At 43.7% G+C, this 65,406-nt stretch overlaps 4 protein-coding genes across 5 annotated transcripts; all 4 read left to right on the top strand.

The window, feature by feature from the left end:
* The first annotated feature begins 11,800 nt into the window (after positions 1–11,800).
* Positions 11,801–14,240, top strand: HOXC11 (homeobox C11). Of its 2 annotated transcripts, XM_087707880.1 has the most exons (3): positions 11,801–12,349; positions 12,401–12,497; positions 14,008–14,240. In XM_087707880.1, exons 1-3 carry the CDS (start codon positions 11,801–11,803, stop codon positions 14,238–14,240), a joined length of 879 nt encoding a protein of 292 aa, XP_087564006.1. The 2 variants fall into 2 exon arrangements, with proteins under 2 accessions (XP_087564006.1, XP_013907955.2); XM_014052480.2 differs by having other exon boundaries at positions 11,801–12,497.
* A 12,086-nt stretch (positions 14,241–26,326) lies between these two features.
* On the top strand, positions 26,327–31,823 carry HOXC10 (homeobox C10). Its single transcript, XM_014052486.2, has 2 exons — positions 26,327–27,511; positions 31,075–31,823. The coding sequence occupies exons 1-2, from the start codon at positions 26,638–26,640 to the stop codon at positions 31,350–31,352; spliced, it is 1,152 nt and encodes a 383-aa protein (XP_013907961.2). The 5' UTR covers positions 26,327–26,637; the 3' UTR covers positions 31,353–31,823.
* A 12,549-nt stretch (positions 31,824–44,372) lies between these two features.
* On the top strand, positions 44,373–48,801 carry HOXC9 (homeobox C9). The gene is made up of 2 exons (XM_014052489.2): positions 44,373–45,204; positions 47,398–48,801. The coding sequence occupies exons 1-2, from the start codon at positions 44,646–44,648 to the stop codon at positions 47,655–47,657; spliced, it is 819 nt and encodes a 272-aa protein (XP_013907964.1). The 5' UTR covers positions 44,373–44,645; the 3' UTR covers positions 47,658–48,801.
* Positions 48,802–54,543: 5,742 nt separating this feature from the next.
* Positions 54,544–59,190, top strand: HOXC8 (homeobox C8). Its single transcript, XM_014052493.2, has 2 exons — positions 54,544–55,653; positions 57,345–59,190. The coding sequence occupies exons 1-2, from the start codon at positions 55,218–55,220 to the stop codon at positions 57,635–57,637; spliced, it is 729 nt and encodes a 242-aa protein (XP_013907968.1). The 5' UTR covers positions 54,544–55,217; the 3' UTR covers positions 57,638–59,190.
* The last annotated feature ends 6,216 nt before the right edge of the window (positions 59,191–65,406 follow it).

The raw sequence follows: 65,406 nt of genomic DNA, 5'->3' as shown, positions 1-65,406 counted from the left end.
GACTCGAGACATGGAGGCAGGTGACAGACACAAATAAGAATATTTATAAAACCTTAAAAATCCAGCCTGTTCTTCACCATGCATGTTGGCCTACCTTGTCAGGATGCAAACACACTGCTACAACTTCCCTAACAGCATCTCTGTCGGCTGCTCTACCCCTATCAGTGTGCCTGAACCAATGAAGTAAAGGACATGATCCAACCCAAGCAAAAGGCATTGAAGTCCCATGGAAAGTAGAGTGTAAATCTCTCTACACCAGCAAAGGAGAGGGGTGAAGTTACAATACTGCCTTTTTGTGCCCCCTCCTTCCCTAAATTCCCTTCCTGACATCAGAGAAAGAAATCCTACTGACCTTTTTTTTAAAAAAAAAAATATTTGGGATAGCCTCACTTCACCTTGACCAAGAAATGGGTCCCCCAGCCTTCCCTCTTCGTTGAAACAGAGTGTCTTTAAGTAAATATTGCATACCAATAAATCTAGCATCTTCCCTGTGTGCCCCCTTTCCTTCTCTCTAATGGGAGACAAAATTTTTCTCTGTGGATGTCTGGCATATGTTTGTGGGTGTGTGTAAGTCTGTGTTTGTCATGTGTGTCAGGCATTCAGAGATACAGTAAGCAGAGCAATTCCTCTGCTGCTTTCTCTCACCCACAAACAAATGTGAAACAGTCCTCATTACTGAACCACTCCTATATTCGATGTGTAATAAATGGAATGTAATCTTATTCTCTGCTCAAACTTTAACCACAACAGTGAAATAATTGAGGGAGGGAGGGAGGTTTCTTCTTTTTCTTTGTTTTGGTATCAGTTTGGCTTAAATTCACAAACCCTTCTGTTGCTTATCACATTAAACATTTTTTTCAGCCTCTGGTGCTGAAACTAGTATGAAAGCTTCCCACTCCTGATGAAGGGACATTCAAGCTGAACTAAGAAAAGTGGCTCCCTCCTCCTTGCAACTCCACAGCCCCCTTACACACACTACTTCAAGGCCACATTCAACAACAAGAGTTGGATCAACCAGGCCAAGTACTGGAGTGCCCTTCTGAATAGGCTTTTAATAAAGAAGCTGGTTGGCTTCCATGCCCCTCTTTCTTTTCTCCCTCCCTCCCTCCCTCCCTCCCACTCTCTCTCTCTGTCTGTCTCTCTCTCTCCCATTCATCTTCCCCTGCTGGAGTTTAGAGAAAACATTAACTCTCTTGCTGCAGTATACAAATCATCGAAGATATTGGCAATTTTTGTGGCCTACTCCCTCCCACCCTCCCCCTCCTCCCTCCCTCCCCCTCCTCCCTCCCTCCCTTTCCCTTTTGCCAGGAGGCTTCTGTTTACAACTGTCTGTCTCAGTGGGCGGGGGCCGCCATTACAAAGTGAAGGTCAAGTTAGCATCCTACCTTATATGGTAGACGGCGCTCCTCCATTTTCAGGGACTTGTCACAACTGCCCCTCGTCTTTCTTACTGGAGTAAACATATGGGCTGCCTCTTCCTCGTTCTCTTTTCCTCCTGGGGTTTCCACCCCACTTTTCTGATACATTCGAAGTCCCAGCTCTCAAGAGGAAAGCCAGGGGAAGGAGGGAGGAGGGGAGGGCGAGAGACAGAACCTTTTCTGGGGACCAAGACCCGGGATCTCTTCAGGAAGACAGCCGGCTCCGAAAGTTTCTCCCCCTCCCCTGGCCCCGTCCTTCATGGATTGCAGACTTTGAAACAAGCCTCCTTTCACCCAGATGCAAGCACCTCTGTCTGTCTGGGAGGAAACCCAGCCTCATAAAGAAGAGCCCCCGGGAGGCTTCAATAATGCCTCCCCCGTTGGCGTTTCTTCCCGACCACTCGGTAAGCAGAGGGACAAATGCAATAGGCGGGAAAGGTTTTTGTGTGTGGGGGGGGGGGGAGAAGAGTGAGTCAGTCGGGACGCTTAGTTTTCCATCTTGCAAAAGTCCAACGCAGGACTTGTGGGGGGGGGGGGAGCGACAGGAGATTAGAAAGCGGGCATGGGAGGTGGAGATGGAGATTGGGGGGGGGGAGAATCGCTGAAGTTTTGAATATGCGTGTGCACGTTCAGAGACTCCCTGTAACCGCGCGCGCGTGGAAACCTCCGTGCACACGTACGCGAGCTTCTACTTCTCCCAAGACAAAGACGTCCTCCTAACGTTTTACAGAGGGAGACCTGCCCAAGAATGGGTGTTGCGAAAGAAAGGGCGGGTTTTTTTTTTAATACTGACGTTGAATCGGGAAAGCAACCCCGAATCTGAAGTAGGGGTGTACTTTGGGGGAGGGAGGGGGGAGGCCTGGAGAGAGAAAGGGAGGGGAAAGAGCGGCAGCGAGAGGAGCAAAGTGGAAGTTGCGTGAAGGAGCAAGCGGCTCAATTTTTTCCCTCTCTCTCCAAAGAGCTCTTTTTCCCCTCCATCCCACCCACCCCTCCCTCTCCTCTCTTCCCAGTGGCGAGCTGTTCTCCGCGTGTGAAAGATAACTTGGGCTTTTACCTTCCTCTCGAGGAAACAATACGACCTTTTATGAAATATTGGCAGCAGCCACTTGGCCAACAAAAGAGGCTCGATTTAATCTATTACAGCCCCCGAGGCCATCCCGTAATTTAAATTCTTCCTCTGTCCTTTCCTTTTTCTTCTGTCTCGGTTTCCAAGAGGCAGAAAGCATAAGAGTTTCCCAGACAATTGCTGGAGAACTCTTATGGTATCGGTGATAATTTATCATAATAATAATAATAATAATAATAATAATAATAATAATAATAATAATAATAATAATAATAATAATGCTACACCAACAGTCAATCCCAAAAGGCAAAAGGCAGCTTTACTGGGCACAGCTTACATCTGCGTGGAAACATTTAACACCGTCAAACATCAACAATTGCCTATCTCGGATCCTTGGGAAGGACTGGATAGGTTGTTAAAAATGCCAAAATCTAGTCGAAACATCTGACTATGTGAATAACCCATAATAATCCCAAACCCCAGAACACATATAAATTCCCTTAAATCTTGGAGCTCCTTATGCTGTATTTCTCAGAAACCCAAGTTGGGAGAGTCCCCCCCCCTTTTTTTTTTTTGCTACATCCCAAAGTTCCTGAAAAGAAGAAACAAGGTTTTGTGGCATGTTGGTTAGTTTTAATGAAAGGCTTGGCCTGTTTGGGTTTCCTGATGAACCAACCCATCATTATTATTATTTTTTTTAAAAAGAGTCTGGTATGGAATGCATGGAAGTTTATTTAGCCATGGTTATCATTAGTTCAGCATGCCTCATTTGTGCTATAGAGAGAGACGAAAAAGTTTGGATGGTTTGGTTCACCAGAATACCCTAAGGTTGGGTAAGGATTGAGAGCTGGCACGGATATATTTTTTCCTGGATGAATGAGGAGAAATCACAACAAACCAATTAGGTTGGTTTCAAAAGCATATTTCATCTATGCAGCGTGTGTGTGTGTGTGTGTGTGTGTGTGTGTGTGTGTAGTTTTTTTTCTGGTATCTTGCTTAGATTCAGGCCAGATGTGCCTTGCAAGTTTCATCACACACACACACACACACACACACACGTCTCCCCCTTTTACACTTCTTCCCATTTTGTGTTTCCGGTTTGATTTCATCTTGGTTAGTTTTGAAACACCTCGCAAATGCAAGGACTACCCCCCCCCCGTTAGTCCTCTCAAGCAGATAAGAAAAGGGAAATAGAAAAAAAAGGAAGGTAGGTTAAAATAGATCATGATGGGTGGGTGGGTGGGTGGATAGAGTGATAGACGATTGATATAGACAGTCAGATGGACAGAATAAAAAAATAAAATCATTTTTTGTCTCATCCTCCTTGTGTGATCTGACCTCTTGTCACCTCTATTCTGTTAACACAAAGTTAACACAAAAATCTAAACTCCAAGGGCCTTACTTTTTTTAGAGGTTTGACTTTAGACTGTTAGCATTTAAAAGTAGGCAAAAGAAGAAAGAAAGAAGGTGGGGGGAACCTAAGGAGGTATATACATCTGTAGATACTGCTCTTCGGTAATTACATGTGGGCCTTTGCAAACTTCTATGTTAATCAACTCCACCCTTCAAACATATTGTCTCATATGCAGAAGTGGAAAAATAATCTTGAAGAAGTTGCTTCGTTGAACCCCGGGGAGTGGCAGGCAGGCAGGCAGGCAAACAGACTGACTGACTATGTGGGTGCATAATTAATTATTGAAAGGGGTGTAGGAATTCATTAAGGTGACAGTGTTTAAAATGGAATGCATAAATCAGGACGTTAAGGTCTAGTATAAATAAATAACCAATTCTGCTGTCTTTAAAAAACAAACAAACGCAGCTTTGCTCCCAACCTGACCAAATCATTGGTGGTGATCTGAAATATTGGCTGGGTGGTGGTGTTTTTGCTGTTATCATTTGAAGGGGATAGACATATAGAAGCAATATATTTAAAGCTCCTTTCTTAAACTCCCCCCCCCCCCCCGCTCCCCCGTACTATTTTTTTTAAAAAACACTGGCAAAGTCAATTTGGAATTTCTTTCTTAAAAGGTTTGTGACATTTTCGAAGATATGGTAATTATTAAGTGATTGACTGAATTAATCCCATCCCTCTTTTCCCTTCCTGCACCTACCTATAGCCCCCCCCCCTGCAAACATTGAAGGGTATATTTGACAGGGTAGTTTAGAATCATCACCAGAAGTTTACATTATATCCCATTAAACATTAAATCTCCATCCCCACCCCACACACAAAATGTTTAAACATCGGGAGGGGGGGAGAAAAAGAAACCCTTTCATTTAACTTGTTCTTCAGCGGCCCCACTTTCTCCTGACACCCAGAGCAGTAGCCAGGAAGCTTCACGGTCCTCTTCAATACGTCCGCGTGTACACAGAACTGGGGGTGGGTGGGTGGGTGGGGGGATATATGCACAACTTCGGGGAGAAAGAGCGAGTACATGGCTGTGCGCACGCGCACATGGCCCCATGCAACAAAGAGACGGGTATTTCGCAGGAATGAAATGTAAAACAAAAACAAACAAAACCCCCAAACAACAACAACTCCAAACCGGTTTGGGGGTTTGCAGAGTGTCACTTTTCCCTCTTCTCGGGCATTCTCTTTCGTTCGGCTCTATAATTAAATGCGGGTTGATTCTAAGTTTCGCTGACCTACGTTGTGCACGAGAGGGTGTGTGCCCAAAGGGGGGGGGGGAGGAGAAGCAAGTGGAGAGTTTTAGCGTTTTCCCCTATTAATCCCCCCAACAACCCCGAGATTTTACTTTGACCGTGTTAAGTCAAATGAAACGGAATTGCCTGTGGACCAAAAAAAAAATAAAATCAAAGCAACAATACAAATGAAGGGTGAGTGAATATTTGTGTGCATCTCTCTCTCTACACAGAGAAAGTTATAGAATGTATAAAAGATGCAGATAAAGGGAGGGGTGGATATATTTACCACCACGCCCAACTCCAAAGAATATATTTCTGATGAAGATTTTGGTTAAACTTCATATTAGCAGTAGCACTCCCCCCCACCCCCCCACCCCTCTTTCTCACAAACTCCTGCAAAGAAATAAGTCCTCGCGAATGAAAAGGCTGCTGGTGCCAGGATATTCTTACCGTAAAGATAATTTTTATACCCCCTTTTCCTTCCTTTCACCTGGTTGAGACAATAAAGCAAGTTGAGTATATATGCAAGTTTCTCTCTCTCTCCCTCCCTCCCTCCCTCCCTCACTCACTCACTCACTCTCTCTGCGTGTTGTACAAATATGATTTCGCACGCTGGCTGATTTGGAAAGGTTTGACTAGAGAACATGCTGCTCACACCTCTCCCGTCATTCCTCTTCTTTTTCTTTTTTCCCCATAAACCACTACCCGATTATTATTATTATTATTTTTAAGTGATGCTCTGTACCCTGAAAATAGATTTCATGGGTGAATGGGTAGGTCTCCTTTAACTTGCTTACAAGATGAATTGTTGACAAATTCCAGTGGAGGTGGGCTTTGCAAGCATCTGCATTTGAACCTCTGTTTGTGTGTGTGTGTTTGTGCCCACGCGTGTGTATGTGCGGCATACATAAATGCGCCCCCCCCCGACTCACTAGTTCCTTGTCAACTCAGAGCCTGCTATTCCACCTACCGTAGTTAGCAGGCAGCTGGAACGTTAGATTTTCACTTCTAAGCAAAGCTGTATCAAAGTGGGGGGGGGGTGTTGTTTTAACCGTATCTGTATTGGATCCCCGGAAGAGGGAAAAACACAAATACATGGGATCCGAAGGGACGAGACAACCCCGAGTTCTTACCCATCCCGGGACTCCATTTGCTCTTGACCCGATCACAGGCCAGCGGTCTGCATGCATTCATAATACCAACTGCTAGGTGAGCATCTTCCTTTCCACCACCACCCTCTCTCCTTCCCGGTCGTCTTCCCCCACCCTCAGTGTGGGCTTTGCATGTGGGATGTTGCTTATCAGCGTTTATCTTTATTGGGTCCACATGATTTTGAACTTGCAATCCAGCCTCTCTGAAAGAGATTCGGCCTGCCTGTCGCCCTTCTATCTTGGAACCGTATGTTGCTTATGAAGTCATCCTTAGTAGGCTGGCTCCTATCCAATTAAATTTATCTTTGACATCGGAGGGCAATAATATTTCCCAACAGCTTCCTCCTTGTGGCTATTGTCTTCTGGTCCTCGGTTCCTTAAACTGTGACGGTTAGCTGGTTTTTCCTCTTAATACCGCCAAGGTTTGCCATTTGATTTAAATACTTGGACTTTTTAAATTTATTTTTTGGCTTTTTTTTTCCTCTTTCTTTTTCCTTGAGAAGTAATTACTCTGTTGCTGCGCCAAAACTGCAGTATAAAAGAAAAGCAATCAAATGCCAGGACTGTGATTCCAAACTCATTTATTTGCAAGCCTCTTCCACTGAGATCATTGGGCCTTAGTTCGGGGTGCAACAGCGAGATCTGTCGTTTATAAAGGCGTCCGAAAGTGGGGGGTTATTTGGCCTGATATAAAGGCAGGAGAAAATAGCTGCTTAATGCAGGCCGAGCGGTGCTGGTTCCCAAATTATTGCAATGGTTATTTGTCGACATGGCATAATCATCGGAATTATCTAAAGCAAAAGGAAGTGTGTTAAGAAGAGTATCTCGAATTCCCTAGGAAAAAGCCTGCAAGGCGATAAGGTGTGTGTATGTTTTTTTTTAATGCTGAAAAGGCAAGCGTTTTCTTTTTTCCCCCCTTCTATTTTCTTTTTCCCCCCTTCTCTCTGATTTCTCCCTTTAAAAGCACTCTGCCTTGCACTGCTTGAAGCCTGTGATTAATATGCTGGGAGAGGGTTACTGGACCACAATCCTTTTAATGGATAACATTTAAGGTCCCCTTCTCCAAAACAGATTCCATACCACATTTGCTAATATCAACCAAAGAACTCTGGAAGGGGGAAAAAAAGTTTTTATCAGATTGGGAGTGGAAGTTAATAGAAATAGATACGGGAGAACATGAATTTATTTATTTTTCTCGCTATCCTGGAGAGACCCATTTACTGACAGCACGAGTGTGTTTCTAGCTCCTGCCTAATTTCATCCTCTGCATGCTATAAGGGTCAGACTCAACTTCTTTAACATATACAAACAACCTCAGAACTAAAGTCTGGCCGTTCTGGTAATTTTAACATTTCTTTGGCCCAGCCTGCTGCAAGGAAAATGGGGCCCTGCTTCTTTGAAGGCTGACGTTGGGGAGAAAGAAAGAAAGAAAGAAAGAAAGAAAGACGTTTTCTACAAAGTCTTGTCCAAGCTGAACTATCTCACTCCTGTTGCCTTTAAAAATAATTTCAAAATAAAAACGGCTAACATGTGTTTTAGCAGGCCCATCCTTAGGTCAGAAAATGAATTGGCAAGAGAGAATGGAATTGTACCATTGTATTAACATAGCAAATTTCATGCAATGCAATATTGAAAGAGCCATAAACAACCAGCTGGCTGTAGATATACACATTTAATTGCATACAAGATGCCTGGCCTGAGAAATGACAGAATTGTTTCCTTCTTTTTATTCCACCTTCCTTCCTTCCTTCCTTCCTTCCTTCCTTCCTTCCTTCCTTCCTTCCTTCCTTTTCTTCCTCCCATTTTATGAGGAGCGATCAAATCTCTTTTCAAATAACATTTACATCACACTGTCCTTTATTTCTTAAAAAATTAAAAAGTGTCCTAAAATGGTTTGTAAAAAAAGTTTGGCCAGTTGCAAAAATAAAATCTTTTAAGGATGAAAGCAGTCAGTGGACCTTGCAGTTTATTTGCCATATATATGTGCACTGGGGCCTTCCCCCCCCCCCCGTCCTTTTTCCCCCTTTTCTTTTCTTTCTTTTTTTTTTGTTTAAGTGGAAACCCAAAAGGAATGTGAGACTTCCAGCCTTCATTCTTCTGTTTTATGGTAGTCAGGGAATTGACTTTGGTGGTTCAAATTCAAGGGCTCCACAGCTGTCTTCTCCGTGTTTCTTCGCCAGGAAGCCGACAAATCCTATACTTTAAACCCGGGCATTAAAAACAGGCAACAGCGCTGGGCTTGTTCAAACTTATATCTACCTATTAAGAGCAGTAAATTATCCACACACCTAGAGGAAAGAGCTCAGACATTACGCCCCGCATACTTTTAGCCACAAACCTTTAGATCTCTTCTTTTCACCACCACCACCACCAAAAGAGTTGAATAAAATGGGGAAGTAATTCTATCCCAAGTACAAAACTGAGGAGGGGAGAAAGGGGGTGTGTGGTCAAACACACTGCCTTTGGATCAGATGTGGAATGGAGCATCTTTCCCAGCCAGTCTTATGGAAAATATCTTCACCCGAGTGTTGGAGGGATGTGTGGGTTGAGGAGGGCGTGAATGGATGAGGGATTAATAAGTCTTGTAAACAATACCTTTAATAGTGTGCTGCACGTATGAATATTACCCTATAAAAGGCAAGGGGAAGATTCCCTGATGCTTTAATGGACAGCTGGGAGAGACCAAAGGAAGACTCCCAACTCCTCAAAGTAAGGCTGAAGAAATGGAGATTGGCATCAATGGCAAAACACAGGACGTCCTTTTCATCCTGGCACAGGGGGTGCCCTCAAATGACAGGGGGACGTGGATGTGTCTGGAGAGATTGGAAAGTTTACTTGTCCGGAGGAAGAGATTTGTAAAACAGCCCAACACTAAAATCTGGAGTGAGGGCAGCACTGAAGGAAAGTTTTAATCCTTTGGCTTAGGACATGCTACAGACCATCTGCCCCACAGCTCTTGACTTTGCTCCAGTTTATCCTGAAAGGTCCCTAATAAAGTATGTGGTGGCACGCTTTCAGACATTGCACACGCACATTTGATTAAAAAGTGCTAGCAGACTCCTGATTTTTGACTCCCATAAACTAATAGGGAGTCTCCTTTTACAATATCAATGAAGGCTCTGAATAGAAAAGGCTTCCAATGGTGCCATCTTAACTTCAGATGACATGCCTCAATGCCAAGTGTGCCACTCTGGGAAGGACACTTCAGTCCACATCCCATCCCTCCCTCCCCTCTAACCACCACTGCTACCACCCCTCGCATTAACAAGGTTTTGGTCTTTTATGAGACATGGTCCATCAAGCTGATCTGTCTCTTGTTGTAAAGTAGCTTGCTTATTAACTGCAGTTCCATTTGGCTCTACGCTGAATCCTTCCCCCAAAAAAATATAGCCATGCAAACCAGGTTTGCCTTGCCAACTTGCCCTTATCTGTTGCTTTGAAAGGCAAGGAAGGTCATCCCAATCAAAATACATCAGTGGAAATAAATCAGAAGGGCAAATTAGGCCATCTTTTTTTCTTTTTCCTGTTTCCTTATTAGAAGTCCATTTTAAAAGATTCATGCCAGCCTCTCTTCCACAGAGGAAAAGATTCTCTTGCAAACAGTGGACAGACAACATTCTTAATGTATTATTTTCCAAACTGGCTACTACAAGTCTGGATTTCTTCCTGTGAATTTAGTTCACGTATCCACAGGATATCACTACTAAAGTCATTTTTACTCTCCTGATACTAAGTGAATTTTCTTATGGGGCTTTTAAACTGTCCAAAAGTGGAGCCAGTGACGGCAATAAAGGCAGGAGGATTTTATCTAAACAAAGTAAAATTGTAGAAGATTCCCTCCTCCCAAGGGAAGGGAATCTCGCTGCCCAACGCTGGAACAGACTGAAAGAACAGAATGGAGCAAACAGAATCAGCAAGAAGTAAATTAAAGAAGATAAACCTAAAACTTGGGAAGGAGAAAGAGAAAGGAGAAAGAGAGGAAATAACAAAGAGGCAAGAGAATATCAGACAGCTCTGCTCTTTCTATTAAACAAATGTAGCCTGCAGCTTTGACAATATCTAAATATACTGTATATGTATATTCTTCATTTTACTTTAAGCAGCAAATCAAGTCCATGTTCAATTTAAAACAAACATCTCTTTTGGATGCTTGTATGGATATATGAGTCACCTCCTCCAACTGTCCATATGTTTTATATATCTTTTATCATAGTTTCCTGAATTAATATTGGGAGAAGATTGTTTGAAAGTCACTAGAAATGTCAATAACGGCACACGCTCCCCAAATATATCTTCTTTCAGTTTTAAATCGTGGTGTGATATGCAGAAGAAGAACAATATTCGAAGCCGGGATACTAGGACAAATGACTTTAATAAAACTCTTTAATTTCTATCACACATCCCTCCCCCAACTTAGCTGACCAAATAAATTTACAAGACACGGCGAACATATATTGATTGACAATAAACACTTGCATTAAATATTCACTCTACTTCTCTTACCTGATAAATATTTAACCAAACATTTAAAAAAAAAATACAGGCTTCTGATCCTTTATCAGTCCTTATCTTAAATCATTGGTTCTTCCTTTTGAGCTGGCTCTTTCATACTGGGCTCACTCTAATCTTTCCCCTAGGCCTCAACTAGATTCCAGTTTTGGATTTCCCTCTCTGGCAAAAGTTTTTAAACTTTACACCACCACTCCAACACTCCCCTCCGGCTGCCAAAGGAGATTTCCCCGTGATTTCCGCCTACCTGAGATGCTGCTAAAGCAACCAGGTGATCCATCAATGGGGAAGGCCAGGGGCTAATTGCTCCCTCCTTTCTCTCTGTCTCCCTACCCTTCTGGGCAAGACACGGAGCGAATGTGGATGCTAGTCTCACTCCCAAATGGAGACCTTGAGAAATATTTGAAAACTTACTGAAGAATCTTTATCCTCTCCTCTGAGCTTCTAGTAATTCAATCTCCATTAAAGGGGGGAAAGGAAAAAGGAGGGGGGAGATAATCCAGCACTTAAAATATGACTAGCATGGGAAGGAACACACATGCGAGGGGGAGATTAGAGTTAAAGCCTTGGATAGACCCTCCCACCCACCCCTCACTCCCACGAAGCTACCCCACATCGGAATCCCCCCACCCGAACCATTGAAAGCCAAACCCAAACGGGAGAGGAAGAGGAAGAGAGGACTTCCTGAGCCATCCCTTGGCGCCCGCTCTGCATGCTGACGAGGGGTGTGTGCCTGGCAGAAAAAAAACCAACACAAAATTCCGCGATTGATTTTCATAATGTTTCTGCGTTTGAAAACCAATCGTTTGAACCTCTGAGATCTTACCTAAGTGAACCACTCCTACGCTTCCAAGTGCTTCCAAACTGATATATGGCAATATCTACTTTGGATCACGTGTCCCGGAGAGCGCGACTAAGACGGATAGCGCGTCATCTCGCCTTCCCAAATTTTTCCCCCTCTGCACCTCGGATCCCCAACCTCTATCTATAGGAGCGAGAAAAGGAGAAAGATGTTTAACTCGGTCAACCTCGGGAACTTCTGCTCCCAGTCGCGCAAGGAGCGGAGCGGCGACTTCGGGGAGCGGGCAGGTTGCGCTTCTAACCTCTACCTCCCCAGCTGCACCTATTACGTCCCCGAATTTTCCACCGTCTCCTCCTTCCTGCCCCAGGCCCCGTCTCGCCAGATCTCCTACCCTTACTCCGCCAACCTCTCCCAAGTGCAGCCCGTGCGCGAGGTCTCCTACGGGCTGGACCCCTCCAATAAATGGCACCCTAGGAGCGGCTACGCCTCGTGTTACTCCGCCGAGGAGCTGATGCACCGGGACTGCCTCCCGCCGTCCACCATGACCGAGATGCTGATGAAAAACGAGAGCGCCTACAGCCACCACCATCCCCCCAGCGGCAACCCCCCGCCGCCCACCGGCTTCTACTCCGGCGTGAACAAAAACAGCGTCCTGCCGCAGGGCTTCGACCGCTTCTTCGAGAACGCCTACTGCGCGGCCGAGAACCCGCTCGAGGGCTGCCCGCAGAAGGCTCAGAGCAAGCTGGAGAGCGACCCCGCCGCCGCCGCCGCCGCCGAGCCCACCGCCCTGTCATCCCGCGGCGAGCAGGGCGTCGACCCGGAAGACGAGGAGGAAAGCACCAACCCAGCTTCTTCAGCCTCCTCTTCCTCGGCCAACAAGGACGCCGGCAAAGCCAGCAGCGCCAGTAGGTAGCGAGCGAGCGAGCGCCGCGGCCGTAAATGGGAAAGGTGAAGGGAAAACTAGCCCGCTGGTTTTCTTTCTTTCTTTTTTTCTTTTTCCCCCTCGGCCAGGTTTTTATGTGGAGTTTTATAAGCATTCAAAGGGATTTTATGATAAGCTGCAAAGCTGGGTCTTGCAACGGGAGGAATGTTTACGATGGGAACGGCTTCTGGGAGAGAAAGGGAGAAGGGAGGCGAAGACCCAGCCCCCCCACCCAGCCCCCAGCCGGGGAGATTTGAAAAGCCCACCGGGGTGACAAATATTAACTTTGATCATGAACTTATGGGGATGGTTTTAACGGGATTTGAGGCCGGGCTTTGGAGGGGTAGAGCAAGAGTTTCTTGTCCTCCCGAAAGGCGCAGGCGGCGTGATAGTCGAGATAATATGATTATGATTATAATTATAATTATTTTTTTTTGAAAAAAATTCACGTGTGCTCTGTATATGTGTATAAACACAGGGGAGAGCAACACCTCACGAGCACAAGTTAGCCTTGCTTTGCTTGTAAGATGTCACTGACCTTTCTCCAAGCCCGGGCTAAATTTCCTTTTTCATTTGTTTACGCAGTTTTACTTTGTTGCTAAAAGTACTTTGCTGACCTCTGAAATCACACACAGACACGCACGCGCGTCTGTCCCGTCCGCCCCCCTTCCCCCCCAAAACCCCAAAGACAGGACATCTCAGAAACTGTACACGCCGCCCCCCCAACCACCACCCTGGCATAAGGCACACATTTATGGTTCTTCTTTGAAAAACGTGGATCGAAGCAATTGATCAGACATGTGTCCTTACGCCATCGATTTTCATTCATAACAACTGAATGGGACGGTAAAATATTGTACCGCTGCCTGCGCCCGTCCAGGTTTTTATTTGCCACTCGAGTGCCTTGTGGGGGGGGGGGGAGTGTTCCCTTTCTCCCCTGTTCCTTAGGGCGGGGATTCGGTTTAAGATCTGTGGCTTTGATTTTCTTTGTGCGTGAAAAACGTCTCTCTGTGTGGAGGGGTTCTGCGGAGGGTGGCACTCCAGTTAACCAGAAGCATAAGCCAGAGAGCTTGCCTTGTTTACTTCTGCTCCACTCAGAGCCCGACTGGTACTGGACAGGGCAAGAGTAAAAAGGAAAAAAAAGTCTGTTTCCCAGCGGCATTGCAGAACTCTTTCTTGGCTCTTATTCTGAGGGCCAAGCCCAGGGTGGCAAATTGTCCTAGGTTTAAAAACTGAGCGGGAAAGACGATCCACATAGTTGTAATATGTTGCAGAAGGTTGTGTTGGCAGAAACGTGTGTTTGTGTGTGTGTGTGTGTGTGTGTGTGTGTGTGTGTACGGTGGAAGGACCTGTGTGCAAATGAGCTCTCATTTGGGGGGGGGGCAGGAGGGAAGAGAAAGGTTAGGATTTTTCAGGGGTTACTTTGTGTAGCTGCTTTTCCTGCCTTCTGGTGGTATTTTCTCTCTCTGCTTTCTTTCCCCCCCCCCTTTAAGGTGCCCCCCGTACGAGGAAGAAGCGATGTCCCTACTCGAAATTCCAGATCAGAGAGCTGGAAAGGGAATTTTTCTTCAACGTCTACATCAACAAAGAGAAAAGGCTGCAACTGTCTCGGATGTTGAATCTCACTGACCGACAGGTTAAAATTTGGTTTCAGAACAGAAGGATGAAAGAAAAAAAACTCAGCAGAGACCGCCTGCAGTATTTCTCGGGAAACCCCTTGTTGTGAACTTTCTTTTATTTTATTACCCTTTTGTAAACAAAAATTAAAAATTAAAAAAAAACCACCACCAACAACCACCCCTCTGCTCGTTGAAGTATTCTGTGTAGGAAGAAGAAACAATGTTGGCAAAGTACGGTTTGACTTGAGAAGTGGAGCCTGGAAACAACCCCTGAGTTTTAAATCCCCCCTCCTTCCTTAGATTTGTATTTTGGGGAACTGTTTGGGACATGATTAAAAAAAAAAGTCTTGTATAGTCCCGTCTACTTTTCCCTAAACCTTGAAGAAGACTGACTATTTCTATGAACTTCTAATGAATGTTTGCTTCTGAAGAATGGGAATCCGATTCGTTGTTGTTGTTATTATTATTATTAATTATTATTATTGTTCTCCTTTCTCCTTACCATCCTTCAAATTTCTTCCTCTTCTCCAATCCTTTGAAAGAACCTACTGAGCTCTGTTCCGAAAACGCTTTGTGGTGGCCCTGATTTCTGACACGCAGGTTGTTGATGCGTGGTTTCTAAAACATTCCTTACCCAAAGAATTTCAGTCTTCAGCTGGGAGAAAGGCTTCGTGCGAGTCTGCGTGGATAGGTGTGTGTGGGTAGGTGTACAAGAGCGGTGAGTGTGTAGGTAAGTGTGCATGGGTGTAGATGATTAGAGGACACCACCACCACCACCACCACCCCGTCCCGCCATGCACACGCGCGCGCACACACACTCTTCTTCATCGGGGCTTCCATTGCTGAACATGCCTTGCTGCTTGAAAACTGATTTAAAACTCCTTTCCCAGAATTGGCGTCACTATAATAGTGTAAGTTCCATTGATTCCCTCGTAGACCTGTGATATATACATACCCAGGAAGCCCCTGGTTGAGTTTTCTCCCGTTTCTGCATCTGGGGGTCAGGGTGGGGTGGGGTGGGGTGGACCGGGAGGAAGTGGAATGGACTACAATAAATTTGCAATAACTGTCTCTTAAATAGTGTGTAAATGCATTTCCCTCCCTCCCCTGGACATCAAGAGACCAGCAAACAGCAACAAGGACAAGAACAGCTCCAGCAACCGGCAACCGCAGTTATAAATAAATCTTGGTTGTATGTAAAGAACTGAATCCAGGGCAACTCTGTGAAATTCTATGGCAAATAAAGAGATTTCAAGCTGTTCTATATTATGATTTTATTTGACCATTTTATTAGTATTTCCATCTTAAAAGACAAACTGCAGCCAGTGTGGTGTGCACTTTCCAGCAGGACTTTTCAATGCCACAACAGAGAGGTGTCCACGTGCGGCCTGGATATCTGTGTGACAGAGAAAGATTTGTGCAAAATAAATCCCCATTTTGTTTGTGTGTGTGTGTGTGTCTGTGTGTGTGTTTGCACATATACAAATGCGGACGTATAGAAACATAGCAGAGAAACATCCTGCATGGTATATACTCACATTAATAGGAACCTTCTGTGTTTAACTAGACATTTGTAATAGAGTTCATCGTTTTTTTCATCGCTGCATTTACATTTATAGACATTTCTCGGCCCAAGAGTAGGGGGGCGCGCTATGTTTGGCTCCAGATGTCTTTGTTTCTCCCATCTAGTAATGTTTTTGTTTCTTTATTTCTCTCTCTTCCCCCACTATTTCCCCCTCCCTACTCCTGCAGCAATGATATATTGCAATATGCTGAAATGGTGGTTAATGAGCAATATTGCAATATTTCCCGCCCCCAAATGTCATTACGGGCGACGATGCTTAAGGAGAGCGTTTCTGTCTGCCTCGACAAAGAAGTCGAAATTCTCCTTAACGTCAAGGATAAAGTACCTCGCCCCCTCCTTTTCCACCCCCTTTCCCCTTGTGCTAGGCGCAAATACAAAGTCAAGTACTTAATTCCTTCTCTTAAGCAAAACAAGTTCAACCCCCAGGACGTGGGACAGGAGCACAATCTTATGTTTGCATGTCAATAACCCCCCCCCCCGCCTTTGCTCAGAAAGCCTCAATTTGCTAACAAATACAAGATAAATAAGAAGAAAGTGCCTAACTAGTTTTATGCATGTTTTAATTATGCAGATGTGGGGAGCATCACAAACAAGGAGAAAGGGAGAAAGAAAGAAAGGAGCCTAATATTTTTCAACGTGGAGCCTAATATTTCTCAATGTGTAGCCCTACATTTGCCACTGAACCTTGGCCAGTCCTTATATAATTTCTCTTCGGTGCCTGAAAGTATTGCGTCTCTGGATAAAGAGACAACTGAGCTGAAAATATGTTTGCTCATACAGTGGCTGATAAACTGTTAACACAGATTATATTCAATTAAAATACTTCGAGAGGACCTTTGGGGTTTTATCAAACTATGGGGACATCTGCAAGTACATGCTCAAGTTTAAAACGGGTGAGAAACTTTAACTTGCTTGTTAGATCCATTTCCAATTTCATCGTGAAGCAAGGATGGATTATCTGAACAGAAATGTTTTCTATTAGATGAGGTAAGGATTGTCTATATCTCTCTATCTGTCTATCTTCCTGCCTGTCTATCATATATTTTGCTCACAAAAATACTGGGTGGGAATTGTTGTGCCTCCCGCTCTCTCTTCTGTTCTGTTTGGGATTGTCTTCTTTCCAGCCAGCACTTGAGCCCCCAACGCCAAAGTAACAAACTCCCTCAAAGATTCAGAAAGTCTGCACATGTGCTTAATATAAAGATGCCTTATAGATGATTATATGAAGATGATTATTTCACAACTAGCCAAAATAATATTGAAAGGCTGATGAAGTCCATGTTATAAAACTGAGGGGGTGGAGGTGATACGAATGGGTGGGAAGGCAGGGAGGAAAAGAGAAAGAAAGAAAGAAAGAAAGAAAGAAAGAAAGAAAGAAAGAAAGAAAGAAAGAAAGAAAGAAAGAAAACGATCCTGGCAACTGAGAAAACAAAATGGCGCGCCACTTCAAGGTGTCCTTCTTCCTTTTCCAAAGCGGCGGCGGGGAAACCTTTTCAAGGTTAAGGAAAACTTTCAGCCAAGGTGCAATAAGGCGCATCTCCCCCAGTCCCAAAGTCCAGTCAAGATACCTTCACAGCGGCAGTTTTGTCTGGACAAAGGAGGCGACTAGTCTAGACATTGTAATAAAGCCTGCAGCCCTAAACAGCTTACTTTTCCTTAATGACCACCGTCTGGCCATAGAAAAAGACTTCCGCAGTAAATAGTAAACAAATAAGAGTGCCTTTGCTGAGCCTTTCTCCAGCTTCCTCCCCCCCCCCCAACCCTTGCCCCGCACACACACGCTCCCATTCCGACCTCTCCCCTTCCTCCCTTGGCTCCCCCACTCGCCCCCTCCTCTCCTCTCCCACATCTTTTTGCCAGGGCTGCGACACAATGAAACTGGAGGCCTAGTTCAAAGTTTTTCTCCAGCTAAAATGGAATGCCAGTTGTAAAATCCAAGTTTATAGACCATGTGGGACTTTACAAGGGTATTAAGAAGCCGTGCGAGGTAGGACTAACCCGTTAATGCGCTTTCCCGGGGAGGGGAAAGAGGGAAGGGTGGTGGGTTTTCTTTCTTTCTTTCTTTCTTTCTTTCTTTCTTTCTTTCTTTCTTTCTTTCTTTCTTTCTTTCTATCTTTCTATCTTTCTATCTTTCTATCTTTCTATCTTTCTATCCTTTTTCTTTCTTTCTTTCTTTCCTTCCTTCTTTCTTTCTCTTTCTTCCTTTTTTCCTTTCCTTCTTTCTTATTTGGATGCGGGAATTGGGATCGGGAAGGCCACCGCAGAGAGGCCTCCTGTAAGACTCGAGTCCACAGAAGCGGCTCCGTTTTAACCTTCCTCTAAAATCAGGGCATTCTAGCTGAAACAAATAAATAAATAAATCCGAAGAACCAAATTACCTGGCAGTGCATTAAGAGTCTACTTGTTGCGGGGGAGGGGGAGAAAACGGGAGGGGGGGTTGCAAGAAGCGGAGAAAAAGTGAATATATGATGTCTTTGAACTTCAAGCGAGTCAAGTCCATCACCTTTAACCCTTTTGTAATAAACCGGAATCAGAAAGGCCCTTAGTCGCTTTCCCCCCCCAATGTTCCCGCCTACTGAGTTCAAGTAAGTGGACTGGCCACGGGGAGGGGGGTGCGTGTGCGCGCGCGTGTGCGTGTCTGGGAGTGCCACCCAAATTTCTAACCCAGCCGCGGCGTTTTATGACCCTTCATATTTAACTCAGCTGCTCAGTAGTTTCATGTATCCAGAGGAAAAAGATGGACATTAACGCATAGACACCCAGACACCCGTTGCCACATACGAGGTTTATGATTGTTATAAAACCTTTTAATAGCTTAACGCATGGAAAGTTTTTATAACTTTGTTTGGCATAAAAGTTTTACAGCTAGGCAACCCCTCCCCGACGACCTCTCTCTCCTTTCCCGGCCGTCTCTTCCTCTTCCGCCCCACTCCCGCCTCTCTCTCTCCCCCCCACCATTCCTACCAGCTTTGAGCCTTTGCAGAAGGGAACTGTTTTTTTCTTTTTCTCTCCCTCTCGCTCGGAGAGATCGGAGGAGAAAAGCTTCCTCCTAGGCCGAGGATTGCAGGGAAAAGGCACTTTAATGACCCTCGGGCTAATTGCGGGGGAAACTCTCCGTCTGGCTGCCAACACGCACGCGCACACGCGCGTGGGCATGCAAACACACACACACACACACACACACACACACAGCCAACCTGTTTCCTGCTCCTACTAGGAATCCCGCCTGAACTTACTGGAGGCGGTCTTGGCGGGGAGACTAGTGAGCAAGGTGAGGGGGTGGGGTGGAAGTGTGCTCCGAGCCGGCTACTGGGAGGACCTGCAGCTGCCTTTAGGTCGGCTGGAGGGCAAGAAATGTATCTCCCTTCCGACGTTCTTATCGTAGCTGTAAGCTTTACCTTCAGCACCGCTGGCGGGGATGTGTGTGAAATGGATTCGTCCCGGGTGGGTGCGAGAAGATGCCGGTGGGCTTTGGCAAGTGTATCTACTTCCTCCTGGATTCGGGAGGCTAGAAACGTGGGCAAGAGAGCCGGAGCTCTGCTGTGGAGGAACTTGACTGAACGAGCAATTCGGGCTCTGTCCCAGGGCGAGCCCTTATTTGACGGGGGTGGGGGGTGGGGGTGGGGGGGGCAACGTGTCAAGCACAACCGCACCAGATTTGCAAGATAAGGCGCCCAGGGCAAGGCGTCCGACTTGACTGCCCGCTGAGTTTCTGTTTAGGTTCGGGAACTTGGCCAAGCTGGACCCGTGGAAGCCCGAAGAACCGCGACAGTGGCTTTGGGAAGTGGACTTGAAGCTTGCCCCTCTTCGCTCGGCTACGGACTTTGAGGGGAGGGGGAAGGAAGCGGTGTGTGTGTGTGTGTGTGTGTGTGTGTTTGTGTGTGAGTGAGTGAGAGAGTGAGAGAGAGAGAGGCAGGCAGGCAGACAGACAGACAGACAGACAGACAGACAGAGACAGAGAGATAGACAGAGAGAGATTTAGCTGACTTCTTTTCACGTGAACGTAAGCGGGAGGCACCTTTAAGCAGCCGGAAAGAAAAAAAAACTCTCTTTGTATGTAAATAAAATATTATCTTAGTCCCCTGTTTTAGAACAGTCCCTTTCTCAACAATTAAATGTGCCATTAATTCTGCTTCTTGCCTTCTTTTTTTTATTTTTGAACATCTGACTGGCACAAAACTTTTTGACAGAAGAGATAGATTCATTGAATGAAAGATAGATAGACATGGAGATAGATAATAGGTGGATAGATATGGATGGATGGATGGATGGATGGATGGATGGATGGATGGATGGATGGATGGATGGATGGATGGATGGATAGATAGATAGATAGATAGATAGATAGATAGATAGATAGATAGATAGATAGATAGATAGAGAAAAGATAGAGAAGTTATAGAAAGATAGATAGATGATAGCTATAGAAAGATATAGAAAGATAGATAAATAGATAGATAGATGATTGATTGATAGAGAATAGATAGAGAATAGATAGATAGATAGATAGATAGATAGATAGATAGATAGATAGATAGATAGATAGATGGATGGATGGATGGATGGATGGATGAATAGATGGAAGAGATTTGCCTGCAGTTAATGAGTGACATTGATCTGAGCTAACAAAAACTGCGAGGTTTTTCATTTTCGTGCTTAGGTAATATTTCTAAACAAATCTGAACTTTTCTCTGAATCTGAAAAGAAGCCAGGCATAATTTTAGTCTTCTTATTAGAAGCGAGCTAACCCAATCCTCCCTCAAGATGGCGACTCATTAAGGCCCTTTTTATATGCTTTTAATAAAGGTGGATCATATATGGCTGGTCAACATATGTTGGACTTAAGCACTCTTTCTCTGCTTGTGATAACTCACAAATCGTACCATGAAATCACAAGAATGCAGCTTGGAGCCCAAGAAGGTCTTGGAATCTTTGCTACAGCAAATTAAAAAAAAAAAAGATCACTATTGCTCTGATGTTCAGAATGTTCCTCCGGTTTGTTTTGGTTGGTGTTTTGTTTGTTTTAGAGGGGGGAAACAGTTATTTGTAGGGTAGGAGAAAGAGAGGAAGGAAAAAAAGAAAGAAAGAAAGAGAGGAAGGAAGGAAAGAAAGAAAGAAGGAAGGAAGGAAGGAAGGAAATAAGGAAGGGAAAAAAGGGGGTTTATGCATTGGTCTTGAGCCATTATTTTTCAATATTTTAATGTAAATCTTAAGACTTGGCCCAAATGATTTTGCAATAAATTGCTGAATCCCCGTGTGTCAATTACATTACACACACACACACACACACACACACACACACACACACACACGACAATTTAAATTCTAAAAAGGACAGAGGGCAACTAGATCCAACAGTGTACTTACACAATATCCAACTTGCCACCTCTATGTTAAGATCCACTTGGTTGAATGAAATCAACGGCTTAGTCCCGCTGATCTTTATAATATAGTGAGGCAGAATGAAAAATATAAATAAGTAGCTAATTCTGGTTTTGTGTGAACAATCCTCTCTCACAATAGGGGAAAGTATCATCAGTTTGAGAACAATGGGAAAGGACAGAAAATAGGAAAAGGGAAGAGAATATATATTTTGAAATGAAATTATTTTTACATATGTAGTATTTCAAAGCATATTGAACAACCAAGGGTAATTGGAAAAAAGCCGCTCCTTCTGTAATTCACAGTAATCTTTGGTTCTTCCTTTCAAAATAAACAAGTCTTATGTATTTTATTTTGTGTGTCAGTTCTTTTTTTAAAATATAATATCACGTCTAGCTTGCTTGCTTGCTTGCTTTCATTTCTTTTCTGGTACAATCATTTTATACAATAGTTTTCATTAGAAAAGACTCGGCGCTTACGAAAATACCATTTTAAGGGGAACAGGGGGGAAAACCTTCCTATATATTTATTTCTACCTATTAGATAATTTAATTTCTTTTTTAGCATTACTCCTTAACGTCTTAAAATGCTGATACTAATAACATTAGCATGCTAGTTAGGCAAAGTGCTTTCGATTTCTATGTTATGAAAGCATTTTAAAAGGTTTATTTTCCGTCCCCAGATTAAAGTCACACTTAACTTCTAACATGAAAATGGAATTATATCATATAGCAAATTATATATAAAATTTTTCATCCTATGACAATGTGCTGCATTGTTCCCCGCAGACTTCAATTGATCTACTTAATTGAAGAAATTGAATATTTTTTGTGTACATAGCTGCATACATGTAAGATATTTATCTATTATAGACATAAAACAGTGTGTGGATAAATGTAATATGATCAGGAATGTGAATAGTGTAGGAGGAAGTTATGCACGTCAACTTTAATTTCTGAGCTTAAGCACAAAGGGCGAATGAATACCTGTGTGCGTGTGTGTTCATTCTATGTTGGGGGTAGGAATAACTAGAGCATAGATTTTCAATACCACCTCAAGGCATATAATATCATTCCATAATTCTTCGACTTAAGTTACGCCAAAAGAAGGGAAACAATATAAGACGGACTGTAAAGTTTGATAGATTTCTTATGGTGATAGTTTACACTTTCCAAGCCAACATCTAAAGGGTTGGATTTTATTTTTGCATCATTGTTATTGTACTCTCGTGTACTTTGTCATAAATCAGAATATTTATTTCCTTCGCAACATGGGGTATAATAGCAGGCAGAAATACAAATTTAAGATAATCATTAAAATGTTCCTAACCAAATTTTTTTCCGAGAAGTGAAAATGAATGCTTATCATAAAAAAAAATGGCTAAGGGAGAGGGAGGGGGGAGTTTTTTAAACATATGGCGGGCATAAGAGGCATTTTGTGGCTTTACTCTTGATTAGATAATTATGGGGAGGAAAGAGAACAAGTACAATATGAAAAGTTTGAGGTAGGTGCTTTTTTGTACGAGTTACCGTTACCGAACAGGCCTGCACCCACACACTTGTATATGATTTTAAAGGGAAATGTGAAGCTTAAGACAGGACTGTGCCAGTGTTCCTGCATATCTCCCCCCTCTGTCTGTCTGTCTATCTCTGTCTGTCTGTCTATCTCTGTCTGTCTCTGTTTGTCTGCCTCCCTCTCCCTCTCTGTCTCTCTCTCTCTGTGTGTGTGTGTGTGTTTGCAGCCCATTCCTTCCTTGCAGCCGCGTGCCCTGTGTCTTTGGGGCTGAAGGCTGTTCCAAGGGAAGCGCAGGGGACCTAGTTTCAAGACCTCTTTTGGGGGGTCAACTGAACTGTCTGCCTTTGGCATTCAGAGAAAGAGCAATCAGACACTACAGACAATGGGAGCCCGTCTGCAGATTGCTCCATATACTCAGGAAGGCAGAAAACTGGCAGGGCGCACTTTATCCTGTTTCTTTGACTTTTTAAAAAAATTAATCACTTCCTGACTTTTACTTCAGTCAAATAATTCCAAATAACTACCAGGCCCAAGATAAATGCATTAATGAATCCAAAGGCACTCACACAAGCCAGCATCAATTCTACTTAGGTGTAAGCCCCGTGACCCTCGGTCAGCCTGCAACCTCAATCTTTCTTTTGTGGTATTATTTTATTACTATTTAAAAAAAAAAAACAACCTAATATGCACTACACGTTTTGTTTCTAAAGAAATGTAAAAAGCCAGATTGAGATGTTAAGCATGTAGAGATTTCCTCATCATTTAAGTTTTAATAGCATTTGTTGGTATTTATTTTCCGCAATTAGAGTAAAGCATTTTCCCAATGGGGGTTCTACTTAAGCTGATGAATTTTATTTCTTTTTCCATTAACGACCCATGTTTATCATACTTCTAATTATTTTTTACTTTAAGTATTATTTGGACTTCTACGTGCACTCGCGTGCTCTGGTATACAGCAAGACCTCTTTATACTCACATACACAAACATATTCTGAACCGAAGCTAAGAAGTGTGCTTCGATCTTTTAAATGAATCTGATGTTTTCGCCATTCCATTCGCCATTAGGACAATCTGTTTGTGGAAAGCTTCAATTATCAACCCAATTTACATTGAAAAGTTTTCCATGTGTTTGTACAGATAGAAACAAATCTGCTTAGGTTTGTTTGTTTTTAAATGAAGCAATCATAATGACAAATAGGCAGTCAATATTTAATTTCCACCAGGTTTACACATTCAAAACCCTTCTATTCTGTCTCCTATTATATTCAATCTGATAAAAAGTCCTCAACGCTGTATATATGAATCTCTGAAAAAGATCTGGGGTGGGGGTGGGATAATATTATTTGACAGGCTTTTATCTGAGTGCAATTTGGGCTTCCTTTTTCCTATTTCCCATGGGGGAGAAAGAATGGAATTCAATACAGACAAGAATCCAGAGTGGAAAATATAGATATGAAAGACTTTGAAATGTATTGTCACTTCATTTTCATCTAGACAGTTTTTCTCCCCAAAAATGCATCCATGAAGGGATCTCTCGAGCTTTGGAGCCAAAAATGATTGAGTTAGCTGTATAAGCTGCAAAAATAAAGAGGTGGGGAGGAGGGGCAGGGAGAACTGGGAGAGAATGGGAGAAGGCTATAGAATGCCACACTATATTGGTCTTTAATTTCTTCAACTATAAATGAGGAAGCCTTGGCTCCCATGCTAAAATTTTATTCTTTGTTTATAAATATTATGTGGAATTTTCGTGGGATGTCATAAAGCCGAACGATTTCTATCAAACTGGTTTAAAAAAAAAGACCTATGCAGATAACACAAGCAGAGGCTATAAAGTCAGGAATAGCTTTCCAAAGAAAGCAAAACAATGTTTAAAGTGCAGGGGAGCTCTTAGCATGTTGTATTTTGAATTGTGTGGCGGGGGAGGAGGGCGTTTGTGTGTGAAGGAGGACTTGAGACAAATAGAATTATGTGGTTTAAGACTTCCTTGGCCTAAAGATATTAAAACTTCTCATCCTTGAAGATCGGATGGAGGAGGGGGGGCTGAAGGTGGGGCCCCCAGCTTTGCAAGTCCTTTCAAAGCAACAGCCAAATTGAATTGTAAAACCAGGTCATTGAAAAGTTGTTTCAAAAGCTTGGCTGGCTTTAGGCAGCCATTCAGCCTATTTAAAAATCTCTAGATATATATTTAACCAAAACTAGTTAAGTTCCACATTTCCACATCTCTCAATCTTTTTGAGTAAAATTTAATCTGTTTTTTTTTTAAATATACCCAATCCACCCCTTGAAAATGACTCTGAACCCTCTAAAGGTTTCAATTCCTTTGCAATGATCTTGAGGTTCCCTTCCATTGAGTGAATCTGTTCTTGTAGTCATTATGATAAGGATGATCATTATTTATCTCTGTATCAAAATCTTTAGTTAGATGGCAAGTATTTCTTAACTATACTCATTCATGCCCACTCACACGGAAAATACAGAGAAAACATCTCAAGCTGGCAATCATCAACAAGATTGTCAGTTTGGGATTGTAACATGTTAGTCAATTTAATATACGCTAAAGAACAATTTGACTTAATTGCAGCCCAATTTAGAAAATGTCCAATAAAGAGAGCAGCCACAAGAAAAACATCTCGTTCAACATAACTTAATCTATGAGATAACATTTATTATTCTGAGATCATTAAGTTCAAAGAGAGAAAGAGAGGCGGCAAGGAAAAAACAAGCATATAAAGTAAAGGAAATGAACCTAGAAAAGGAAAATTAACTAAAGGAAGCCATCATTAAAAAAAAACCTTAATGTGCAATCAATAAAAATAAAGATCAACTAAAATTGTGCATAAAATTGTGGTTAAGCACTCTTTCTGCTAAATAAAAGATTCCTCATACACCCTACAATTTGATACTTCATTTAATTGTGATAATTTCCTGAAAGAAGTAGGTTTCAAATCCACACAATCCTATAGAAAAGAATGCTGTTTTAGTTTTGTTAATATACCGTACCAGTACCAGTTTATTTACAAACTTGTGCTTTTTGTTTGGATTTTGGAAGAAGTGTAAATAGGGTGGATGCCTACTTTAAAATAATGACACAAGTTATTTTGGTCAATATTTGAGGAGGAAATCCCCCCCCAAATGCTAGAAGAGAAGACCTTTAAAGGTGGAATTCGTACAATAAAGGCAAAAAACCACACTTTTTGAATAAACACGAAAACAGCATAAATGTCAATAACTATTTTCAAATGGAAATCTTTTGAGTGGTTTAAACACCCGAAGGCTTCAGTCTTTCTTTGACTCCAGTTGATGATAACGATGACAACGATTTTTCTAAAGACTTTTGGGAAGTAAACTCGCCGTCCCACGGCTAATGTTGAGTCCACAAAGTATTGAAGAAATTAGAAGGGTAGCCGAAGAAACATTTTTCTGAGTTTAATTGGGGTGAAGAATTCAAAGGGTCCAAAAGCTCATTTAGTGTTCGATTCCTGGCTTATTTGTTTTTCTTCCAATTTTTGTATTTATTTAAAAGATGATAGATAGATGATAGATAGATAGATAGATAGATAGATAGATAGATAGATAGATAGATAGATAGATAGATAGATAGATAGGTAGATATTCTTTGCTGACCTTTTAATTTGAATTTGACTTTGCTTCTATTTACGGGTTCACTTCCTTTATTTTCCCCCACTTCTTTGCAGACACGCGTTCGTTCATTGGTAAACAAACTCGAGGAAAAAGCGTGTCGCTCTCCTTTGTTCAATGTGAAGGTCCTGGCTTCCCTACCTTCCAGAAGCGGATAGATGTCGCTGTTGCTCCACGCAGGTTTTCTTCTCTCGAAACAACTTGACCCCGGTGACGTCACTGGCGTCTGAATCATCAAGGCCATTTTCAATCCTCATTGGCCTAGTTATCACGTGGTTGGGACCGATGCGTGGATAATTATGGTGCTGATATTTTTTTTTCCCTCTAAAAAAAAGATGTCAGCCCCTGGCTGTAGTATTCCTCTTTAAAATCCTTCTCTGAAAATGTCATGTCCCAACAATGTGACTCCTAACTCGTTTTTGATGGACTCGTTGGCTGGTACCTGCCGGGGAGAGAATTATTCCTCTAATCAAGGAATGTATATGCAGCCTACGAACGACTTCAGCTGTGGAATGATGAGGAACTGTGGGATCATCCCGGCTCTTTCCAAAAGAGACGAGGTGAACCACGCCGGCGGGCTGTCCCTCAACACCTACCCACCTTACCTGTCTCAGCTAGACGCCTGGTGTGACCCTAAAAATACTTACCGAATCGAGCAACCTGTTGCGAGGCAGCTGCCCTCCTGCTCCTTCCCGACCAGTGTCAAGGAAGAAAATGCTTGTTGCATGTACAATGCCGAGAAAAGGGCGAAAAGCGCTCCCGAGGCCAGTCTCTACCCGGGGCAGATGCCTGAAGCTTGCCTCGCTGACCAGGAGGTGCCCCTGCCTAGCTACTACCGCGCCACCCCAGGCTATTCCTCCCTGGAGAAGGCGCCCCGCGGCGGCAGCCCCAGCGCCTACGAGGCCGGCTTTGAACCCAGGGCGGGTCTCAGCCAAGCCAGCGAGCGACGGGAGCAGCAGCCCCCGGGCCCGCCGCCGCCGCCCGCCGCTGCCGCCGCGCAACAGCAGTCCCAGCCGCCGCCCGAGCGGCCACCACCCCCACCTCCACCTCCGACACCCGCCTCCCTCGCCCAGCCAGGAGCCCCAGGGAGCTTCCCCGAAGGCGCCAAGCCGGACCCCAACCTGCAGAACAGCCCGGCCGGCGACGTCAAGACCGAGAAGAATCTGCCCGGGGCCAAACTCAGCCCGTCGGAAACGGAGCAAAGCGGGCAGAAGCGTGCCGAGAGCAGCAGTGACAATTCGGACCACGAGGCAAAAGGTAAGGTCACAGGGGATCCCTTCTGCTGGCTGCCCAGGCAGAGGAACCCTCGGAGGAAATGGACAGCGGTTTAGTGGTCGGTGCTATTTGGAGCTGGTTGTTATTTGTTATTGTGGTGGCCATGGTTGTTGTTGTTATTGTTATTGTTATTATTAATATGATGAGGCTTATGGTTTGAGAAGCTGCGCCCTAAACTAAGCCTATGGGCCCGCAGTCCAACTCCATCAACTTTTCTCGTTGGGACCTGTGGCGACGTTTGCTGTCCCCTCTCGGAAGCGCCCCGCCACCAACAGCTCTTAAGAACGAAACCATCACGATGACAGCAGCAAGAATAATCACGGTAACAGTAACAACAACAACCGCCTTAAAATCCGTTGGAAAGGAGGCACCGCAGTGTCTGTGGCTCGGTCATCCTGGCCAGAAGTGGACGGCCCTGCCTGGCGTGCTGTGGTTTTCATGGGGGCAGCAACTGGGGCTGACGGGGAAGGGGCAGGCGACGCGGTCTGGTTGCGTTGACGAAGTGGATTCTTTTTTTTTTTTGTCTCAGGCAGAGACCCCAAGGGGTTTCTGGCGCTGAACGACCCCCTTCGGAGGGGCGAGGGAGTGGTTCAAGGAGCGGTTGCAACTTCTCAAACATGCTTCTCTGGATGAGCTCGCCCCCTTCTCTCCTCTCCTCTCCTTCCCCCCCCCCCCCACCAGCCTTGGAAAAAGCAGGCATTAAAAGTTCTTTGGGATGTTGTGTGTTGTGGTGGCGTGGCCGTGGCGATTGTCTTGAGGAGAATTTGACTGGCGAAGGCTGGGCTGCGGGCTTGAGGGCGAAGGTGACCGGAGGGGAGGGGACGTGAGGTGTGCTGGGAACGGTTTGCCAAACACTTCAAACTGGACTTGATTGTTGAGCTCCATTATCAAAGCTGCATGCCCCCCCTCCCGCGAATCCCCGAGGTTGCTGCTTCGAGGGTCGTTTTTGCGCAGAAACAAAGTCTTCTCCCCCACCCTTTTCCTCCTCCTCCTCCTCCTCCATTTGCGAAGGTGGTAGGAACCTCTGCTTGAAGTTAAGGTGTTCTGAGCAAAAACAGCTGGTGAAGAGATGAAGAAGGGGCTTTCACAGAAGATACTTAAATTTATCTTGCAGGTGAAGCCTAAAAAAAAGGAGTCAGTGGATAGAACGGTTGGAGAGGGCTTAAATATGTATTATTTATTATTATTATTTATTAAATTTATGTCACCTTTACTCCCAATGAAGGAAGGGAAGAGAAGGAATGAGGAGAATGGAAGCATTAAAAGTGTGGAGCTTGTTTTCTTCATAATAGGATTAACTTTATGCAAAGTGTTCCTTTGCCTCCCCAAAAACTATTGGGAATAATTACGGATAAAAAGAAAGGCGTTTTTTACTTTGGCGTGTAGGACTCCATAGCCTCACAAAACCCAGCTTTGAATTGGAGGGGGGGGGGACTTAGAAAGCAAATAGAGACAAGTTGGTTTATATGGAGTCCTGTACATTTTCTAAGCATACATGCTTGTGCTAGTCTGCATGCTTTCACCAAGTCCTTTTTTCATACATAAGTTGCTTGAATTCCATCAAAGAAAGCAAGCACTTCGTCCTCTCATCTGATCTCATGTATATGTGTGTCTGTACTGTATGTAAATGCGTGCATGACTTTGCATGTGTACACATATATATACAGTCAATATGTATATATCTACATCTACCAATGTCTCCAGTCCACCCACATCTTTATATATACGTTTATATAGAATTAAAGTACGAATTATTGAAAATGGCCTAAAACGGATTTTCCAATCCTCTTCCGCGCAACCAAGAATAGATTATTTTATCTACCAATAAAATAAGAAAAAATTGCAGTGTCATTAATCTCTGAAAATTAATCTCGTCCCAAAACGCTTTCTTGCTTACACTTTCTCCAGCCTCCTTAATTCACAAAAGTAAAATGAATAAAAATAATAAAATACGATTGGCTTTTAGGATCTCGGAAGGGAGAAAGAGAGAGGGGGAAAAAATCCAAACAACTTCATTACTCTCTTTTAATCACAACTGTCAGTTCTAATGAAGGGTTTGAAATGTCCCGCCTCGGTTTTTCCAAAGTTTTATTTAATTTTCTTCCTTGGCGGAAGAAGAGAGCTATTTGCTGGAAATCCAAAACTGTTGTGTATTATGCCAGCAGGGGGATGAATTTTGATGGGGATGACGATGATAATAATAATTATTATTATTATCTTTCCACCTTCTCTTTGTCTTATATGGAGTCTTCCTCTCTGTTTCTATTACTGTACATCCAGCACACCCTATGCAAGGTGTGGAAAGGGAGTTAAAGGTTTGATGGGAGGGAGGCAAACCCTTAGAATTAACAGGGTTCAATGGCAGAGGGCTAAGCATGTGAAAGGCTTTCCCATGCAGCCGAATTCGCTGGTCGGTTCTGGAGCAGCTTGCTGATATCTCTAAATTTGGGGCAAGAATTCGGATCCTAGGACAGGAAGACTCCCGTAGACCCCCTCACATTTCAAGGGGGAGATCTCATTACCTCTCCCACCAGTCGTAGAAGGTCCAAATTGAAACCTGGGGAGGTGTTTGTGAATTTGGGGGCTGAAATGAACAGTTGGAGTTGTGAAAAAGGGACATTTGGAAAAAGTCGGGGTGTTGTGTATGTGCCTGTCTGTCTGTCTGTCTGTCTCTGTGTTACAGACAGATAGGAAGATGGCTCATTTTAAAGGTACAAATGAATCTTGGTCGGCTTGTTTTTGTTTTTTTAAAAGTCATATCGAAAGTTTACCTTCAGTCAGAATAAAACTACCCAGAGCTTTCACATCAAAGGAAAATGGAGTCTGGACTATTGGGAACGGAGGGAGGGGAAGAAAGAGAGAGAAAGCACCCTAGACAGGCAAAATATTTCTCTCTACCAACCCTCTGAATCTCCCACCCTATCTTGTTTGGCTTTTGGCGAGTTTTGAATATGAAGAGACAGTTTCAGAGCAGGGTCTGAGCTGGGGAGCTTTGTGGCGTGCAAGCAAGCAGCTAATTGGGACAATCCTTAAACCTCTGGAGTTATTTTTTTTTTAAATCTGTCTAAACCTGGATGGAATTTTGGAACTGCAGGAGTCTACTGATAGATCTGACGCTTAAAAAAATCGGTCTGTCCCAGAGGAAAGTCCTATTAGGTTTTTCCATATGTGTCAGAGGTAAAGTGTGTGTGTGTGTGTGTGTGTGTGGAGGGGGGTGGTTCCGTAAGAGCTGGCATTATGTAGCTAATGTCCAGGTAAATATTGTTTAAAATAGGATTTCAGCCCCAGTTTTCTGCGACCCCTTAGCTCCTGTTATTTGCCCAAATGCTTAATCAAGCTTTTTAAAGCAAATAATAATAATAATAACTAAATGTTAAGTAAAAAAAGGAGTTGAAGGTTGAACGCCCATTATATTTTAGCAGTGGACAGAGCGATTTCCCATTAGCAAAAGAAGCTGCAGGGGAGGAAAAAAAAGTAGTCTTGAATCTAGAAAGCTCGCTTTGCTATTCCAATAGATACTTATTTAATAATATTATTTTTAACAGAGGATATAAAGGCAGAAAACACGACAGGAAATTGGCTGACAGCAAAGAGCGGAAGAAAGAAAAGATGCCCTTACACTAAACATCAGACGTTGGAACTGGAGAAGGAATTCTTATTCAATATGTACTTGACCCGCGAGCGCCGCCTGGAGATTAGCAAGAGTATTAATCTAACAGACAGACAAGTCAAAATCTGGTTTCAGAACCGCAGGATGAAACTCAAGAAAATGAACAGAGAGAACCGAATTCGCGAACTGACTTCCAATTTTAATTTCACTTGAAACGTGTTCAGAGGAAGGAAGGGATGGGCTATATGGGGAGAACTATTGCAAATCTTGTGCAGTATTTTTTTTATTATTATCATTATTATTTCCCACCCCCACCCCCCTGGGTATAATTGCAAGGAGTATAAGAGGGAGGACGGGGAGAGGGGGTGGGGGATGAAGAGACCTCAGGCTAAGTGTTAAAGTCTGTAATTTGGATATTTACAGATTATACAGCGGAGATGCATTCATCAGTATGAGCATGTGGAGATTTTATATATATATATAAACTATATATATATATAGTTACTTACTAGCTTTTCAAACATCTTCTAAGATGTTTTTAAGTTATTCAGAAACAGCACAAAGCAAAGGGAAGGGTGTGTTGGGCGCTTGTAAGACGGAAGGATCTACATCTATGCCATTTTTTTATGTTTAGGACACTAGCTACGTTGCAAAGTTTGCTTTTCATACCTTAGTGTAGCCTGCCTATTGTACAATAATTTAAAAAAAAAGATATGACGCCAATGAATTTCATACGTGTGAATATGTGGACATAGCAGAGAGAAATGAGAAAGAAATGCTTACTCAATGTAGTTTATGCAGTCTCCTTCCAGTGAGGTGGTGCTGTCACCTATTATATTTAAGAAAAAAGAAAGAACAAGGCAGCACCGCTATCTTATCGCGGGGAAGGGGGGCGGGCGGGGGAATGCTTGTGCTCTTCTTTTGGTGACTTGTTATTTAAATATATCCTGTATGTGGAATCTGTGCATGTATCTTTCTATATGGAGCCAAATAAATTTCTTAGAACGCTGGACAACTGGGTATTTTTCAAAGTGATTTCCTCCTCTCCCCCCCCCCCGCGCCCAAAAAGCACGTCTCCTCCCCCCCACCCTCTCCGTCTAGGGTATTTTCTCCCCCTAGTTCTCCTCCTTTTAAGGCTTTCAGGAGAGTATCCTAGCGGGTTTAATATAAGTGAGAGACCATAACGTTGATTTAAATATTATCCAGGTGACCACAATAAGTCAAGGTCATAAAACAGTAATGTCAGGACAGTCTTGGTAAGCGCTGGAGGTGGATTTTATGATCTGCAAATATAATGTGCCGCAGCAGTAAAAGATGCATTTAAAGGTGACTGTGGAGGAGGGAAGCAAGTCAGAAGCAGAGCAGCTTTCTTGGGATGCACACTCCTCATAGCTAGGGGTCCTTTTTCTTCCCCTGTCTGTCTTTCTTTCCACCTTTTTTTTCTTTCCTTTCTTTCTTTCTTTTTTTCTTTTTGAAAGGAAAGACATGCTCCTTTTCTCTCCTCCTCTGGAAGAATCGTTTTCTATTATTAAAGAGAAAGAAAAAAGAAAAAGAAAAAAGAAAAGAAGGAATACACTTTTTTTTTAAAGCCACCTCTTGCTCCCCAGCCTAGCACAGAGAACGAGGGAATGTCACGGCGGAAGGCGTGCAGAAGGTAAGACAGACGATTTCTTGGCTGAGATACATGGCTGAGATGCAAGTGGATTTCTCTGTGTGTGTGTGTGAGATCGCGTGTGTCTGAGTTTCTCTCCCTCCCTCCCTCCCTCCCCCCTCTTCCTGCGTCTACTCAAGGTAAAGGCAGCGTGGATGTGAACTCCACTTTGAGGCGATCTAGGTTTGATCCAGATAGGGCGTCTGGTTTGGTGTCTTAGGACATGGGGGGGGGGGTTGGATCAAGGGGGCTTCCCTGTGCCTTTTGTGACAGCTCATTTTCGACCAGAATATGCATGGCTAAAGAATGGTGGTGCATAGATTTCCATGTTGATCCCCTTGGCCACCAACACCCCCGCCACCACACCCCTTCCTCTTCCTCTTCCTCCTCTTCCTCTCCTCCCTCTACTACTACTACTACTACTACTACTACTACTACTACTACTACTACTACTACTACTACTACTTCTTCTTCTTCTTCTTCTTCTTCTTCTTCTTCTTCTTCTTCTTCTTCTTCTTCTTTTTCCTCTTCCCCCTTTTTAAAAACTTACTTCTGATGAAGTTGAGTTTTCTTTAGAAGGGACACCAAAGAGTCTGAGGTTTTTGGTTTTTGTTGGTCGCCAGAGGACTTTGGCAATCCCCAAACAGTTGGGTATTCCCCCCGAACGTGCCCTTTCGGTTTCACAGTTTTGGCTGACATGGACTCCAAAGAAGGGGAAGGCAAGGACGTTTGGTGGCATTTTGAAATGTTGTGGGATCACAGACACACACGCACGCCCACGCAGAGACGTCCCTTTGTGGATATTTCTTCCCCACCTCCTTTTTTCTTCTTCCCCTCCTTCTTTAACAGAAGCTGCGATGGCAATATGCAACGCAAAATGAATAATGTCGGACCGGAGCCAGTTTGCCAATGAAGGATAGTGGATTGTGCTGTAATTCAGTATACACTAAGCGGCTCAACCGCAGACACACAGACAACCAGAGTGAGAGAGAGAGCTGAATGCAGATTCTATTAAAGAGGGAGGAAGGGGAGGGGTGGGGGAAGAGGAGGGGGAGGAGAGGGGGAATCTTAATGAAGAGATTAAAGATGTGGCCTTAATTCGAAGTATGTTTTCTTAGGGGCTTGGTTATTCCTGTGCTTAGTTTCTAACGTGGGATGAGAAAGGTATACTGAAGCATAACCTACGAAGGGACTTAAGATGTTTTCTTTCTTTCTTTCTTTCTTTCTTTCTTTCTTTCTTTCTTTTTCTCTCTCTCTCTCTCCTTCCTTCCTTCCTTCCTTCTTTCTTCTCTTTCTCTCCTTCTCTCTTTCCCCTCCATCCCTTTTTGTCTTTCTCTCTTTCTGGCAGAAATGACTGAGGATCTTTCGCCCTTTTCTGCAGCTGTTCCGTGGTTTAGGTAGTTTCATGTTGTTGGGGTTGGCTTTTAACTCGGCAACAAGAAACTGCCTTAATTACGTCAGTTAGTCTTCATCAAGGGCAACCTTCCCCCCCACCCCACCCCCACCCCGCTTTTAATTTTGACCCCCTTTTCCTTTTCCTTTTGCTACTCAGACGCAGCCAGACGAAAGAGCCTTTATTAAGGCAGGGAGCCGGCAAAGCGAGCAAATGGTCGTAGACAGACTTCTCGCCCCCCCTCCCGGGGGGGGGGGAATTAGCAAGAGGAAGAGAGAGAGAGAGAGAAGGGGGGACAGGAGGACATTTCTGGGGGCAGGGACGCAGGTTCGCCAAACCTCATAACCGTCTCCAACTCACCACACGGCTTCCTATACCTTCCCAACAATTCCCCAAGCACTTATGATCTGCTTCGTCTGGATTTAAGATGACTCTCGCTGCTTGCTGTTGTTTCTGGCCGACGGGGCTCTCCAGACGGACAAACATGGAGGGGGTCCCTTTCTGAACATTTCTCGGGTGATTAATGCTTCTAAGTTTAAGATCGGAAGAATTGTCTGAATTTGTAGCTTTAGAGGTTTTCGGGATTGGGTGCCACCTTTTTGCTTTCCTTCTCGGAAGTCCCACCTGGGTTCTTCGGCATCCTGGTTTACGAAATGACCCGAGTTTGGTGAGAAGCGAGCGGAGGCTGTGGTGTGTGCGAGAGCCCCGTTTATTTGAACGCAGGTGTTCGGTAAATGGCCGGGGAAGACTGAAATCACGGCCCCTTGACTCCCAATGGCAATCTATTGCTGGTATAACCTGCCCGGGACTCTGGGAATCCACTTAGATAAATTATAGTCTTATTATGCTCCTTGGCTTGAAGATGGCTTGAAGAACAAAGCGGGAAAGCGGTACTCTAGGTTCACAGACCCTCCTCGAGATCGTGTTCAGGTTTAACCAAGGCGCCTCTTAAAAATGCAGGGGGAGCAAAACCGTGAGCTCAGGATCTACTCCTGCCTCCATTCCCACCGGGGGCTAGGAAAGCTAAGTAGCCCCTGAACGAAGAAAAATGGGAATGTGTTGGGATGAACAAGTTGTTGTAATGGTGATTGTTGTTGCTTTGGTGGATCGGAGGGCTGAGATTTCAACTGGGCTGTGTGTGCGTGCGCGCACGTGAGCGTGGAGATTTTCCAGGAAAAATCCAAAGATACCGGGATCGAAGTGGAAAGAGAGAGATTTTTCGCCACCGAGCAAATTGCTGCTAAATTAGCTTTATCCTTCCAGATGGGGTTCAGGTTTATATTCGGGGGGAAATTCATGGAGATTTATTCCACTACCTCCATCACACACACACACACACACAAAAAAGGAGAAAAGCGTGAAAGAGGCAAACTAGCATTTGGGGAAGAATTCACCCAGTGGTCTGCAACCTAAGATTCTTGAATAAAGACAGGAAACAAGAGCGAGAAAGAGCAAGGGACAAGGGCAGGAGCCTGGGGTGAGAGGTTGCTGTATACTTCTAACAGACAAGAAATACATTCCCGCAGCTTAAGTACAAAGATGTCTTTGGGGAAACCATGATTTGAGGAAAACCTGGAACAAGCGCTAGGACGGCTCCTTTCCATACATTTTTAAAATTATAAATAAAATATCTCCCCCCTCCACCCCCACCCCAGGGAGGATGTACCTCTGCTCTTTCACTGGAGAAAGGTTATATTGCTACTGCTGTGATTCTCGCCACTGTTTTCACTGTGCCCCCCCCCCTCCTCTACCGTCCCTTCTGATAGTAGCTCCTTAGCAAACTTTCAGCAGTCGATTTGGGGTGACCTGAATCTCTGAGATTGACGGGTGGGGTGGGTAGGGTTGGGGTGCATGGATTCCCTTTCTCGAAGGAGAGGCGCAACCTGGTCTTGACAAAATACCACAAAACGGGTGGGGCTGGGGGGAGGATGGCGACTGTAAGTTGTCAGCTCATCGTTTTTCTCCTCTCTTATTTCTGATATGAAAACCAAAGCCCCGATTTGGGGTGCCAGCGAATGTACTGGGAGCTACGTTCTTCGAAACCTCTCGCTACCCCTAATGTTAAATAATACAACCACGCACGCCCTCCGATTTTGAAACATTTTAATAAGCAAACTGTAAAGCTGGAGTGCGCCTATTGTGCTTGCTTAGTGTAAAGTCACGGGTCTGCAGATAAATGGCTCGATCAAAGGCTTTAATTATTCGTCAAAGGCTTTAATTATTCGCCAAGGTCCTGTGATAATTGAATAACGTCATTGAGTGCTATAGATAGGAACGTTTTTCCGTCTACTTGTAAATATACCCCCTATAGCAACATAAAGAAGAATGGGGTAATGGTACTGTATCCTTCAATCATGTGTAGTGTGATTGTTTGTGTGTGTGTGTGGGTGTGTGTATCTTTATGTATATATGTGTGTGTATATGTATATTTATTTATCAGCACAAATGCAACATATATACACACACACACACACACACACACAGACATACATGTGTATCTTTGTATCCGTATATCTGTGAATACACCTATATGTGTTTATCTCTATGTGTTTCCCACATTTCCTCTCACATGGGTGGGGGGGGAGACCTAAAGTAATGTATGTTTAATCGACCCAATTCAAGAAATGTAATAAAAATTAAACCCACCCCTACTGTGTGTTCCCCCTTTAAATGATTCTATTAGAGCTGGGTGTGAGTGAAGAATTTAGAGACTTAAACATTATTGCAGCCTGCTTTTTAATCTCCAATGTGAGAACAGATGTAATTAGAAAGATTTCTTGCTGTTTTGTGCATTTCTCCCTCTCCTCTCTCAGCAAAATATTGTTTTTCCTTGCTTGCTAGATATGTTTCGTTTTGGGGAGGGGGTTGCTGTTGTTATGCTTATAAAATATTAGCAACCTCGTGCATTTCCTGTTTTTCTCCTGTGTGTATGTGCCTGCGTGTGTCTGTGTTGTTGTAATTCTGCATTTCACAGCAGGTGTGACTTGAAAAAGTTTCTCTTTTGTTACCTAGAGTTTGATGTGCAAACCTACATGCAATCTTTCTTCCAGTTTTATCTAGGTCTGGGTTTTCCCCCTGCGCATTTATGGAAGATGCTGGTATGGAATAGGGGTGCACATGTCTTATGTACAATATAATGTATGCAATGTCATGTATAACTATTTCTGTAAGTTACTACAATCTACATAAGATGATACAATAAATGTGTATACCTATCTAAATACAGTGATTGCTCAGTGGATTCTCCCAAATAAAGTTTTGTGCATGTATGCCTTTTTATTTTTATACACAAAGAGTATAACTGTTGTTGCGCCTGTGTTGTATTGCATCAATGCACAGTCTTTCCCCGAGTCATGTGAATATCTTGTGTATTCTATTCTGTGTATAAAATAAACATGTATCGTGTATATGGACATATACCTAGAAGTATTTACAGCAAGAAAGCGTGAGGAAGAATAATTTGTAAAAAGACCATGTGTAACCTGGGGAAGGCAATAATCCGAAATAAACTGTTTTTCATTTGGCAGGTGGAGGGTTTTTGACCTCTAAAAGTGCATGCATTTGCAAACATGTACTGTTGGTGAAGGTTTCGGCTTCTTTCATTGCTGTGTGCAATGGTATGCTCTCACATGGGTGCATGGGCATTCATAAAAATGAATTTCCAACAGCGTGGCAGGGAATGAAAGGGAGGCATATCTGTATCTCTATCTATCATCTCTGTGCAACACACATTCGCTTCCATCCTGGGCTCTTTGCTCTGCTCCCCATTCGCCTTCACCTTTGAGCCATACTCCAGCAGTTCCTGGAAAGTTCAAAGGAACATTCTGAACTGTTTCAGGAAAAGCAGAGCGTAGGCGAGCGAGTGGCTGGCTGGCAGGCAGCCGCTTCTGCCTGTGTTGTGTTTCTCAAGGGAAAGGTATCCTGACTCAGCTCTAAGAGGGGCTGCTAAGGGGAGGACAGCAGGTACCACTAATTGAAGACAAGGCCTAGTCCTGGGACTGGTGGGGGGGGGGGCTCTGAAAAGTGAGGCTAGCATGCCGTCTTTGCCTTTGGCTGAAACTTGCCCTTATTTATAAATGCTGTCTCTTCCCCCCCCTCCCGTTTATATGAACTAACTAACACCTAGCTGGCTGCAAAGCTCCTTGATAGCAGTGGGGCTGAAACAGAGCCCAAGGAAGCTGCCTTCTTTGTGCTGCCATTCTGAGCAGCCTGGATAGAAAGGAAGAGAATGCTGGAGGTGGGAGGGTGGGTTTTGTTTTGTTTTTTTAAAACATAGAAATAGGTGGGGATAGTCTCCTCTGATACATGTATGTATACATGTATGTATGTATGTATGTATTTATTTATGTATGATGTATGTATGTATGTATGTATTTATTTATTTATGTATGTATGTATGTATGTATGTATGTATTTATTTATTTATTTATTTATTTATTTATTTATTTATTTATTTATTTATTTATTTATTTATTTATTTATTTATTATTTATTTTACAGGCACTCCATTTGGGGAGGTCTGGTGTGCGCTTTCATTTATTTTACTGTGGTTCCTGCTCCTTCCTGTCTCCAATGCATTCTGTTTTGAATTCTATAGGTTGTGGGTATTTTTGTAAAAAAGAAAGAGAGGGGGAGAGGGGGAGGGGAGGGGGAGGGGGAGGGGGAAGGAGAGAGGGAGAGAGAGGGAGGGAGATTTGAGATAATGGTGCAGAGAACCGACCGTTTTACGTCTCATTTAAACACTGTTGCCCTTTGATGTCTCCCAACTTCATCTTGCGTTTGTGAATTTCCTGCTGCTGCTGCTTCCATCCTCTTCCTCTCCTGCTCCTTTTTTCTTCTTCTTCCTTTTCATTCTCCTCCTCCTCCAACCTGAAATGTTCAAGGAAAACACCCACAACACAGTGAAATGGATTAGTCCTGAGGTTTAATTGCAGCTTCGGAATTTATTGTTCTTCCATCCCCGCCACCAAAGCACTAAAAAGTCTGGCATCTAAAGTCATAACATCTGACAAAATTCTGGACAACAATGAAGAGAGTTTTTAAGGGCAGGGAAAGAGGAGGTGATTAAACAGGTACAGGCACTCCTGGAGACTACATTTAAAATCAAATGTACATTTTGCAAGCCTTCTGTTTTCTTTCTTTCTTTCCATTTCCCTACCTTTTATCCTTGGGTTAAATAGGGGGGGGGAGAGCATGCCCACAGGAAGTAAAGTTCTATAGCCCATTATCCCTGCAAATACATTGCTTGTACAGAATTATCCCTGAGCCACGCAGTTTAAGAAATGGAGTTTAAAAAACCGTGATATCTTTGCCCAGCTGTCGTTGCTGTTTTCACCAGCACCATCCTCCTCCTCACCCTCACCACTGCTACTATTAATTACCGTCTCTCCCATTGTCCCTCTTAGAACAACGGTAGGGTTCCATTGCTCTGGGCATTAAAAAAAACACATTTGGATGACTGAGAAGTCTCGGGGAGCCCAGTTCTTTTTGTCCGCCGCGATTTTTTATCCATAAAAGTAAGTGGAGGTGGGAAGTGGGAAGGGAAGGCCGGGAATTCAGTTTCCACCCCCAAAAGAAGGGACCCTAAAGAATAGCCCGCCACAAGCCAGGCCATAAGCCTCATCGCCGCCGGTTTCCGTGGACGTTAGTTAGCCCGTTTGGTTTCAACAGCGCTATCTACCTTTTCTTCCACTCGGGGGCTTCGGCTGGGGGAGAGGACTAGAGGAGAAAGACGTCCCCACGCGGGGAAAATATTAAGCGGCGGGGACGTTAAAGGGCTGTCAACCCCGCGGTGCTTTCAGTTTACAACCGCGGGGCCTTGCAGGGGAGGAGAAAGCGGCTTCAGCAATTCCCCGGAAGAGGGAGTGGGAGTTTGGAGAGGGGGGGGGGAACGGATTCTTTTTTAAATCCGAACTTGACGGTGTTTATTGAGATAACTGGGCAACCGGGGCCGAAGGAATGCGCCCCAAGGGTGGCGAGTCGGAGCGGAGGGGGGCGAGTGGGATATCTTTTGATTCCTTGGGGGAATGGGTGTCTTTAGCTCCAGAGCCTCGGGAGAGATCGCTGAAGAAGGTTGGTTTCTCTGGCTCTCCTCCGGTTCCACCTTCTCCTCCAGTGGTTCCCAAGCCTGAATCCAGCGGCTGTTAGGGGAATTCTGGGAGCCCCCCTGTGGGTTGTGGGTGTTGCGGTTGCTTCCACGGATCCCTGGCCTAGGCCTCGAGTGGGCAAGTAGACCAGGTTGGGAGCTGTTAAGGGACAAATGGAAGAGTAGGACTAAAGTGCTGGCGGCGGCGGCTTAGAGGGGGCTACCCGGGTTTTAAGACTTTGAGTCCATCTCTCAAATTACGGAAAAGTTTTTTTCCCCCGGGAGCTCAAAGAAAGAAACGGGGGAGCACAGAATTCGGAATGCCCCCAGTTTATATCCAGATCAGACCGATGCGGGACTGCGTACGACTGTGTGTGTGTGTGTGGGCTAAAGGAAGGAGGCAAGAAGAACTGTGCAACCGTGCGTGTGAGTGTGCGCTGATGTGCAAGTGTGCGCTAGGGGGATATAGGTAGCTGGCTGCTCGCCAAATGTCAGCTTTTTCTACCTAACAAAACTGGCAGAAATCGCTTAGAAAATAATAATTCTTCCGTGTCATATTTAAAATGAGGATCGATAAAATCTCCAGAGGGCTTCACGCTACTCTTTTTCCCCATGCACGTCACAGATGACAATTGTTTGTTTTTTTTTTAAAAAACACACCTTTTTAAAAACGACTCTTCCTTTCTTCGTTTTTCCTCCCTTTAAAGACAACTTTATATATTATAATATATATTATTTTCTATGTGAAATCATATATCATATATATGATTTCACATAGAAAATAATCTGGACACACCACGTTCTTTTAAGGACTTTCTACTGTACCTTTTATCGAAAGGCAGGGTTTTGCCTTGTGAGGGGCTAGATTTTTGCCTTGCTACCTAGATAACTTGATGCAGAATCTGGGCAGAGTGCATAGAAATGTAGCCAACGCGTTCGAGTTCTGTAACTGGAAATTCTTGTCCCCAAAGAAGAACATTCGAAAATATGAACACACACACACCCACGCCTCCCACCCTGCTCTGGCAAGGTTGTGAAAAATTGTACCTTCCCAGAATGGTGCCCATTTCAAAGATGGGGGGCATCTTTCTGATTAGGAAAGAGGAGTTTTAATAAATATTATAATAGATAGATGATAGATAGATGATAGATAGATGATAGATAGATAGATAGATAGATAGATAGATAGATAGATAGGCATGCCTTTCATTTGATTTTATTGTAGACAATCTGTAGAGAATCCTTCTGTCTCTTTCATTATCTTGTGTTCTCTGACATAGCAGGACTTCCAGAGGGCACTTGCAACCAAGATCTTTGCACCATGAGCCCTCAAGGATCATTGCCCCAGGACAACCTGCAGCCCTGCGGGTAAATTGCTGTTGTTTTTGTTGTCTGTGTATGTGGGGGGGGGGAAATAAGAGGATCCCTGGTAAATAAAAGTGGCAACTTTCACTTTTCAACTGCTGTCTGCGCTTTCATTCCATAAATGCTTCTTTCAAGGATATTTCAATGACCTTGCTGGCTTCTCCTATGGTTGTGCCCTGGCGTTTACGTCCTTCTCTACTCATAATCTGTTATTCTTGACTGGGATTCATGCCTTAGTCCCTCTTTTTATTTAAGCATAAATAAAATGTATGTAAGCATATATATAAAATGTATATATAAAGCATAATGTTATTCTTTCTGTTTACTCTCTGTATAAGATAGATAGAGAGATAGAGATAGAGACACACACACACAAACACACACAAACACACACAAACACACACACACACACATATATTGAATATATATTCAAAAGAAAGCAGCTTCTTCATCCATTCAATCTGTCAAACAGATGGAAGGTTGATTCTTTACAAAGAAAATTATATTTCTTCAGTGCAACTAAGCAAGGATTTCATATCCTCCAATGTTTCATATCCCCCTTTGCATCCTCACCCACCCACCCACCCATATGCTCTTATATTTCTACCCGCATAAAGCCCAGAGGTAAGATCATCAAAGCATCCTAGGTACTAACTTTCCCCCCAAGATTCAGAGGTCATTAGAGAATTGTGATTGACAGACAAACTGAACTCAAGGCAGGCCAAAGGACACATTCGGTTCCTTACAGGACACTTTCTCATGCAGAAAGTGCAAGGTTGAAAACAGGAGAACTGTGGGCAGAAGAGGGTTAGTACAGAATTTGCAGCAAGACTGTTTTCAAATCTTGGATGCAGAGACACTAGGGCACACGTCCAAACCTTACAGTATTTCTATTTCAAGTCTGCTCCATATGGAATGGAATACAGTTTTACTACTCCCGCCAGAGCAGGCTATGGCACACCGGTCAAGAACTCCTGAGTTAATACCCATTCAGGAATCTTTAATCAATTCCATCAAACAACTTTTCCAGCGTCTTTTTCAAGGGAGAAGAAAGAAGGAGGGGGGAGGAGGAGGACAATAACCAGTGAATAAGCACTAACTGAGAGGTCTTGGGGGGGGGGGGGAGAGCTCTGCCTGCTACTTTTGCCTCCCTGCCCAAATGCACCTTCAGATATTTTTTCCCCAACAAGCTGCCTAAAAATAAACCCACTGCCTGCTCCTGTATCAAGAGGAGACCTGAGCCTTGAGCCTTGAGTGTGTCCCTAGTGGTTACTCCATCTCCCTGGGGCAGGCGTTTTCCCCCCTCCTTTTCTGTCCTCTGAATGTCCCTTTTCTCTTCCCCCCTTCAGCCCCATAGCATCCACTTTCCTTAAGCCTTGCAACCCCCTTCCCTCCACTGGGTTGAAACTGTACCTCACTTCCAAGCCGCCTCTGCTGTGATTGTATTGGAAATCTTGGTTCTTCTTGGACAAAAACCATAAAAAGGAACAACGCGATTGTTGTAGTAGTAGCTGCCGCTGCCTCTCTTGTTCTCGTATTCTTGAACGCAAGGGGGGGGGGGAGGGACACATCCTTTTTGCACGTTTCTTTTCCAGAGCCAGGGACCAAAGCCACCCTTCCAGACCACTAAGGGTAATAAACTATACCGATCACCTTACTCTACCAAGCCAAGGTTATATTTTTTAACACACGCACGCGCGTGCGTTCACCCACCCACCCACCCACCCACTCACCCACACGCACGCACGCACACACACACACACACACGGAGAGATACGTGTTTTCAGTGAAGTTCTGCAAATCGATTTAATCGACATAAAGTTTCAGATATTTTTAATGCGTGCACGCGCGCGCGCACACACACACACAGAGTAATCTAGGAAAACAGAATAAATTGTTTTAAACAAACACACCCTAGCTTTCTGTCTTCAGTTGCAAAAACAAACTCCCTCACTCCCAGTTATGCCTCATCACTGAAACTTACTCGTACAGTTTTATTTAGTGAACGACACATTCATGAACAATCAAATGATCCTCGTAAAAATTTTATTGAAGGACATAAAAAACATCTACGACTACTTGCCGAATAATGTAGCCTCTTGGGAAGATGAATGCCACTTTTTTGGGGGAGTTCTTGCTATTTTTCCAGTCTCTGGGTTTTACAAAGTCATCTTCGTCCTCCTCCCAGAAAGTGTGCGCGCGTGCATGCGTGTGTTTTTCTGCATTTTGTACGTACGTATGTATGTATGTACATGCATGTGTGTGTGTGTTCATCCAGTGCCTCCCTCCATACATACACATACATGTATGTTAGAAACGGATGGTTTTTAATCTGGCAAAAAATAAAATAGGAGCCTGTGTGTATGTATACATGTATCTGTGGGCATACACATACACATACATGCATGAATGTAATTAAAATTCAGTAGCCGGTGCCGGAGAGGCTGAGAGCCAAGCAGGATCACTCCGTGTGGACCTTCCATCGGCCACCTCCCCTTTTAAAGCTCTTCCATGTAATGTATCCATTATCGAATACAAGCTGTAGAAGCCGAGCGAATAGACAGAGACAAATTGCGTCAAGAAATAGTTCCTTGTACTACCTTGCTACACCAGGCAGCTACCTTGCACCCTCATTAGCAGCAGGGCTATGGAAAAGCCAGGTCGCCGAGCCAGCCAGCCAGCCAAGCCAAGCCAGCCAAGCCCTCGAGCGAATCGCCTTTCAGCTTACGACACGTAAGATCCCACCGCTGCTGCTAATAACGGCATTATTTCAAGAGTTTGATGAAAACCCAAGTCGCATAGGCATTATTTAAAAAAAAAATAGAAAGGGAGAGGGGAGAGAGAGCGAGAGAAAAAAGACCTGCGGATTGATCTACACTGTATTTTGGGTAAATATAATCACGTGGGACCTCGGAGCCAATGGCACGCTAGGAAAGGCTGAAAAAATAATTACCTGCCCTGATTGTTCTATGAGAAGATAAAAAGTACACATACAGTTCATACAATAATCTTATGAATGTAAAAGAGGGGGGAACAATGTCGGCTTCGGGTCCCATAAGCAACTATTATGTAGATTCTTTGATTAGCCACGAGAGCGACGACTTGCTGGCGTCCCGGTTCCCAGCTACTGGCTCTCATCCTGCTGCAGCCCGACCGTCAGGATTGGTACCGGAGTGTGCAGATTTTCCGTCCTGCAGCTTTGCCCCCAAACCGGCCGTTTTTACCACTTCGTGGGCTCCCGTGCACTCCCAGTCGTCCGTGGTTTACCACCCGTACACCCACCAGCCACACATTGGAACTGACACTCGGTATATGCGCACTTGGCTGGAGCCTATCTCCGGCGCGGTCTCGTTCCCAGGTTTTCCAGCCAGCAGCCGGCACTACGGGCTTAAACCCGACGCCTTCCACGGCCGCAGGGACTGCGGACCCGTGGATGGACGTAGTTACCCGGATTATATGTACGGATCCCCGGGAGATCTCAGGGACAGAACCCCGCAGACTATACCCTCTCCGGAATCCGAGGCCGTCGCTTCCAACAAACACAAAGAAGAAAAGACCGAATTGGACCCTAGTAAGTCGAAGTCATTCTTGTTTACAACCGGGAAGGCATATTACAGCCTCCTGGCACAGTGCTCAATAAAATGAAATTACCTTTACTGTTTAGAATTCTTGGCGTCCTTCCCTTGGATCTGACCAACCTGGAGGAAAAGCTGGTTTATTTGATTTGGGAAAGGAGGGCGGCAGGGGGGCGAAGAAAGAAAGGGGGGAAAAAGGATTTGTTTTTAATGAGCATTATTATTGTTACGGGATCTGGATGCTTCCTTCTCTCTCGCTTGCTTTCCTTCGCATCTTGGCTACTTTGTTTGTTTCTAAACTAGCCCTAACCTGCTTTGCCCCACTCTTCCTTGCTTTTGGAGGAAGAAGTCTGGCAAAAGCCATCAGGGGTATGTGGGAGGAGAAAGAATATTAGGGATGTTGGTGTGTACTGAAAAGCAGGGGGGATTGGTGAGAAAGCTTTAGAGAGGGGGGAAAACAAACAAACAAACCCCACGCCAGACAATAATTCCCCTAGATATTTTTGCCTCCATCCAGAACGAGGATCGAAAAGTTAGGGAGGCAGCAAATAAAGGGAGGTGATGAGAAAACAAATAATTGGCTTTAGGAAAAAGTACAGATCGCTGTTGGAGTTTAGCAGAGGGGGAGAGAAAGTCCAAACGTTGGAAAGAACAGTTAATAATACACATCATCTCCCCCCCTTTCCATTTTTTCAAAAGAAAAAGAATTCTACAGTGTAACTTACTAGTAAAGGGACTTTAAAAAAAGAGAGAGAAGAAGAAATAACCTTGAACACTGTTAAAACAGCTGAAAGGGTCTCCAAGGGATTTGTGCTTTTGCTTTGCTTTGCTTTTTTTTTTTAAAGTAATCATTCTTCTGCACAGTGAAATGTTCATTTCCTAGTGGACATCTGCCATTTAAACATGGGAGAAATTTTTTCTCCTCCTTTTGTGCAGTCGGTGGAAGGGGAGAAACAGAAAGCAAAATAGGTGGAATTAAGATGACCCCAGTGCCAAGAAATAATTAATGCCCACTTGTTTATTGATTCCCATGCCCCGCAAAAGAGATGTGTGTGCATTTTTTGTGCCCATCTAGAGATAAACAGAGCTGGTCCCTTCCACTCCCCTTATGCTCTATAGACAGATTCCCATGCCAGGTGTGTAGAAATCCTTCCAGGCCTGATATGCTGGTCAAATACTGGTTCATCCTGATAATTTTAATTGTATTTGTGCCACATAGCCTAATGCACTTATACAAATTCATGGAGGGAGAAAGAAAGGGAGAGAGGGAGGGGGAGATAGGTCATGGACTAAAGGAGACTACTACTATAAATAACATATTCATTACATCCAGATTTCACCCAAGAAATAATGAATCTGAAGGATGAGTTAATTCCTTCTGAGAAAGTTGTAAAGAGGATGTGCAAGGGATGGTGTTTCAGTGCTCAGAAAAAGAAAGAATTGTTGTTGTTATTATTATTATTATTATTGCAACCACTAGACTTCTTCTGGGGCACTGTCTGAATATATATATATATATTCTCATTCCTTTTAAAATTGCTGGCAGCTCCCTCAGTGGGAAGTTATAGGGAGAGAGCTGGCGAGCCAAGGGTTGTAAACAGAGTTTATGGGCCTATGAAGTGGTGGGAATTTAGACTTTTCATGATTGTGTTCTTGGGTTACCCTTAATAGAGATGACAGGCATATTATTACTATTACTAGTATTATTATTGAAATAATAACAACAATAACAACAATAATAATAGTAATAATAGTAATAATAATAATTATTATTATTATTACAATCTCTTGGCTCTAGTTTTATTTTAGAATCGCAGCTTGTGGGAGAGAATGATCGCTAAATAAAATCAAATGATAGTCATAAACAGGGTGCAGAACAGAACTAGTTAATCTCACTAATGTTTGGTGCCTCCCTGCTTGCACACTGATGAACACAGTGCACACTCAGTTCCTATAAAAGAATAGATGTGCCCTTAAAAATCCTGAAGGTCACATCAGGCTTGAGAAGGGAATGCTCATTTGTCCAAAGAGACTTAGATGGGAGAGTTTAGATAAATAGGAAGATTATAAGGATGGGGTATGAATTTAGGGCATCTCTATTGGAAGGTACTGCCATCAATGAATAAACAGAGATGGGTAGGTAAATAAACAATTAATAATAAATTAAACCTCCCAATTTTATTTTGCAGATAATCCTGTTGCAAATTGGATTCATGCGCGTTCAACAAGAAAGAAAAGATGTCCTTATACAAAGTATCAAACGCTGGAACTAGAAAAAGAGTTTTTATTCAATATGTACCTAACTCGGGACCGCCGTTACGAAGTGGCCAGGGTTCTTAATCTCACTGAGCGCCAAGTCAAAATCTGGTTTCAGAACAGGAGGATGAAAATGAAGAAAATGAATAAAGAGAAAACCGATAATAATAATAATAACAAAGAGCAGCAGTGAAACTGGCCACATCCTTCCAGTCTGTGGAGAAATCAAGGCGCTGCTGGTTTTTCCGAAGAAAGAAATTGTTCCTGACTTTTTCCCCCTTAATGTGCTGATGAGTGTTTAGAATTAGTTAAACACGCAAACCTTTCTGGAACAAAAAAAATGAGAGAGACAGAGACAGAGGGAAAGAGAAACATAAAAAGTGCTTTTCTTTACAAAATGCAAAAACACTCACACACACACACACATCCCTAACAATTGCAACTAAAAATAAACTTTTTTTCTTTTTCAGAAAAACAACAAAGTACTTGAATTTTTGGATTAGTATTTTATTTTGTAAGTTAAATTTATCCAGTGGTTTTTTTTAATTATTATTTTATGATGTTGTGGTTGCATATTTTGTACAATGGAAAGAATAAAAGAGGGTGGGGGGTGGAAAGAAGGAGAAAGGAAAAAAAATGGTGGTGGGGGGAGTGATTGCTCAAAACAATGTTTCTGTCCTCGTGTGGAATTGGTGTACTTATTTGTGTCTTCTCTGATTGTCACAGAACCGTTCTGTAACACTGTTATGTTTTGCTATAGTAGAACAGCTTTCTGTAAATATATACCTAACATCACCCAAAAAAAGGAGGGAAAAAATCCATCGGTAATCAAGGTGTCTTTTTAAAAAACAACAACCTGTAAACTCCTATGGAGGAATAATACCCCCTCCCCCGAGTAAATTGTAAAGGAAGGAAAGGGCAGAGAGAGACACTGATTGGGATTCTTCCTGATACAAATTCTGGAGAAAAAAGGTCAATTTAATTACAGCTGGTTTCCTTCGGAAAATAGAAGACCAGAATATCTTCTCTCGGGAAGTTGTAGGAAAAGAACAGATCTTCGGCTCCCAATGTTTACCATTATTTTATTTTATTTTATTTTCCTTTCTCGGTCTCTCCGCTCCTGAACCTTTCTCCTTGTCTCTCAATATACCAATATCTGCCTAATGCCACTGCTCGTAAAATAGAGAGACAGGGGGGAGAGAGAGAAGATTCGGGTAAAAGGCGGCAGGGTGCTCTGCATTTTAATTTGGGGTAATTAATTGTACTAATTTATGACCCTGGGCAATCAAAGAATGTGTACCAGATTAAATACGGGCTTCGGTCCGGTTTTGCTCGCAGATAGTTTACTCTTTACTTTTGTGATCGCTCGGAGACTATTCTATTGGAACGCTTTGGGATTATCAGCGAAGTGCCAAAAACTTGTTAGTGCCTCGCTTGGGGGCCCAAGCAATTACGAATTAGGTTCGTAATGTACCACCACCACCACAGGGGAGGGGGGGAGAGGAGGGGGGGATGGTGTGCTCCTAATGGTAGTGTTAGGACTGAATAGCGAGAGAGCATCATCTAAATAATAATAAAAAGCTTAAAATGTTATAAAGCCTAAGGGAGTGGAATTCGGATCGGAAGGTTCCCCGCCCCTAGCCCCTTGGCCCCCTTTTAAAACCGCTTTCTCTCGGGCAGGGAGAAAGGGAATCTGGGAGTGTTAAAACTCCGAGGGTCTTTCTGTTTAGGAACGAGTTAAATGACACGGGGCCGGCGGGAAAGGTGGCAGCGCGAGGAGGGGGCTCCGGGACGGTGGAAGCAGGCCAGGATTTTCTAATTTTTCCTAGCTCATTTAAAAATCTTTTTCTACAAAGGCCAGGGCCGTTTAAATGAAAGTCAAAGGATTTTATTATTATTATTATTATTATTTAAAAAGGGAAAAGACGCCTGTGAGATGCTTCATCCCAAGTTGTTTATATAAAGCTTTGCTTTTCTTGAAAAGAACGAAGCCAAATAACTTCTACTTTTTAATGGTAAACAGATCGCGGCTTGCTCGTTCCAAGCCTCTCTAGGCACGAACAACAAAATAAATATGGTGGTGTTTTTTTTTAAGGGAAAAAAATCTGGAACCTTTTGCCCCTCTGATGTCCTCAAACGATTTCTTCGTACTTTTGTCTGCTTTTCGTTTATGAAAATAAGTTTGCAGGCTTGTGTGTTTCTCTAGGTTGCATAAGACCTGGGAGGTGGGACTTGGGAGCAGGAAAAGAAATGCTTATCCGTTGGAACAAAAAATGTTAACAGCTAAGCTTTAGCTTTGTGCAGTGTTTTTCAAGAGGGTCCGAGCACTCAGCAATGCGGAAGGGCAGGAAAGATTGGAAAAGTTCCGTGTAAAGGGCAATAAATAAATATGTATAAACCCCCTCCCTTCGTCTTCCTTTTGTCTGCGATAACAGGAATGCTGGCTGAGGCAATTTGGTAGTTACAACCCTGTATTCAATGTGAATTTGGAAAGATAAAACAAAAAAGAATATCCATCTTTAAAATCCTTCCTTCCCTCCCTCCCTCCCTCCCTCCCTTCCTTCTTTCCTTTTCTCACCATCTCTGTGATAGACTAGTGCCCAGCCTGTGTCTCTTTTATTAACTTTGAGCCTTCCCCATGTTTGAAGATCCTTCCAGTTCCACCAGACCTCATTTTCAAGATGACTAAAGATGCAGCCTCTTTCACCTTTCTCTCTCCCCCAACCCCTCCTCCTCACCCCTACCCAATAGTCTTCAGCAGAGCTGAGCTCCCATTGGAGGTAATGGAGAAGAAAAGAATGTAAGTTATGCTTCCTTTGTTTCCATAAGACTGTTGTTCTCTCTCCCCTCCTCCCTCCCTCCTCCTCTCCCTCCCTCCCCCCCTCTTCCTTCCCCCGTTTCTTTCTAGCCTGCTTTGTTTTATGGAGGAATATAGTGTCAGTTTCTGTACAAGTCTTCCACGCAAAATTCAGGGCATCTCCTTTCATAGATATAATTTAAAGGCAGGCATATATGGATGGCTCTCCCTCTCCCTCCCTCCCTCCCTCCCTCGCTCTCCCTCCCTCCCTCCCTCCCTCCCTCTCTCTCTCTGCCTGTACATTTTCCCAGAAGTAACTGTGAATAACGTAGTCCAATATGCATATCAGGACTGTATCTTCAAGCATCGTCACCCAACAGGATGGACTGTGCAAGCACCCTTGCATTCGTTGGAGAACCCTGCTTCTCGCCTCAGCCAGATTCGTTGTGCTTTCTTTTGTTTCTAAATTAAAAATCTCCACAATAACACCCCCACCTCCGTTTTTCGGTGGTGTTGCTTGTGTGGATGTTATATAAGGGTGGGGGTAGGTGTGAATGTGTATACGCATTGGAGAAGGAGAGAAGGAAGGAAGGAAGGAAGGAAGGAAGGAAGGAAGGAAGGAAGGAAGGAAGGAAGGAAGGAAGGAGTGGGCCTCTCATGATGCCCTTAGAAACAAAAGCAAAACCCCAAACAGAAATCCTTTTGTAGTCAATACAAAAAAGACAGGATACAGCAGCTTTGAAAGCAGCCCAGAGGTACATTTCCGCAGCCCAAAAAATGCCAGCTTTTACAACTTTGATTGTCTCCGCGCTGAATAGAATTGAACAAAAACAGGACCACGGAACCGGCTAGACGTCTGGCCTTAATCGTTTTATGGTTTTAATAAGGTGGGGTGCTCTTCCCTTTGAAACCGGATTATTGGAATGTTTTGTCTACCGGCAACGAACAACAGACGCGCATTTCGCCCACCCCCCCTCGCCCACCTTCTGTCCCCCCCCCAACCCACCCTCGCCCCCCCTCCTAGCGCTTGGCAGAGGAGCAAGCCCTATTTTATTTATTTATTTATTTATTTTTAAAGGTTGTGAACCGGGAAGGTGGGGGAAGGGGGAAGATTGACAGGAGAGGTGAGGGGGAAAGCGGCTGCCTTTCTCTCGGGCGGTGGTGTAAAGGGGTGTGAGTGTGTGCCCGCGCGCGAGCGGGGTGCGCGAGGGTTATTGTTCTGAGAACCGGGATTTTAGCTGGGGCAGGGCGGAAGGGGGGGGGCAGAAGAAACCTGAGCAAAGGGTGCGCCTCCAATAATTAAAACCTATTTTTCCTCCAAGCTTTAGGAATCTGTTGTTGATTGAGTAAGGCCAGATGTTCTAATTCTTTCCGTGCTTTTGTTGTTGTTGTTGTTGTTTAGGAAAAGAAATGGGAAATTTTACACGGCTTTTGTTTCCTATGGGACTTAATAGTATGCATGGACAGGGAATGCGGGGTGGGGGGGGGAGGAGAGAGGCGAGGGGAGGAAGGGATGGGTGGAGTAAAAAAAAGAAAAGAAGAAGAAGAAGAAGGTGGTGCTGGGAGATCTCTCTCTCTATTTTTGACCCCCCGAAAGGGACTCTCCTCCTTCCCACCGTTCGGCCCCGTTCCGCAGGGCGCGTGTCTTGGGGACAAACTGGCGCGAGATGGCGCTGTTGCTCAATCTTTAGACGCCCCCGAGTCGCTTTATTTACAAAAAAAGCGGCGCCTTACCTCCAAAGGCCTGTCAGGACGATTTCAGGGGGGGAAAGCCGAGCTCCAGAATCTGAGGGGCTGAATGTGCCTCTGTCAGCGATGACTTGCAAAACAACGTCAAAGTTAGGTTGGAGCACAAGCTCGGGATGGCTGGGCCCTGCATGTAAAAACAAGGAGGGTCCCTCAGCCCTACCCTTAAGGCGTTATGAACAGAAGGGGGGGGCTCTTCTTTAATTCCTTGGCTAGTAGATATACACGCACATTTTGCACAAAAGATATTCCGTGTCTTTACCTTTATTTGTAGGAAGACAAAATACAGATCTATGTAATCAAAGAAGGCGAGCAATTAACGTTTTATAGCTTGAACCGAAGCACTGCAGAATCCAGTTATTTATAATGAGAGCATATGGCGTAGTTTATATGCTATATTTCATCAACATTGATGCAAGTTTGAACCATCCGGGCAGAAATAAACGTGGCGTCCTCTATGAGCGTTTAAAAAAAAACCACACCCCAAAATGATTCTGCCTTTACAATAAAATAATGTATAAGATGAATTTTATTAGAAGTTTTCCCTACTTTTCTGTCTTTTGGATGTGTCTCTGGTAGCTCTTCCTAGTATGACAAACAGGTTGTTCTGTACTGCCTTTCTCCTTTTTCTTTGTGTATGAAGATAAATCTTTTTTTAAAAAAAAATCAAATAAAAATCTGTATGACTGAGAGAGATATATATAAGGACCAACCTTCTATCATCACAGAACTTTCTAATAGTAGTACATAAGAGCATATGTTATACACACAGACATACATACATACACACATACCACACCACTCAATATATTCTACTATAGAATTAAGATAATCGTGCCAAAAATTCAAAATTCAAAAATGTTTTGCTTTCCAGTTATGGTAAATTATCCTGTTGATGACTCTGAGCTTTAAAATCTGCCAAGTTAAGACAAGTTGAAAACCCCAAAATTGTTCTGCTGTTTCAGAGCTTCTGAGGTTGGGCTTCAGGATTCTCTGATTTAAGATCTGGTAGGTTTTTCTTGCCTCCAGTGTAGAAATAAATGTAGAGGACTTTTATCATTTAAAATCGTATTTGATCTAATGTGCTGATTAAATAAAAATAGAAAGAAGAAAAATTAAATTAAATTAAGACTTGGTGTTTTGTGGGAGGGAAAAGGGAGGGGATCCACTCCACCACCATTTTTTTTTGCACCATTCAGACCATCCAGTTGTATTGAAGAATGGTTGGCTCTTGGTTCCATCTTCTCATTGTGTGTGTGTGTGTGTGTGTGTGTGTGTTGAGAAAAAGTATAATGAAGTGACACCTTGTGTGGTAGTTGTTCCTCTGATTTCAAAGGATTTAGGAACTAATGCTGTTTGCTTCAGGAAAAGAAAAGGAAATGTGAGGGGTGAATATTCTCAGAGGTGGACACAGTGGTTTCCTCTTTCAAATTCAACTCAATCTTTATTGCAGTCATAGGCCAGCCTAGCTTTGCTTTTCTGCACACTGCCTAGCACTTTCGATTTCCTCTCCCCTCCCTCCTGAAATTTAGTTTAGTTGCCATTTTCTGGGGGGAAGAGAAGGAGAAAAGAAAAATACTATGAAGATTTTGAGGGTGGAGGGAATGTAAGAAAATTTTCTCTGGTAAGTTTAATGAAAGGGCCTAGAGGACACTTAATTTATTCCAGTGGGTTTGATTTTTTTTTAATCCTTTTTTGTTTTGTTTTTAAAAGGCACAGGAAATATGTACCCACAAACTTTAGAAAAGAGAAGGTTGCTGATTTTTATGCTTCTGTTTAATGGCCTGAACTCTTTAATGCAGCCATTTAAAAAAAAAGGGGGGGGGATTTCCCAACTGAATGCTTTGAGCCAATGGTCTTCAGCCAATGGTCACTGTGCAGTGGAAAAAAAGTATGGAGGGGGGTGGAAATGTGGTGTGGGAGAGGTTTGCAAAGGCTACACATTGGAAACATACCACATGCATAAGATATGTGAACCATTCCCCCAACTTTCGATAATAGGATAGGTCCTGGCCTCTGTTACCCAAGTTCTTCCTATTCCCAGCAGTATCCTTTCACAAATGTATACATCCCTTTCCCCTTATACATCTCTTTCCATTACTCAGACCTGGCTGTTCCTCATGGACCCCTTCAAGGGATGCCTTGTGGACCACTTCAGTCTCACCCACCCACCCAATATAAATGCTTATACACTAATTGTCCCCGCCATCTTTGTTTTGGGGACCAAACTTGTATGTAACAAAAGGTGGGGGGAGGGAAACAACACCAACACTGCCTCCATCCACTTGGGGGTGGTTGTTCCTCTGAAATGGGACTCGTGCCCCCTCTCTTGAATTCTGACTCACACCCTCCTTATGTAGGGACAATTCCATCTTTTGAAAATCATGGGGGGGGGACAGGGTTGCTCTAACCAAGTCCTATGGCCTGCGATATGGATGTCTGGCATTTCCCTTCTGCTGACCACTCTCCCCAGCGAAAATGATCCGGATTGGAGTTTTCTACCTATTACCTGTTGAAGTAACCTAAATTGACCTCGCCGCGCATGTATTTGCTCAGATCAGTGAAGAGGCTCGTAGCAGAGGGAGGGGGAAGCGAGGGAGAGAGCCAGCCAGCGCGCGAGCGAGCACCTAAGGGTATTACTGCGCACCTTTCATAACCCTGTTCCATCCACTCGATATGAGGGCGCCTGATTCCCCCCTCTTTCCTTCCTCCTCCGAAGGGCTGCTTCCCTCACCTCCCCGTCACCTCGCCGCGAACCCCGCGATTTCCCCTTGTCAGTCTCTTCTTCCTAGCCTGCCTTGGCGGGTTGGATTGATGAATCCAGATCGCGTGTGAGAGAGCCTCACCACCGGGAGTTTGAGGAATTTGCCTGTGGTGTTAAGGGGAAGGGAACAAGTAAGAGAAACTGAGAGAGAGCTCTACCTATCGACGGATATAAGAGAAGTCAAGAGCGTTAGCCATAAGCAGCCATACCCACTCAGGCACTATGAAACGTCTCTGAGAGAGAGAGAGAGGGGGAGAGAGAGAGAGAGAGAGAGAGAGGGAGAGCGCATTAAAAAAAAACAAAAAAAACACCAGCAGCCACTAACCAGGACTTTGCGGAGTCCAGGGAGAGGGGAGGACGAGAGTCCTTAGCACTTATCTCATAGAATTAAAGACTTTTTTTTTTAAAGGTTGACTTTCCTTCTTCCCTTTCATGCGAGAGCTACCATGAGCTCCTACTTTGTAAATCCTCTTTTCTCCAAGTACAAAGGCGGCGAGTCCCTGGAACCAACTTACTACGACTGCAGATTTCCACAAAGTGTGAGCAGAAGCCATGCGCTCGTGTACGGTCCGGGCACCACGGCTCCCAGCTTTCAACACCCGTCACATCACGTCCAGGAGTTCTTCCACCACGGAACCTCCAGTATCTCTAACTCTGGATACCAGCAAAACCCCTGCGCCCTGGCGTGCCACGGAGAGGCGTCTAAATTCTATGGATACGAAGCACTACCAAGACAGTCGCTTTATGGTGCCCAGCAAGAGACGGCCGTGGTTCAATATCCTGACTGTAAATCCTCCTCCAACAGTAACTCTAGCGAGGGACAAGGGCATTTAAATCAAAATTCTTCTCCCAGTCTCATGTTCCCATGGATGAGACCGCACGGTTAGGATCCTTTTTTTCCCCTTCCCCCTCTCTCTTTCCTTCTTAACGTGGTTCTGTTTTGCTTTCCTTCCCTATTTAAGCAGAGAGAAAAAGAAAGAAAGGAGGGAGGAGGGGAAAGTGTAATCTGTATTTTGAAGCGACAGGGAAAGGCAGATAGAGAAACAGAGGGGTCGGTTATAATCCTGTTTTTGTGTTTTTTTTCTCTCCCCCTTCCTGTTTGGGCAATGGCGGGGACCGGAGTGGGTGGTGGTGGTGGGGAGTTGTTGTTTTCTCGTTTAAAAAGTAGAAGGGCTGCCGTTGTCTTTGAAAAGTCAGGAAGGTGATTTCTGGGTTTGAATCACCATAAAGTAAAACTTTCTTTTTATGGCTTGCCGGGAGGAGAGCAGTAAGAAACAGCTCCCACGAGGTTATTAGCATGTTCATAATACGCTGCTTTTTCTAAAATGTCATATAGCTTTGCTTAACCGCTTGGCGCCTTGGGCTGAAAGGTGAGCTTAAAAAGAGAGAGAGAGAGATACTGCTTGAGAAGAGATGGCTGTTTTGAGTGGGGATTGCAATTAAAACTTAAAACCTTTGAAGGGCAGTGTGGTCCAATTTAAAATTTCATTTTTCTAGGGTTTTTAAAAAAGATTAATCTCTACTAATAATTATAATTCCTATATATGTTGTTAGATATAAAAAAACTACACCCAGATGCTCCACAGAGTGCTAGAACATACCTACCTAGGGCGAGTTTCGCTTTTATAGAGTATTATTTTAGAAGGCCTTTTAATTTAAAACATGTGGAGTCTTGATTGTTTTACAGAGGGAAATGAAAGGACAGTTTCAGTCAAAACGTCCCTGCTTTTTAAAACCCAGTTGTTTTGTTAAGATCACTAGAACGAGGCCCAGAAAGGCTTAGGATCAAACATGTAGGGGGGAATAAAAGATCAAAAGTTATTGTTGTGATTGTGCGCTTTGACTTCTAAGCAAACCTCTAGTGGGGCACTTAGAAGAATGGGGTAAATACATCCCTAGCATCTGTGGCATTTGACACCATAGATTATGGAGAGCCAATACGGATACAGCCGAGTATTTTGACTGTAATCTATAATCGTTGGATTGCATTTTCAACGCCTCGGTTGCCACAGCCATGCATATGGATGTATTGGGAAGACACTCCCACACACAAGCAAGAAGCAGGAAAACAAAAAAAAAAAGGAAGCGGGAGTGAAACGCCTATCCTGAGGGTTTCCATCAGCCAAGATGGAGAAAGGAAGAGGCTGCATTGTGTGCTAGAAAGTCAGAAAACTCCGGGTTTGCCACACCGAGGATGGAGGGGAGGGAAAGAAGCAAGCTTGCCCGACCTGAGTCTGTCTAGGAAGTTGCCTTTAATTTCAAGCCAGGGTTGGCTGTGGGCAGGTAGGAATGCGAGTAGGACATTAGGAGTTTGAAGAGAAGAGAAGGGGTGGGGGAAGGAAGGAAGGAAGGAAGGAAGGAAGAAAGGAGGAAGGAAGGAGCTTCCTGTAGGAGAGAAAAAAACAGAAAGAAAAATTAAAAAGGAAGGGAAAAAAGGTTCTAACATGTATTTGTTCTTCTTATTCTTATTCATTTTGTATATTATTATTATTATTATTATTATTATTATTATTATTATTATTATTATTATTATTATTATTATTATTATTATTATTATTATTGGTGTCACACAGCTCCCGGGAGGCGCAGTGGCAGGCAGACTTACAGCCGATATCAAACCTTGGAGCTAGAGAAGGAATTCCTCTTCAACCCCTATTTGACACGAAAGCGGCGCATTGAGGTCTCTCACGCCCTCGGACTGACAGAGAGGCAGGTCAAGATCTGGTTCCAGAACCGGAGGATGAAATGGAAGAAAGAAAACAACAAGGATAAGCTACCGGGAGCCAGGGATGAGGAGAAGACAGAGGAGGAAACCAACGAGGAAGAGGAAAAAGAAGAGGAGGAAAAAGAAGAAAGCAAGGACTGACGTCTCCTTGAAGTCCTCATTTTATGGCGGATGATAAATCCGAGATGTTTACGACGGTCATTCGCTTTTATAGAGTATAGAACGGAGAGACTCACACACAACAGTAACTACCTGTCAAACAGTTGCAGCCCCCTTTTTTATTGTCACAGTACTTCCCCTGCTCTCTCCCCACTCCAATAGCAGCGGATATTTCTTTATTTTATTATTCACTCTAAAAATAAAGAGAGAACTGGATTGATTGCAACCACATTGAAACTCAGAGTTAGGTTTCTGAGTACCATTTACCTTGGCCTCCCCCACCCCACCCCAGTAACACCAGCATCTCTCCCACCAACCCAACTCCTTGCAATTTCCCCTGTTCTAAGAACAAAAATACAGCCATTGTCTATACTTCTTTGGAAATGCCTCTTGCAGCCGTCCCTCCCCATCCTTTAATGCTCTAAAGGGGGTTGTGAGGGAGAGCAGGATAATCACTTAGGTTTATCTTAATTTTTAAAGGAAAGCAACAACAGCAACAAGCTTATCTACTCATCTACTCCTCCAAGCTAAGGTACATTTATGATTTCGCTTTTAGCTGTCGGCCACAACCACCTAAAGGACAATTGTTATCCTGATGTTGGCGAGTTGTCCATTTAGGAAAGGTGGAGGCTCGGCAGGTTCCTGAAGACAAACATTTCACGCTTACTGGGTTTCTACGGACTTAAGGGAGAACTTACCTACAAGGCGCCCTCTGATTTGCAGGACACGGGTGTACCCCTAAACACCCTCATATGGGGGGGCGAGTTCTACTCTGATCCAGGAATAAATATACTTAGGATACCCGTGAAAGAGAGGGAGCTAAATTAAGGTTTCTGGGGCGATGTGTTTATTTGCTAGATCACTTGTGTGAGCATTCTTCATGTACTACCTAATGGGAAACCTGCAATAATTAGCAACAAGATGGGGGCTTATACAGTAGTAAAATAACGTAATAAAGTACTGCAAAAACCACAGCATCATAATCCGTTTGAGAAGAGTTGTGTATTGCCCTAATGCAAGCTACTAAGTAGCAGAAAATAATAATAATATTATTAATAATAATTAATAAGATCAAAACCATTGTAATGTATCTTATCACTACCTATAGAAGGAATCATGCTTTGAAAGTATTTGTAATGCGGTTTTGTTGTCGTATGTTGCTGCTTACGTTTTGTTTTTTGTTTTCGTTTTTGTTTTATTTTTGGTTTGGTTTTTTTTTTTTTTGGAAAAAAAAATTCCCAACAACTGAAACTGCCTAGTTAAGGACGCACAGTATTGTATTATTTTATTGTGCTTATAATGTAGTTAGGACTTAATTGCACTGAATGTATAGTTATCTATTTGTCTTGACTTATCTGTTAATGCAAGATGCTCGAAGTACACCCACACAGAAATGTCATCTGTTTTATGTCAACCATAGTCTTCTACGTGTTCAAAACTCTGAATGTAGCAATTTCGGCTGGAAATGCAATTCTGGCTGACCGTGGATTTGTATTGTATACGTGAGATATTACGTAAATAAACAATAAAATTTAAGGGGGAAATAACTAGATTGAGCTTTTTAATAGCTGGGCAATCCTTTAGATCCACCCACCCCTATAAACTCACCTGCTAAAACTTACTGGTGCCTTCAAATTACTGACAGCCTAAAAACCAAGATCCAGCTTTTGGTTGAAAGAAAATCCGAGTCTGAGGTTCCAATATCTGCATCCTGGATTAAGATGGAGCTATATGAAATGTGGGAACACACATCCTGTGTACTATATGGACCACAGCTGAGTCAGCCCAAAGGAGTGTTGGGGAGCCTCTATTTGTGTATCCCTTAATATCCTGACCAGTTTTTTCACTGGTGGAATTAAGTGTCATGGGAGAAGTTTTCTTAGTTGCATTCTGCTAGAAAAGTTACAATGGAATTTTTCTTCCAGGAAAAAAGAAAATACACGCGTTAAGGTTTGAGCTTCGGGTTAACACAAACAAATCCTGAATCTACACATGGATCCAGGGATTGTCTCCTCCTCCTCCTCCTCTTCCAGAGGAGTGGGGGACAACGCCCCCTACCCAAACCGAAACTTAGCTCTGGGCTCCCAATTACTGTCCCCCCACCACCACCCCCAGGGCTCCCAATTACTGTCTTTACAATACCACTTCATTTCTTTGTTATTAAATGTATGGCCTTCATTAGGATCTTCTCACTCATTCCTTTCAAATCAATTCTTCCTGTAAAGAATTTTTCTTTGGAAATCTCTTTATTGCGCAGGTCAGGTCCTTGCATAGTTTCCTGCTTTGAGTAATCTTATTTTGATTTGTATTCTCTATTTTTACGCTAAGGTTGAAAATAAGGGCGGAAGGAACCACCAGCCTTTCTGCTCTTTATCAAGAAAATAAAACAAGTAGGATAAGATTTTCAGCAGAAGAGCTACAAAGTAGTCTGTGGTGTAATGTACTTATTTGTAAGGCAGTAGCAGCCAGCTGAAGGAATAACATACATGTGTGCAGTATACACAGACATACACACTTTACACACTGTACTAAGCATTTATGAGTTATCTCAGAAGACCTGTTTGTCCATAACATGCATGCATAGGTATACTTAAGCTGTCTCACCCCACTCCCTCTTTATCTCCCTCTCTTTTTCTCACTCACTCACTCATTCACTCACTCACACACATGTATGTGTTTCCTCTGAGCTCTTCTCTCCTCCTTCTATTGCCCCTCCCCCACATATTGATATGTATTTGTGTGCATGCGCTCCCGCCTGCACAAGAAAGGCATTCAGCTTCTGCAGGATATTCCAACATCTCATCTGTTGAGAAATGGACTCTATCCTAACTCAGTATTTGGTATGAAAGAGGACAGGTTGTTTACACTGATAAGCCACGAGAAGATTCCTAAGATGCATCTTGGCTTAGTGTGCAGAATCTGGAAAAGATACGGGCCTGCATTTGGGGGAGGGGGGGCAGTTGGGAGAAATCCTTTATCTTCCAACCTTAAATGTGTAGAGGCTTGAAGATGCCAGAATACCTAAATGTACAGAGGGAGGGGATGTGCAGGGGTCTGCTCCTATATGCCTGAGCAACTTTGGATACAATAGAAGGGCCTCCGGGAAGGTAGGGGCAGAGGGGGAAAAGGGCCCTAAGATCATCCATACATTTATTTTGCATCCATAGATGGTGCTTTAGGGTTGCATTGGGTTTATGATCAGTCCAGATGTGTGGTTGCCTCTGTGCTTGGGCACCAATGAAGGATCCGATGTTACTGCCTTCCAATATTGTTTGGTACCGCAAAAGTAGGTTGCGTAGGTATTCCCAGGAACTTGGGAAAATGTAATAGAAGCAGAGTTCAGGTTGCCTGTAGAGGCAAAGGCAACTCCCAAATGCACCAGAAACAGCCCCCCCACCCCACTCCTTCTTGACTGCTGCAAGCTCTCATGAACCTGGCCCGGGGTGCTTTCCTTTTCCACATTTTGAGGATTGGAAAGCAGGGGGAGAAAACCCCTGTCCGGTCTTAAAGGTCCGGTCCCATTCCTCACTTCAAGGTCCCGTCCCAAAGGCAGACTTCAATCCCAGCGGCAATAATTCGAACCCACAACCAAAAGTTCTTGCCCCCCTGGAGCACACGCTCTCCCGCCCTATCGTTAAAGGGCATCTCCTTGAGTGGACACCCTAGTGTCCACCCACCCACCCTCCATCCGCCTGGTCTTTGCAAGGGGTCGATCATAAAGCTTTGCCTCGGGTCGACTTTAGCAGGCCAGAGAGTAGAAAGGTAAGCTGTTTTATTACTCCTCAAAACTGGAAGAGAACCCGCCTTTGCTTAAACTCGGTGCCTGTCTGCCTAAGTGTGTGGGGGACGACGACGAGGGGGGACAGAAAGAGAGAAGGAGAGGGAGAAATTTTGCGTCTATGTGTGTGTGTGTGTGTGCATTCAGAATGTAATTCACCTCACCAGCTATTGCCTCCTTCCCTCTTCTCCCCTGACGGAATGAACCAAATACAAACCCACACCTTTCAAAGCCAGGCTTTGAAAGCATCTGATCCTTTCATGAACTGACACCTAAAAAAAAAAAAGCCCTGAAGAATTTTCTCTTTATTTCCTTTCCTCCACCTTATTCCCCAAAGTTTAAGGCAATAATTGGAATGCACAGTCTCCCATATATATATATATGCATATTATAATATTATAATATTATATATAATATAATCCCTACAAGGAGAGGAAAGTTAATTTAATTTAATTTCAAAGACGGGATCTGAAAAAGCGAGGGCAGAAAAAGAAAGAAAAAAGAAAAGTAGGGAGAGCTGCATCTGCACTTTATCCATCATATTTAAGCCTACATTCTTGAGTGGCTCGATTTGAAGGAATCTCCCAAATGAGACTTATCTATCATAGGGGTAGAAGCTAAATTATCGAAATTGCAAGGAAAAGCTGTTACATAGGGGGACGCAGAAATGTTTATAGCTTATAAACATCGTTAGACAATATACGTTTATTTGTAAGGGGGGGTTCGGATAATCACTTCGCCATTTGAGGAGGAAAAGAGGAAAGGAGAGGCGATGGCCATTTTTATTGTTGGAAGTAATTTAAAAGAAGATAAGCTTTTCAGAAAGTTGCTGTTTTGGAAACGATCATTACTTCAGTCTTTCTGAAATGAGGCTCACCCACCCGCCTGGAGTAAGAAATACCACTCTATTCTGCACTTTTCCCTTTTTTTTAATTAGCCAATCAAAATTTCTACCAGTCTCCATTTGTGATTTGCGAAAAAAGAAAATACAATTTCTCAAAAAACTGCATCGAAGCATATTGCTCATTTTCTCTGAATTTATTATTCTCATCACCATCAGCCGTTTGGTAGTAAATTCTATCCGTGGAAGTGGGGTGGGGAGGGTTCGGTACTAGGTCCAGTTTTGTCCTTGGAGATGTACACAAATGATACTTCACCCGCCTAGACAAAAACTTTGAAGCCTCGACTCTTTGGGCCTAGCCTGGAAGAAGATTTCTTGGGGAAAGTCAGGAAAAATTGAAGGGTTCTCTTTCTCACCCAGAGCGTCCTTCCTCCTTCGCTTCCTGATTTGATATACGCCTTTTATTTATTTTTCCTCTCGCAAAAACCGAAGTGCGATTTCTTTCCCGGGCCATCAGATGCGAAGTGGTTTTCTCACCCGCTCCTAAAGGAAAAGGACGCGCCACCTTGTCTGGGAAGGGTTGACTTGGGAACGGTGGCATTAAGGGGGGGGGCGATATAGGGTACCGGAGGAGGGAGCCCGCAGGTTCCCTTCTTGCTCCGGGGAAGCTGATTTTGGGCCGCCTTTCTCTCTGTAGAAAACGGGCCCGTCCCATTGTCCTTCTAAGCCTCCGTTGTGGTTTGATCGTTCCTTCCTCGTCGTAACTTTTAACTACCTGTTATAAAATTTATTGTCGGTTTGTAAAGCGGCGGAGAAAAAAAGAGTAGTAATTTCCCTCTCATCCGGTTGGACCATTTCCTATAATGGGAATTTCAGACAGACACATATTCACACGTAGTCTGAGAAATACAGCCGCCTTCCCCCCCCCCCCCCAACCCACGAAGGAAAGATTTGGACGTCCAGCCGAGAATATATATAAGTTTATCCGGCCCACTCAGATCCACTGAGAGGCAGGTAAAAGCCGGGAAATATTCTTCGAAGGCACACTTGACTTTCTCTCCCGCTGCCCCTTTCAATACGGTTTCTATCCCACCCTTTTCTGGGGCTTCTCTTGCCTTGTGCAATGTTCGTGTTTCCAAGAGACCCTTTTTAAAAATTAAAATAATAATAATAATACAAACTACCCCGCAATCAACATTGGTACAGCTGCATGTTGGGAATTAAAAGAGCCGAAGTATCATCCCTCCTTTGCAATGTCTAGGTACCTGGAAAAAAGGGGGGGGTGTTGTCCCGTTTCACAGCGGTCCCTGCGGTCCCGGTGCCCTCAGAAAGGACTCGCCCTTCAGATACCAACCCCCCCCCCAACCTCCACGGCTTCTTCCTGGCTTTTGCAAAGGTGTGGAAAGGATCCCCTAAATAGAATCAAACCTATGGCTCTAGCAATATCCCACCATTTCCAGGTCGCTGTATTAATGGCTCGGGGAAGGCCTGTCCGAGGGTGAAATCTTAGGCTGGAAAACAAAACAAAATCCGAAAACTCCGTGATTGAACGGGGAGAAATTCTCTTCTTTTTTTCTTCGACCTCTCAAGCAGGTTTTTATTTTTATTTTTATTTTTGCAAAGCCGCCTCGGAGGGACCCGTATTTGGGATTTGAAAGCCTGAGGTAGACCTCGGTAGCTGGTTTGTGTCTTGTGTTGGGTTGCTTTGTTCTCCATAAATGTATGAAGGAGGGCAAATTATTTGCATCCGTTAAAAATCCATTTGGGGGTGTGTGTGGGGCAAATCTTGTGGGTTTCCAGATTCGGTATTGAACAGAGATATTGTTTCATTGTTGGTGATAGCAGGAATTTGGAACAATGAAAATGTGGAAATGTAACACACACACACACACACACACACACACACAGGTGTGTGTGTATGTGTTTGTTAGTATATGTGTGTGTGTTTGTGTGTGTGTGTGTATACAAATATAGAAAGCTCAGGACTGTATTGTTGGAAACATATGGAAGAGGCCTTCATCCTGCAGTGGATAGACAATGGCTAAAATGATGATGATATGTTTGTGTATACATACATACATACACACAGAGAGAGAACATGTGTGTATACACACATACATACATACACACAGAGAGAGAACATGTGTGTGTGTGTAGATAGATAGATAGATAGATAGATAGATAGATAGATAGATAGATAGATACAGACAGAGTAGATGGCTAGATAGCTAGATAGATATACTCCCACCCTCTCTCTAGATAGAGAGTATATCCATCTAGCTATCTACTCTGTCTGTCTGTCTCTGTCTCTGTCTCTGTCTCTGTCTCTGTCTCTGTCTCTGTCTCTGTCTCTGTCTCTGTCTCTGTCTGTCTGTCTGTCTGTCTCTCTCTCTCTCTCTCTCTATCTATCTATCTATCTATCTACACACACATACATACACACACATATTCTCGTTCACACATACATACACACGCATACATACATTACACGCACACAAACACACACACACACATGCAGCAGATTTCCCCCTCTCACAATAATTTTTAATGTAATATGACATGCAGATATGTGTATTTTTGTGTGTGTATTACACACACACACACACACACACACACTCAAAACCTTTTTGGGAGGGAGAAAAATCTGCTACAAGTTTAATTCAGATCTTGGGGAACGGAAGCCTTGAGAAAAGGGTTGGAAGAGCGTCCAGAGGTGTGCTTAGCTTACTCCCCATTCTCCTTTTGGATCTCCTCATCACTTTGTCCACCCGTTTATTTGCTTGATTAAAGAGGCAAGTAGGAAAATGAGCTGGGAGCATGGCCAGACGGCTTTTGCTGCCACTGGAGTAAACAAATGGGAGCTAGGTTGGAAATAATAAGCGAATTAGCAGCTATAATAGGAAGAATGATAGGGCTGCATGATGGACGCCAACATCTATTCTCCTCAGTCCTGCCCCCTCTGCATATTAGTTGGATTTCAAACATGAATAAATAAATGAATTGGATTTTAAAAACTAGAGGGAGGGAGGGAGGGAGGGAGGGAGGGAGGGAAAGAAAGAAAGAAAGAAAGAAAGAAAGAAAGAAAGAAAGAAAGAAAGAAAGAAAGAAAGAGAGGTTCTTTCTCTGGCTTCG

This window comes from Thamnophis sirtalis, unplaced genomic scaffold (assembly GCF_051295495.1).
Source record: "Thamnophis sirtalis isolate CommonGarterSnake01/CBP01778 unplaced genomic scaffold, rThaSir2_p1.2 scaffold_3, whole genome shotgun sequence".
Taxonomy (NCBI): domain Eukaryota; kingdom Metazoa; phylum Chordata; class Lepidosauria; order Squamata; family Natricidae; genus Thamnophis; species Thamnophis sirtalis.
Note: the sequence above shows the minus strand (reverse complement) of the source record. Positions and strands in the feature narration are given on the sequence as shown.

Excerpts from the sequence above, each read along its gene's own strand:
- HOXC9 (XM_014052489.2), top strand. The coding sequence starts at position 44,646 with ATGAATGTAAAAGAGGGGGGAACAATGTCGGCTTCGGGTCCCATAAGC. Across the intron at positions 45,205-47,397 it reads AAAGACCGAATTGGACCCTA|ATAATCCTGTTGCAAATTGG; the intron begins GTAAGTCGAAGT and ends TTTATTTTGCAG.
- HOXC8 (XM_014052493.2), top strand. The coding sequence starts at position 55,218 with ATGAGCTCCTACTTTGTAAATCCTCTTTTCTCCAAGTACAAAGGCGGC. Across the intron at positions 55,654-57,344 it reads CCCATGGATGAGACCGCACG|CTCCCGGGAGGCGCAGTGGC; the intron begins GTTAGGATCCTT and ends GGTGTCACACAG.
- HOXC10 (XM_014052486.2), top strand. The coding sequence starts at position 26,638 with ATGTCATGTCCCAACAATGTGACTCCTAACTCGTTTTTGATGGACTCG. Across the intron at positions 27,512-31,074 it reads TTCGGACCACGAGGCAAAAG|AGGATATAAAGGCAGAAAAC; the intron begins GTAAGGTCACAG and ends TATTTTTAACAG.
- HOXC11 (XM_014052480.2), top strand. The coding sequence starts at position 11,801 with ATGTTTAACTCGGTCAACCTCGGGAACTTCTGCTCCCAGTCGCGCAAG. Across the intron at positions 12,498-14,007 it reads CGGCAAAGCCAGCAGCGCCA|GTGCCCCCCGTACGAGGAAG; the intron begins GTAGGTAGCGAG and ends CCCCCCTTTAAG.